We start from the raw sequence: 64,914 nt of genomic DNA on the forward strand, positions 1-64,914 counted from the left end.
CCCCCAGATGATAGTAAAGATTCATCCACCGAGACAGAGATGTGAGTTCTGGGGAGGATTCAGATTCTGTAGAGGCAATGACTGCTGCCTTTCAAAGGGTTTTATTAAATAGAAAACAAACTTCAAGCAACTGACAAACAACTAATCTCAAAAATATACAAGCAACTTCTGCAGCTCAATTCCAGAAAAATAAACGACCCAATCAAAAAATGGGCCAAAGAACTAAATAGACATTTCTCCAAAGAAGACATACGGATGGCTAACAAACACATGAAAAGATGCTCAACATCACTCATTATTAGAGAAATGCAAATCAAAACCACAATGAGGTACCACTTCACACCAGTCAGAATGGCTGCGATCCAAAAATCTGCAAGCAATAAATGCTGGAGAGGGTGTGGAGAAAAGGGAACCCTCCTACACTGTTGGTGGGAATGCAAACTAGTACAGCCACTATGGAGAACAGTGTGGAGATTCCTTAAAAAATTGCAAATAGAACTACCTTATGACCCAGCAATCCCACTTCTGGGCACACACACTGAGGAAACCAGAATTGAAAGAGACACATGTACCCCAATGTTCATCGCAGCACTGTTTATAATAGCCAGGACATGGAAACAACCTAGATGTCCATCAGCACATGAATGGATAAGAAAGCTGTGGTACATATACACAATGGAGTATTACTCAGCCGTTAAAAAGAATTCATTTGAATCAGTTCTGATGAGATGGATGAAACTGGAGCCAATTATACAGAGTGAAGTAAGCCAGAAAGAAAAACACCAATACAGTATACTAACACATATATATGGAATTTAGGAAGATGGCAATGACGACCCTGTATGCAAGACAGGAAAAAAGACACAGAGGTGTATAACGGACTTTTGGACTCAGAGGGAGAGGGAGAGGGTGGGATGATTTGGGAGAATGGGAATTCTAACATGTATACTGTCATGCAAGAATTGAATCGCCAGTCCATGTCTGACGTAGGGTGCAGCATGCTTGGGGCTGGTGCATGGGGATGACCCAGAGAGATATTGTGGGGAGGGAGGTGGGAGGGGGGTTCATGTTTGGGAACGCATGTAAGAATTAAAGATTTTAAAATTTAAAAAAAAAAAAAAAAGAAAACAAACTTCTAAGGCTGTTAACCCTTCTGCACCACCTTACGCATCCCTATTTCCAGTAGCTGCCGACAAGGCTGAGGTAGGGAGAGAGAGTCATTTGAAAGTACGGGACAAAGTATATTTTAGAAAATGCTTATTAATGACTTTCGTCCTTTAATGTCACTGATTATTAAAGGTAAACAGTTTGAAGGATTAGTGGATACAGGAGCAGATGTTTCGGTTATTTCTCTCCAGCAGTGGCCTAATGACTAGGAAAAAAAAATTCCTCTTGTTTTAACAGACTTAAGATCAATAGCAGATGTGTAGAAAAGCACTCAACCTTTGTCTTGCCAATTGTCTAATAAAAAAGAAGTATTTATTTCTTTTTACATTGTTAATATACCTATTAATATCTGGGGAAGGGATCTTTTATTTTCTTTAGTAACAATGCTCACCATCTCGTTGGAAAACTTGTAGCCACTGCTCAGATTCCTCGAGCTCTCCCATTGAAATGGTTAACTGATGTCCCTAAATGGGTTGAGCAGTGGCCGCTTCCAAAAGTGAAGCTCGAGGCTTTAGAACAATTAGTAAAAGAATAGCTTCAATCTGGCCATATCGAACCTTCCACGTCTCCTTGAAATTCCCGTTTTTGTAATTTAAAAAAAAATCTGGTAAATGAAAAATGTTGACTGATTTAAGGGAAGTTAACAAATGTATAAAACCTATGGGAGCTTTACAATTAGGTCTCCCTTCTCCTGCTTTGATTCCACAAAATTGGTCTTTGATGGTTTAAGATTTGAAAGATTGTTTTTTTAATATTTCTTTGCAAATAAAAGACAGAAATAAATTTGCTTTTACTATTCCAGTGTATAATCATGGGCAGCCCGTAAAACGTTATCAATGGACAGTGTTGCCTCAAGAAATGATTAATAGCCCTACACTTTGTCAGGAGTTTGTTGATCGTGCTCTTATTACTGTGAGACAACAATTTTCTAATTGTCTTCTCTATCATTATATGGATGATCTTCTATTGGCAGCTCCTAGTAAAGAGGAAAGAGATAAATTTTTTATTCATGTAAAGAAAGTTTTAAGTGATTTTAATCTTCAAATTGCTCCTGAAAAAATTCAAACTGAATTTCCTATTTCATATTTAGGTGCTATTTTGGAATGACAAAAAATAAAACCTCAAAAGGTCCAAATTAGACAAGATAATTTGAAAACTCTTAATGATTTTCAGCTTTTGGGTGATACTAACTGGTTACATCCCATGTTAGGGATCCCTACACATCAATTGCGTCATTTATTTTCTACTTTGGATGGTGATGCTGCTCTTAACAGTCCTCGATCTCTTACTTCTCAAGCAAAAGAGGAATTACACGTTGTAGAGCAACGGTTAAATGAAGGGTTTCTTACTTATCTACAACAGGATCAACCTATATATTTCATAGTGTTCCATACTCCCTATTCTCCTACTGGAGTTATTACTCAATCTGCAGGGTTGATTGAGTGGGTGTTTTTACCCAGTAACTATACAAAAAAGCTTACTACTTATATGGATAAAATTGCTTTCCTTGTTTTGAAAGGTCGAGGCCATATTACTCAGTTAATTGGAAGTGACCCTCAAACAATTATTACTCAACTTACTTCCACCCAAATTTCTAATTGCTTACAGTTTAATAAAAATTGGCAGATAGCTCTTGCATCTTATTCAGGGACTTTTTCTAATCAATATCCTCAATCTAAAATGATAGATTTTCTTCGACATACATCACTGGTTTGTAAATCTCCTATATCTAATACTCCAGTTGAAGGAAAAACTATTTTTACAGATGCCAATAAAATTACTGCTGGCTATTAGACTGATACTATTTCTAAACTTGTTCCACATTCCTTTTCTTCTGTGCAGCCTGCTGAACTTTGGGCCATTTGTTTGGCATTACAGGATTTTTTTATATTCCTATTAATATTGTTTCTGATTCTAAATATGCAGTCTTTTTATGTATTTATCTTCCTGAAGCCACTCTACTGGTAACTTTAAAAACTAATATTGATAAATTATTTTTTCAGGTTCAACTGTTATTAACTGGGTGAACTAACCCTGTCTGTTTTACTCATATTCGAGCTCATTCTTCTCTCCCCGGACCATTATCTCAAGGAAATGCAAATATAGATGCCTTACTTTATCCTTTACAGTCTGCAACACAAAAACATTGCTTACATCATACTAATTCTAAAGGGTTACAAAAAACTTATTCGTTAACACGGAAACAAGCTCAACACATTGTTCGTTCTTGTTCCCTATGTGCACCATTTATTTTGCCCTTTGCCCCTCCTGGAGTAAATCCCAGATGATTACAATCTAACCAAATCTGGCAAATAGATGTTGTTTTTATTTCTTCATTCGGTAAACAAAAATATGTTCATCATACTATAGATACTTATTCTCATTTTCAATGGGCTACAGCTTTAAGTTCAGAAAAGGCATATTCTGTTATTACTCATTTACTATTTTGTTTTGCTACTATGGGCATACCTATAAAATTAAAAACTGATAATGCTACCGCATATCAATCCTCTAAATTATCTCAATTTTTAAAACAATATCATATTAAGCACACTTTTGGTATTCCTTATAATAGTCAAGGACAAGCTATAATTAAAAGAGCTAATTGGACTCTTCAAAAATACATTGAAAAAATAAGAAAGGGGGAGAAGGGTGTGATATCACCAAGGGATGTATCAAATAAAACACTATTAACTCTTAACTTTTTGAATGTCTGGGGAAAAAGTAAGATGACTCCAGCAGAACAGTATTTTGGCAATTCAGAAAAGACAAAAAGCTTTGAGCATTCCCAGGTATGGTATAAGGATGAGATAAAGGGATGGATTCCAGCAATACTTCACTTCTTGGGGCGAAGGTATGCTTTTATTGAGATTGGTGAAGCTGCAGGATGAGCGACCCGTTTGTGCACCAGTTTCAGGAACTGTCAATGCAGAGGACTTTCAACTTTGCGACAAGAGAGGCAGGTCCACCGACATGGGGACAGTTGAAGAAACTGACTCAAGAAGCTGAGAAAACGTTGCAGAAAGCAGGACAACCATTGAATCCTACTAACCTTTTGTTGGCCATGATGGCAGTGGTAACTTGTCAGTCTACCGGTGCTGGCAAAAAGAAAAACAATTAAAAAAAAAAGCTTTGCATATTCAAGCGCTTATTCAGCATCTGCAAGAAAAGAAAGGGGGAGATGTAGGGAACAAGGTATAAGGAAGGTTGAGAAGTGCTTGCAAACGAGACTCAACCAGGGCTGAACATTCTTGCAAATGAGATGTTCAGCTAAGAATCTTCTGTTTGTTCCCGTGGGAAAAGAACATTTCTTGCACACAAGGATGTTTCTCTGATTCCTCAAAAGGAACAGACCCAGGGACAAACAGATTCTAAGTTGATAAAAAAGTTCCCCAAAACAAAGTTTTAGCTGCAGTAAATAAGTTAAGGTAAAGGTTATCTCGCCCTGCGCCTGTGCACTGTATAGTCTCTCAATCATAGTGCTTGGCAACTTGCCCTGTAGATTGTTGTGCAATGGATATAAAATAAAACAGCTGTAAAAAGCAAATGTTAAAATACAAAAATTCAAACCACTCTGCAGTGTTGGTGTTTCATTCCGTTGCCAGCAGACTGAACTGAACTGATTAAATTTTGACTTTCTGTATTGTAAAAATTATTGTCCTTTGTCTTTTACTTCATACTTCTAAGAACCTTATGACTGTAATTTTGGACTTACTACACCTTCAGCCATTTGGAATCAAACTGAATTTTAGATCAAGCTTCATCATTTCATTAAGATTATATGATGGACTTCACTATATTTTACAACTAAAACCTGGAACAATGCACCTATGAGTATAATGTATTTGAAAATAGTCACTATCAGTGACACTACACTCTTGCATAGGAAGGGAGATAGCACCACATTGAATAGTTTTGTTAATTTCAGTAATCAGTCACTTTGTGATACATACCAAAAATACTTGAATATGCTTTGTAATGTAAAAAAAAAATTCTAAATATTTTAAAAGTTAACCAATCTATATAAACTTAATATAGTTTGCATTCTTCTTGAGGAATAACATTATGATAAATAGGTTTTCTGTGTCCTGATATCTATAACAAAGTATCTGGAGACTTGGCACTGATAGTTTGCATTTAATCTTTCTGTGCTCTTGCTTCATTATCAATAAAATAGGAGTAGGGACTGGGGTCTGCAGGGAGACTACTTATATGTTATATGGACTATATAATATGAGTAATAAGAACATGGATAAATATAAGCTGAACGACAACTGTCTCCTCCACACCATTCTGTCATAGTTCATTGTGATGTTCACTTTGAGGAAAAAGCTTGGACATTTTTAAGAGAAAACATAGACTGAGAAGCAGTAAAGGAGCCATGCAAAAAAAATAAAACACATATACACACAAAAAGCACCACTGTTTTAGTATAATCTGATAATAGGGGTACACTGTGCAAGTTCCTTGCTGTAAAATATCTTCCCTGATAATAATTGATTTAAAAATTATTCTCATCGTTTTAGACTGCCTTAACATCCAGCAAGAAGAAACTCATTTGATTAATAGACATCTTCCTTGAAAATGCCAATAATTTATTAGCCACCAGAAAAATGAATTAATAAGATATCTTTCCTCTCACTTTTTTAGCTGAAAATAGCTACTCTGTGAGAATGGAATTTCTGATTCAGGGAAGGGAACGGGTGAGAGGTCCTTTTAGAGCACAGAATCCTCCTGGAGTAAGCTTTAATCATGGAGTTCTCTGTGAGGTACTCAAGTAAGATTGCATGTGGAAGCTGGAAAGCCAGGAGAAAGAGAATGCAGAAAATGCCAAGGACATATTTTGCCTAGTTTAAAGCCTAAGTTGTCTAGCTGATCTTAAAGCCAAGGTAAGTGGTTCTTTTCCTTCATATACAAAGGGTCTCTTACGTTAAGAAAACACAATTCAGTCAGAATAAATATGTTTCTGCAGGAAGTACTATTTTAACATGATGTTGCAAAGAGGAGATATCAGAAACACCAAGCATCTGTTCTTAAAGTTTCCAGTTGCCTATACATATAAAATCCCTTTGGGCTAACCAGAGGTGCTATCAAAATGCTTTACTATGCTTAATTATCAATGGCAACAAATGACAACAAATGTTTAGCTATTCATGGATTTAAGAAAATAGGCTAAAGTTTGATTTTCATAAAAGAACTAAAATCATTTTTTTTCCCCACAAAATCACCAATACCAGCAACACTTATTAACTTTCATACAATGGTTTCCTGAGTTTATTCATAATACTATGTGCTTTAGGACAATAGATTGTTCAATCTACCTGGGCAAATCTGGTGTTTTTTCTCTGAGAAAAAAATATTATTACAATAGCTTCTCTTTTTGACAATAAAACCCCCAACTTTATTATTAAATACTATCAAGAACCATCAACTAGAAAGAAAAGCAATATAAAATAACTGTTCATGAATCCATTAGAAATCAAAGTGTTAAGTCTCAAAGAAAGGATTTGCTTTTATTGGTTAAGAATTAATAGAAACCCCATCAAAAAATGTTCCATTCACATCTGCTTTTGTTGTTCTAGAGTTCTAGCCAAAAAGGACATGATTACGCATCCCTACCTGGGTTCCTTTTGCAGAATGAAGGTGTAATGTATAGCTTTCCCTTATAATAAGGTTGCTCCCTACTACTGTTGTTAAGCCACCATGTTTGAATTTTCCAGAAGAAAACTCACAATTATTGGGATAATCCACTAACATCTATATCTTTTATACCTTTTCAACTTTCACTGAGTGATGAGAAATTGTGCTGTTTGTTGCTTATTTCTGACCATGTTCCTTTCATGAAAGGAGTGTGTGACACAACCTTTTTGAGCAAACTCATTGAAAAATTAAGATCATCTATTTAAAAACTATTGCTCATGTAAAGACAAAGTTATTTCATGATCATTTTTCATTTTCCAACTTTACTTACTCTAATTCTACTACTACAAAAGCATATATAGAAATGGTATCTCTGTTCTGAAAAGTTACATACCAAAATCACATCTCTAAGTGTGTCATATCAATTTTGATAAGAAGGCATTACAACACAAACAAGAGGAAAATAAGTCAATAAAATGACACAATTACTTATAGTAATAAAGCAAAATGAGGAAAGAAAAAGCTGAACTGGGACAAAAAATCCACAAGATATGATCCCAGTGTCTTTCTAAATAATATCTTCCATGTAATATTAAGACGTTCTTTAATGTCTTTCAACTATTGCAAAAGACATCTCAAAATATGGACACATACTTTTATATATCACACAAATGAAACAGACCTTTGTGTGTGGAATATACATCACTTACATTATAAAGGAATTATGTATAGTTTCTTTTATTAAATACTGAAGTTACAAGTCTTCTATCCTAAACTGTACACTTCAGAGCTCAGTAATCACCCCTCTCTGAACTAAGCAAAATAAAATACACAGTAAACAGTAAAACAAGCACACATAAGTAGATCACTTATATTCAGTAAAGAAAAGTGTAATATCCTCAAGTTTACATTCATGAGTTCTATCTGTCAGTAGTTGTAGCAGCAGCAGTAGTAGTAATGCTATTTAAAGTAGTAGTAATGGTATTTTCTTCAACAGCACAAAAAGATTCTTTCAAATTCAATCATTTAGAGAAAACAATATATACTACGCAGTGGTTCTGAATCATAAAATTTAACAATAGGACCAATTTGGCCAGACCTTTTAATTATAAATATTAATTTAAAATGTGTTCAAATTTTATGCATATCATCAATATTACTTCCTATTTAAAAAGACAGTTTATCTTATTGAAGTATAACTATTATGTAGTATTATCTAAAGTTTACTGAAATGCATTATAACTATATCATGTGTGCTAAGCTCACAAGTTCATTACAGTAATATTTCAACTATATAACCATAGGATTAAAGATAAATATGCTACACTGTAATTCAAAGCACAGGGTAATCAAAAAAACAAGAGTGTAGTTCATTATAAAAGGACAGATGATAATTAAATCCAATTGGTTAACCTCAAAGTTAGTTTACATAACATCAAGTTAGTGCCAACACCATATACTTTATTTTCAAAGGCTTAACTATGACGTATTTAGTAGATTATAATACCAATATAAGACCTTTGGCTAAAATTTCTTCACTTGTACTATAATTCCATTCAACGTAAATTTTACAGAAGCCTTTATTTCTAGATGAGGCCATTTATGGACAATATACAGGTTTGTCGGCACACATTATCTATGATTTAATTCTTCTGTAAAAACTTTGGCATCAACCATATTAGGAATTCACATATGAGCACAAATGATTTTTGCTCTGGCCCCAAACTACGTTTACATTTTAGTAACTACAGAGAGTCAAATGAATGGAGTTTACACATAATGACAAGTTTCTACAATACATTTTTTTTCACTTTCCTTAAAAAAAAAAAAAAAAAGACGTCTAACCTTTCAGGATCTAATGTTAAAAAATATTGACATTGCTTGGCATTATATTATTATACTTGCATCTTGACTGTTGGTAATGATTCCCCAAGCCATTATTTTACATAACTAGAAATCTGAAAGAAACTGTAGAAGTTAGTATGTAGAGAAGTTGGTAGGACTTTGTAGACACCAATTATATACTTAAATAAATACTTGGACAACATTGAAAAGCAACATAGTATGAAAATTGTGGACCTATATATGTTCTTTTTTTAAATCTTACTCCCCCTTAAAAAAAGGAAGCTTAATCAGAATATTCAAGTAATGTAGTAAAAAACAATGCCTTTGATATACGATTAGACAAAAAGCCACACATTTAATCTTTTCTTCATCCAGATTGGCTGAGGAACCCTAAAACTTTCAAAGGCCAGTTGATGTTCGCTTTTTCATGCTTCGTCGCTGAGCTAAGCTTGAAGCAGCAACAGGCTCTAGGACTGGTTGAAAAGTCTTGTGAGTCAGGGCAGAATATGTGGCGACCACTGCTCCCTAAAATAATGAGAAATATTACAAACTGAATAACAATCTCTGAAGGTAAGAAAACTTCCACACTGTATCATGAAAAATTTAACTAGAATAGAACTTTTCCCCCCAGGAAAGTAATTGAGAATCCATAATATTTGTGTTGATGCTCCTTTGATTAACATCTGACTACTTACATATTTTTTGTTTCAATAAATATATTTCTTACAAGTTTTTAAAACTAAAATGTATTTTTTCAGTCTTTCAAAACTCATAAAATTTGTTTTTAAATATCTTTAAAAAATTTTTTTAAATATAAATTTATTTAAATTGTATATATTTAAGGCATACAACATGTTATCTTGATATACACAGTAAAATGACTACTACAGTCAAGCTAATTTTATGTGTGATAAGAGTATCTGAAAAACTACTCTTAGCAAATTTCCAGCATTCATTATAGTATTATTTATTACCTGTACTTAACATCAGACTTCACATTAGACCTCTAGGCTTACTCATCCTACATAACTGTAATTTTGTATACCTTGACCAATATCTCCCCATTTCGACCTTCTCCCTGTCTACTGGTAACCACTGTTCTACTCTCTGCTTTCATATATTAGGTTCTTTTTAGAGTCCACATATAAGACAGATGATGCAGTTTTTTTTCTTTCTGTGTCTACATTATTTCACTTTGGGTTCATCTCTGTTGTGGCAAATACAAAGATCTCCTTTTAAAAAGTTGAACAATATTCCATTATATATAATATATTCCATATATACACACCCCCACAATTTATTCTCATGTAAATTTTCACTCCCATGATCATTCTAACAATATTCAAAACAGCCAAGATATGAAAACACATCTTAGTATCCATCAACAGATAAATGGATAAACCACTAAACTTCAAAATCTAGGTTCAATGTCTATAAGTATGGAAACTTTCACCAATGGCTATTAATTCAGGAACCAATAGGCATCTTTTTTCTTTCCCATATGAAACCTGAATTTAGTCTGCACCAAGCCCCAGTATCTCTTAAAGCAAACCAAATATAATCAAGAAAATTTTATGTATCATCTGTAAGGCTGTACATAAAGAAGGCTGTTATTTAACAAAAACACCCAAAACAAAAGAATCTATAAATATACTTAAAAAAATAAAGACACTATAAAGTAATTATATGTGTCATCATTGAATGGCATGCAATGGCATGGCATTTAGAAGGTGCTTAAAAGTATGTTGGTTTTACCTTAACAACATGTGATGTACCATTTCTATTTGGCTGATCATCTGGCAACTGATCTCTGTGGGTTATCCATGAGTGTTTTAATACTTGCTCTGTCGTGTACCGCTGCTGTGGGTCCATATGTAGCATATGGGAAAGCAAATCCTAAATTAAAATGAAAAAAAATATATATATATATACACATACATATATATATACAAGAACTACATACTATATATCATTAAAGGTTTAAGTAAAATACATAATTTCCCATTTCCTCAAAACATGAAAGTATTGATAGTCTTGGAATCTGTTTAATTTGACCTGTCATTAGGGGAAAAATCCCATATACTGCATAGTTAACTGTTAAAAGAGAACGTTGAAACATACTTTTAAAAACATAGCATATACTTATTTATCATTCTAAAATCAAGAAATATCAATTTAGTGGAAGTGGAATGTCGTCAGTAAGGGAGAAGGAAAAGGTAAAGCAGCAGGAGCTACACTGGACTTCACTAGACAGGCAAGCGGATGAAGGAACTATTGATCTTTGCTGGCAATCTGGGCCCCAAAGTATAAGGTTATCTGTATACAGACACAAATTCATAGAAGGGAGAGTCTCATGTTGATAATATACTCAGTAACTGATGGTTTCCTGTATAAAATACTAAAGAAAGCAAAATATAAACTCAAGGTTAGCAGCTGACTGTTAGCATAGCAGTGGTCAGAATATCTTAAGTTTTTCATCAACGTAAACGTGAATATGCTTATTTTCTCTATGCTGTAATATAAACTTCTGTAGTAAAATCTCATAGTAAAATAGAATTTTAAATCTATTAAAAGATATAACATTAAAATTAAACAATCTCTATCAAGCATCTTTTATAGAAAGGAGAATTAAACTCTCCTTAACAAGCACCCTCTAAAATAGAAACAAAAGCATTTGTTAAATTACTATCAATAGCAGAAGCAATGAGAAACTAAAGACTATATAGTAATACCAGAATATGAAGAACAGTGTAACTGATTGAAACTATGTAGAGTAGTAGAACAACCAATCAAAAAACAATTGGAAAAAGAATATATGAACAGAAATAAATTAAAAAATAATATTAAAAAGAATACAATGGTGAATTATATAAATAAAACAGACAAATGAAAATCATAAAAATGATTAAAGTTCTAAGGACTTCTGATTCTGGCCAAGATGTAAAACTAGGAACTGAATTCACCCCCCCACCTCCACCTGAAACTCAGCTCCTCCAAAAAACTCCCATAAAATGTAAGAAACAACAGTTTTCAAGAGATCAGATATTAGGCAATGAAGAAAAGTAATCCCTAAAAGATGGGAAACAAATCAAGTAAGCCCTATGATTGCTCTAGCTTAGAACCATGAAAAGAGTTTTCAGGACGTCAGGTAGGTAAGGAAAACTCAGGTAAAGCCTGGCAGATTCCCTGTGTTAAAGAGACAGAAGTGAGAATCAGGGGCAGAGAGAACCCTTGTGGGGGTCTCTTTCAGGTATTTTCACCGCAAACCATATGTGGTTAAAAACAACATCAACAAAACAAAACAGAAGTAATGGGAAGAAGCACATGCAAGGATTAGAGGGAAATGGGAGTCCATGCAGGGTGAGGTATAGTACCTATTCCCACCAGTCAGACAGGAAAACCTCAAATTCATGAAGTATTTGTTAGAGAAACTGAAAGAAACCTGCTTGAGTAGTAGTGACTATTCCTAGATTAAACACTGCTCTAGCCCTGCCTAAAATATCTTAAAAGGAAAACCCAGAAGTAACACATTGTTTCCCCTAATTTAACTGCGGTACAGAAAACAGTTAAAGATTAGTAATTCAAAAGCATTTAACACTCACCAAGGTAAAATTCACTATGTTGTGCTTCTTATCCAAAATTATAAGGCATATAAGAGAAGGAAAATAGAATGTGTAATGAAAAGAAAAAAATTAGTCAAAATTGACCCTCAGCTGATGTATATGTTCAAAAGTTAAGTAGAGAGACATAGAAGATATAAAAACAAATAAATGAAAACTAAAATGTGAGACAAAAAAAATGGACCAAATAAGATTAATGGCAAATTTAATATGGCAGGTCAAAAGATTGGTAAAGACATAGCAATAGACACTATAAAAAAGTATAAAACAAAACAGCAAAAGAGCAGAGCATCAGTGAGCTATGGGACAACAACTGAAAAAGTACACAAACACAACTGGAGTCTCAGAAAGTAAGAGAGAAGAAAAGAATACATGAAGAAATAATGCCACTAAAATTACCAAATTTTAGGAAAACTATGAACCCACAGATCTAAGAAGCTAAATGAACCCCAAGTACAAGAAATAAGGAAAATTACATTAAGGAACATCAAACCAAATTGCTCAAAACAGAGAAAACTTTAAAAACTGAGTAAAGAAGGCTTGTTACATATAATGAAACAAAGATAAAAATAAAAGCCCAGTAGGCTGCCCTATGCATCAAGCTGCCCTGATATATGACCCTGCCCATCAGTGGTGGGGTGCCAGTCCTAGGTTTCCCCAGGTCCTGCAGACAGCCACTCTAGCCCCTGGTCCCACCCACTGGCAAGCCAGCAGCAGCTCTAGGACTATTGGGACTGAACAGCCAGTCATGCCAGGACTGAGCTCTGCTCAACAGCAAGCTATCAACAACCACATGAGATGGCCTGGCAGCCAACTGGGCTGGAAGCCAGCCTGGCTACCAGTATGCCCAGAGTGGGTGGTTTTATAATAAGAGAAGGACCCACACAGCACACATATGGGTCATGTGTAGGGTATATAGCTCTTGTGAATAGAGTGGAGTATGCTGATTGGCACCATAGGCTATCTGCTACGTAATTCCACTTTGTGAAGATGAACAAACATAATTGACCTACTTAAAAAATACAAATAGATACAGAGAACTGGGCAAAATGAGGAGACAAAGGAATATGCTCCAAACCAAAGAACAAGATAAAACTCAGAACTAAACAGAGTAGAGGAGAGAAATCTATCCAACAAAGACTTCAAGGTAATGATCATAAAAATGCTCAGTGAACATGGGAGAGAATAATAGATGAACAGGGCAAGAAGTCTAACAAAGAGTTACAAAATATAAAGAACCAAATGGAACAGAAGAATACAATAACTGGAAAACATAAAACTAGAAGGAACTAAGAGTACATCACATGATACAGAGAAACAGATAAGTGAACTGAAAGATAGAATAATAGAAACCACCAAAGCTGAACAGAAAAAAGGAATTTAAGAAATGAGGATAACTTTTTGGAACAATATAAAGAGTAATAATATATGCATCATATGGATCCCAGAATGAGAAGAGAGAAAGGCACAGAGAATTTATTTGAAAAAATAATAGCTGAGAATGCCCCCTCTATGGAAATGGAAATGGACACCCAGGACCAGGAAGCAAGAGTCCAAAACAAGCTAAACAAAGAGAGACTTTCACCAAGCCTCACAATAACCAAAATAGCAAAATTATAGATGGAGAATCTTAAAAGTGGCAAGAGAAAAGCAACTAGTTATATACAAGCGAATTCACATAAGACTTTCAGCTGACTTTTCAGCAGACCCTGCAAACCAGGAGTGCCTTAAAGTGATGAAAGGACAAAACATACAACCAAGACTACTATACCCAGCAAGGCTATCTTCAGATCTGAACTGGAGAGAATGTTTTACATAGAAGCAAGCACTAAAAGAGTTTAGCACCACTAGACCAACAGCTCTCCAAGAAATGCTAAAGGGATTTCTCTAAGTAGAAAAGATAAGACCCAAACTAGAAATAAAATAATCACAGAAGGTAAAATCTCACCAGCAAAGGAAAACATAAAGATCAGTCACTTATAAAACTACAAGGAAGGTTAAAAGATAAAACTGGTAAAATACACACACAAACTGATTAAGAAATACAAAACACATGCAAAATATGATGTTTAAAAACACTAAATGTAAGAGGAGTAAAAATGCAGGGTTTTTAGATGAGTTCAAACTTAAGAGATCATCAACTGAAAATAATCATATATATTATAAAATATAAATATCATGGTAAGAAAGCAAAAACGTGTAATAAATGACATAAACACTCACACAACGAGAGACAGAGATAGAAAGTAAGGAATCCAAATATAACACTAATTATAGTCATCAAATCTCAAGGGAAGAATGCAAAAGATGAAGATGAAAGGACAAAAACAACCAGAAAAAAATTGACAAGATAGCAGTGAGTACATACCTACTGATAATTATTTAAAATGCAAGTGTTGCAATCAAAAGACATAGCAAGGGGCTGAACGACTAAAAAACAAGATCCATCTATATGCTGACTCTAAGAGACTCACTTCAGATATAAACACTGACAAAAACTTAATGTGAAGGGATTTTAAAAAAGCATTTTATCCGACTGGGAACAAAAGAAAGCTGGAAATTCTGGAAAGATGGCAGAGGAGCAGGTGGATGTGGAGTACATCTCTCTCCACAGAAGCATCAGGAACACACCTTCAGATGCATATTTCACAGAACACCAGCTGAGAGCAGGCAGGAGTCCCTCACCCCTAGAAAGGAATACACAGATCCACACAAATCTTGGCAGGATGAAGGAGGGAAGGGAAAAAGAGGAGAGTGAGCAGGACGACCTGTATCCAGGGGTTGAAGGAATTGAAGTAGGGGTCACATCCCCACATCAGGGCAATTGTTTGGGACAGAGGAGAAGCATTTGAGGCTGTGGGAGAGTGCAACAGCTGATCTGTGACAGTCTAAATGGAGTGAGAACCACACAGACAATCCTTGCTGCAACACTACATTCCCTGGAAAGGGACCCAAGTCCCCTGGAATGCATGGTAGCAGGGGACTGGGGCGTAGGGATTGGAAACCAATCTCCGGGCAAAGGTTGCTGTTGATTGTGGTAAGAAGGCCAGAGGGGTAGTAAGGGAGGAGATCATAGTGGGGAATGCCTTTGGAGGAAAGCTGGGCAGCTATGGAGGCAAAGTGATACTGCTGAGTAATGTGCAGACAGTGGAGCCAACAATTTAGCTTCTCTCCCTCCACATGCCAGTGCTGGCAGCTGACCAACAAAGACCCCAGAGAGGGTGGCCCTTTAAGTACTTGACAAGCTGAGCAATAAAGATCCCAACCTAGGAGATCCTTGAGAGCCTGCTGCACCAAGCAACAGAGAAGGACCAACCAGGGAGGCCCTTGGAATGTCAGCTGCCAGAGGCTAGAAAAAGACTCTAATATTGCCACAGCTGCAGAACCTCAGGCTGCCAGTGTTTATGCATACTTGGTGCTAACAGGGTCCCTGTGATCCAAGCGCTGTACCACCTCCACATCTGGTCCTCACTAGGCAAGTAAGTCCCAGCTCAGCCTCAGGAACAAGCTACTGTGGATGACTCACATGCAGAGTTGGGGATAAAACCACATTGAACTCTGGGGGCAGTGTGGCTAAGGAAGAGGATCAAAAACCTTCCCACCAGCTGCACAAACTACAGATGAAATTCACACAATCAACTAGGACAATGTGAGTTCCCACAAAAGAAAACCACTAGCTCTAGCAGCTGTGGACACTGGAGGCAGTAACACAGAGTGGTAGGTCCAGATTAGAGTCTGAGCTGCCCCCACAGCAGGCCCAGAGACCAGCCCATTATCAGAGGATACCCTAGGGATGAGGAGGTGAACTTTGACTCAGTGAGGGAAAGGACAGTCAGCTGTGAAAAATACTTATTCTTCTTATATTTTGATTTGTTCTATAGTTGGTTCTGGATTTTTTTTTCTTTTTTCTTCTCTTTTGCTGTGGCTGTTGATTCATTTTTACTATTAATTCTATTCAAGCTTTTGAAAACTTTTTTTAATCACACATTTTATTTCCTTTATATACTTCTACTGCTATGTGGATTTTGCACTTCTGTGGACATTTTTATTCTTTTAAAATTTTTTGTTCTTATAGTTTTTGTTTGCTTTTCTTATTGTTCTTGATGTAGTTATCCATTGATATATATATATATAAATAAATCTTTTTATACACTTCTATTTAACACAGACTTTCCACTGTTTTCTCTGTTTTCTTTTCTTTCTTTTCATTCTTTATTTCACCACATTTGTTAGTTTTTTTTTTTTTATTCCCCCATTGGCACTCTGCTTTTGTTTTGTTTTCTGGTTTGCATTTTTGCTTTATTTTTAATTGATCAATAACATTTTTGGTTTCCTTTGCTCGACAGGTCACTCTCTTGTACTTTCTTTTCTTTGGACTGTTTTGGTTGGGTTTGTGTGTGTGTACATGTGTGTGTGTTCCTTTGTTTTTGTTATTATTTGTCTGATTTTGTATTTACCATTTGTCTGGGGTTTGTCTTCTATTTCTTGTTTTTGTGTGTTTGCTTTAATCCCCTTTAATGCCATAACAAACAGATTATGAAATTTTGGTTCCCTGGCCAGAGATCAAGCCTGAGCCTTTGGAGAGGGAGCACTGTCCACTACACTAGATGGCCAGAGAACTCCTGACCCCAGGGAGTATTAATAAGTGAGAACTCCTATGAAGGTCTCCACCTGATAAGACTCAGCATCACCCAAATGCTGGAAGCACACAGAGCAGGATGCCTCATGCAAACAAGGAAGACAAAAACACAAACTCAATCATCAGCAGACAGGCTTCCCACAAAACCCCCAAAACATAGCCCCTCACACAGCCTTGCTCATGAGAGGGGAAAAAAAAAGCATCTCTGCCCACCAGAATGCAGGCACAAGTTCCTCCCAACACAAAACCTACCCAAACTACTGGACCAACCTCACCCACTGAAGGCAGAGACCCAAAAGAAGAAGGAATATGACCCTAAAACTTGGGAAAAGGAGAACTCAGAAGAAGTTAAAAATAAAAATGAAAAGACAGAGAAAACTGAAGGAACAAGGTAAAAACTCACAAGACCAAATAAACGAAGAGGAAACAGGCAAACTACCTGAAAAATAATCCAGAGTGATGATAGTAAAGATGTTCCAAAACCCTGAAAACAGAATGGAGAAAATGCAAAAAACAATTAACACACTTAAACAAGGACCTAGAAGAAATAAAGAATAAACTAACACAGAGGGATAATAAATTACTGAAATAAAAACTACTCTAGGAGGATCAATAGCAGAATAACTGAGACAGAAGAATGGATAAGTGAGCTGGAAGACAGAATTGTGGAAGTAACTCTGCTGAACAGAAGAATAAAGGTAAAGTAATGAAAGAATCAAAAGAATTGAGGATAGTTTAAGAGACCTCTGTGACAATATTAAATGGACCAACATTCAAATTATAGAGTTCTCAGAAGAAGAAGAGAAAAAGAAAGGATCAGAAAAAATTTCTGGAGATTATAGTCAAAAAGTTCCTTAACATAAGAAAGGAAGAAATGGCCAATCAAATCCAAGAAACACAGAGTCCCATACAGGATAAACACAAGGAAAAACATGTTGAGACACATACTAATCAAGCTAACAAAGACTAAACACAAAGAAATAATATTAAAGGCAGGAAGGGAAAAGCAACAAGCAACATGCAAGGGAAACCCCATAAGATTAACAGCTGATCTTTCAGCAGAAACTCTGGAGGCCAGAAGGAAATGGCAGGATATACTAAAAGTGAAAGTCACTCAGTCCTGTCCGAGTTTTTGTGACCCCATGGACTATACAGTCCATGGTATTCTCCAGGCCAGAATACGGGAATGGGTAGCCTTTCCCTTCTCCAGGGGATCTTCCCAACCCATGGATCTAAACCAGGTCTCCTGCATTTTAGGTGGATTCTTTACCAGCTGAGCCACGAGGGAAGCCCCTCGTGGGGCTTAAAGTACTGAAAAGGAAGAATCAACAGCAAGATTATCCAGCAAAGATCTAATTAAAAATTCATGGAAACACCAACAGTTTTACAGACAAGTAAGGGTTACGAGAAATTAGCACCACAAATCAGCTTTATAACAAATGTGAAAGGGACTTCTATAGGCAGGAAACACAAGAGAAGGAAAAGATATGCAAAAACAACCAAAATCAATTAAGAAACAGCCAAGAGAAACATACATATCAGTAATTATTTTAAACGTAAATGGATTAAATACTCAACCCAAAAGACACTGACTGGCTGAATGGATATAAAAAAGACCCATATATATGCTGTCTACAAGAGACCCATTTCAGACCTAGAGACACATACAGACTGAAAGTGAGAGGATGGAAACAGACAGTCCATGCAAATGTAAATGAAAAGAAAACTGAAGTGGCAATTCTCATATCAGACAGAGTAGACTTTAAAATAAAGAATATTATAAGAGATAAGGAAGGACACTTCACAATAATCAAGATATCAATTCAAGAAGATGTAACAACTGCAAATATTTATGTACCCAACACAGGAGCATACACTCCTCAATACATAAGGAAAACACTAATAGACAAAAAAGGGGAGATTGACAGTACCACAATAATAGCCTAGTATTATAGTGGGACTTTAACGACCCACTTAAACCATTTGACAGATCTTCAGAACAGAAAAGTAACAAAGGAACACAAGCTTTAAATGACACATTAGACCAGATGGACTTACTGATTTCTTTAGGACATTTCATTCAAATGAAAAGAATATACTCTCTTTTCAAGTACACCTGGAACATTCTCCAGGATAGACATTTTGCATCACAAGTCAAGCATCAGCAAATTTAAGAAAACTGAAATTATATCAAGCATCTTTTCAGACCACAATGCTATGACACAAAATATTACAGGAAAAAAAGAACACTGAAAAAAAAAAAGGACATGAGGTTAAGCAATACGTTTCTAAACAGTGAACAGGCTACTGAAAAAATTTTAAAGGGAAATCACAAATTTCCTAGAAACAAATTACAATGAAAACATGATGATTCAAAATCTATCAGTTCATTTCAGTTTAGCCGCTCCATTGTGTCTGACTTTTTGTGACCCCATGGAGTGCAGCACACCAGGCCCTCCTGTCCATCACCAACTCCTAGAGTTTACTCAAACTCACGTCCATTGAGTAGGTGATGCCATCGAACCATCTCATTCTCTGTCGTCTCCTTCTCTTGCCTTCAGTCTTTCCCAGCATCAGGGTCTTTTCAAATGGGTCAGTTCTTCACATCAGGTGGCCAAAGTATTGGAGTTTCAGCTTTAGCATCAGTCCTTCCAATGTATATTCATGACTGATTTCCTTTAGGATGGACTGGTTGGATCTCCTTGCAGTCCAATGAATTCTCAAGAGTCTCTCCAACACCACAGTTCAAAAGCTTCAATTCTTCAGTGCTCAGCTTTCTTTATAATCCAACTCTCACATCCATACATGACTACTGGAAAAACCATAGCTTTGACCAAACGGACCTTTGTTGGCAAAGTAATGTCTCTGCTATGCTCTCTACGTTGGTCATGAATTTTCTTCCAAGGAGCGAGTGTCTTTTACTTTCATGGCTGTAGTCACCATCTGCAGTGATTTTGGCCCCTCCAAAATAAAGTCTGTCACTGTTTCCATGGTTTCCCTATTTATTTGCCATGAAGTGATGGGATGAAATGCCATGATCTTAGTTTTCTGAATGTTGGCTTTAAAAAAGATAACATTTTCACTCTCTTCTTTCACTTTCATCAAGAGACTCTTCAGTTCTTCACTTTCTGCCATAAGGGTGGTGTTATATGCATATCTGAGGTTACTAATATTTCTCCTGGCAATCTTGATTCCAGCGTGTGCTTCATCCTTCCTGGTATTTAACATCTTGTACTCTGCATGTAAGGTAAAAAAGCAGGGTGACAATACACAGCCTTGACATACTCTTTTCCCAATATGGAACCAGTCTATTATTCCATGTCCAGTTCTAACTGTTGCTTCCTGACCTGCATACAGATTTCTCAAGATGCAAGTCAGGTGCTCTGGTATTCCCATTTCTTTCAGAATTTTCCAGTTTGTGGTGATCCACACAGTCGAAGGCTTTGGCACAGTCAATAAAGCAAAAGTAAATGTTTTGCTGGAACGCTATTGCTTTTTCGATGATCCAGCAGACGTTGGCAATTTGATCTCTGGTTCCTCTGCCTTTTCTAAATCCAGCTTGAACATCTGGAAGTTCATGGTTCACATACTGTTGAAGCCTGGCTTGGAGAATTTTGAGCATTACTTTGCTAGCATGTGAGATGAGTGCAACTGTGCAGTAGTTTGAGTATTCTTTGGCATTTCCTTTCTTTGGGACTGGAATGAAAACTGACATTTTCCAGTTTTGTGGACACTGCTGAGTTTCCCAGATTTGCTGGCATATTGAGTTTAGCACTTTAACAGCATCATCTTTTAGGATTTGAAATAGCTCAATGGGAATTGCATCACCTCTACTAGCTTTGTTTGTAGTAATGCTTCCTAAGGCCCACTTGACTTCGTTTTCCAGGATCTGGCTCTAGGTGAGTGATCATACCATTGTGATTATCTGGGTCATGATCATCTTTTTTGTATAGTTCTTCTGTGTATTCTTGCCACCTCTTCTTAATATCTTCTGCTTCTGTTAGGTCGATACCATTTCTGTCCTTTATTGAGCCCATCTTTGCATGAAATGTTTCCTTGGTATTTCTAATTTTCTTGAAGAGATCTCTAGTCTTCACCATTCGATTGTTTTCCTCTATTTCTTTACACTGATCACTGAGGCAGCCTTTCTTATCTCTCCTTGCTATCCTTTGGAACTCTGCATTCAAGTGGGTATATCTTTCCTTTTTCTCCTTTGCTTCTCTTATTCTCACAGCTGTTTGTAAGGTATCCTCAGACAACTATTTTGCCTGTTTGCATTTCTTTTTCTTGGGGATGGTCTTGATCTCTGCCTCCTTTCGCAATGTCATGAACCTCCATCCATAGTTCTTCAGGTACTCTGTCTATCAAATCTAATACCTTGAATCTATTTTTCACTTCCACTGTATAACTGTAATGGATTTGATTTCGGTCATATTGGAATGGTTTAGTGGTTTTCCCTACTTTCTTCAATTTAAGTCTGAATTGGGCAGTAAGGACCCAGGAATCAAGATCAAAAGCAACTGCTTCTTAGAATAAAATGACAAACCATTAGCTAGACTCATCAAGGAAAAGGGGAGAACAATCAAGTCAACAAAATTAGAGACAAAAAAGACGTTACATGAGACAATGCAGTCATATAAATGATAAGAAATTATTACAAGCAAATATATGCCAATAACCTTTTATTTCTTATTCTTCTCTGATTGTCTTCTCTGATTGCCTGATTTCTTCCAGGTTGTTGGACAACCTGGAAGAAATGAAAAGATTCTTAGAAATGTTCAACTTTCCAAGACTGAACTGGGAAGAAACAGAAACTATGAATAAGCCAATTACAAGCACTGAATTTGAAACTGTGACAAACAAATCTTCCCCAAAACAAAAGCCCAAGGCCAGATTACTTCATAGGTGATTTCTATCAAGCATTAAAGAAAAGCTATCACCTACTGTTCTGAAACTCTTCCAAAAAATTCCAGAGGAAGGCACACTTCCAAACTCATTCTACAAGACCACCTGATACCAAAATCAGACAGAGACATCACATAAAAATAATATTACAGGCCAATATCACTGATTAACATAGATGCAAAAGAGCTCAACAAAATTCTAGCAAAGAGAATTCAACAACACATTATAAAGATATTACACTATGATTAACTCAGGTTTATCCCAGGGATTCAAGGATTCTTCAAATACAAATCAATCAATGCAATACATCATATGAACAAACTGAAAGATAAAAGCCATAATATTATCCCAATAGATGCAGAAAAAGTTTTCAAGAAATTTCAGCACTCATTTATGATTAAAAACTCTTCAAAAATGGGCACAGAAGGAACCTACCTCAACATAATAAAGGCTATATATGATAAACCCACAGGAAACATTATTCCCAATGGTGAAAAACTTAAACCATTTCCTCTAATATCAGGGAAAAGAAAAGCATGCCACTCTCTCCAGTATTAATAACAAAGTTTTAGAAGTCCTCACTAAGGCAATCAGAGAAGAATAAGAAATAAAAGGAATCCAGATTGTAAAAGAAGATGTAGAACTCTCCCTGTTTGCAGATGATATAATACTATACATAGAAAACCCTAAAGATACTACCAGAAAATTACTAGAACTAATCAGTGAATTTAGTAAAGCCACACGATACAAAAGCAATACATAGAAATCACTTGTATTCCTATACACAAACAATGAACAGTCAGAAACAGAAATTAAGAAATTAATTCCATTTACCACTGCAACAAAAACAATAAAATACTTAGTAATAAACCTACCTATGAGGCAAAAGGGCTCTACACAGATTATTACAAGACACTGATGAAAGAAATCAAAGATGACATAAACAGATGGAGAGATAGTCCATGTTCCTGGGTTGGATGAATAAATGTTGTGGAAATGACAATACTATCCCATGCGATCTACAGATTCAATGCAATCCCTATCAAACTACCAACAGCACTTTTCACAGAACTAGATGAAAATATTTCACAATTTGTATGGAAGCACAAAGAACCCGAATAGCCAAAGGAATCTTAAGAAAGAATGGAGCTGGAGGAATCAAGTTTCCTTATTTCAGACTATACTACAAAGTTACAGTCATCAAGACAGTATGGTACTGGCACAAAAACAGAAATATAGACCAGAGGAACAAGATAGAATACCAGGAGATAGACCCATGCACCTACAGACAACTTATCTTTGACAAGGGAGGCAAGAATATACAATGGATAAGGTAAGATCTCTTCAATACATGTTGCTGGGTAAACTGGACAGCCATGTGATATGAATGATATCAAAGTATCAAAAGAGTGATATCTGAATCCTTCCTAAGAAGATACACAAAGACAAACTGAAAATGGATTAAAGACCTAAATAAATGTAAGACCAGCCTATTAGAAACTCTTAAAGGAGGACATTCTTTAAGGTAAAATAGTCTGTGACAGAACTCATAGCAAGATCTTCTATGATTTTTAGAGTAATGAAAATGACAACAAAAATAAACAAGTGGAACTGAATTAACCTTAAAAGCTTCAGCGCAGCAAAAGAAACTAAACAAAGTGAAAAAAACCCTCAAAATGGGAGAAAATAATTGCAAATGAAACAACTGACAGAGAATTAGTTTTCAAAATATACAAGCAGCTCATGCAATTCAATACCAGAAAAACAAGAAACCCAATTAAAAAGTGGGCAGAAGATCTATACAGACATTTTCCAAAGAAGACATACAGATGGCTAATAAAGACACGAAATGATCCTTAACAACTCTCATTATTAAAGAAATGCAAATGAAAACTACAATGAGGTATCACCTCAGACCAGTCAAAATGGCCATCATCAAACAATCTACAAGCAATAAATGCTGGGAAGAGTATGGAGAAAAGAGAACCTTCTTGCATTGTTGGTGGGAGTGCAAACTGATACAGCTGATAGAAAGGACAGTATGGAGATTCCTTAAAAAACTAGGAATAAAACCACCACCTGACCCAACAATCCTACTACTGGGCATATACCCTGAGAAAACCATAATTGAAAATGACACATGTACCCCACTGTTCATTGCAGCACTATTTACAATAGCTAGGACATGGAAGCAACCCAGATGTCCATCAACAGATGAATGGATAAAGAAGCTGTATCATATATATACAAAGAAATACTACTCAGCCATAAAAAGGAATGCATTTGAGTCAGTTTTAATGAGGCAGACAAACCTAGAGCCTCTTATACAAAGTTAAGTAAGTCAGAAAGAGGAAAATTTTGTATACTAATGCATATATATGGAATTTAGAAAGATAGTACTGATTAACATATTTGCAAAGCAGCAATGGAGATGCAGACATATAGAAGAGACTTGTTGACACAGAGCAGGGAAGGAGAAGGTGGGACAAATGGAGAGAATAGCAGGGAAACATATACATTATGATATGTAAAATAAATAGCCAGTGGGAATTTGCTGTATGATTCAGGGAGCTCAAATTGGCACGCTGTGATAACCTAGAGGGGTGGGATGGAAGTTCAAGAGAGAGAGGACATATGTATATCTATGGCTGATTCATGTCAATTTATGGCAGAAACCAACACAATATTGTAAAGCAATTATTTAAATTGAAAATAATTAAAATGTCAAAATTAAAAAAAAGACCTAAGTTCTAATAAGTGCAAAAACTGTACTATTGATGAATCTTTTGAAAATGAAATTAGAAATGTAAAATAACTAGTGCTATTAGCCTCTGAGGGCCTTGAAAATGTAAAAAAAGTCTTTAAGAACAGGCTAGAGTCCATGGGGTCACAAAGAGTTGGACACAACTTAAATGACATAGCATACACACACAAGAAAACAACTATAAAAAAACCCCATGTGGAGTCTAAACAACATGCACTAAACAACCAAGAGATCATTGAGGTAATAAAAACATAACTAGAGACAAAGGAAAACAAAAACACAATCAACAATTCATAATCTACAGGCTATAAGGAAGCAAGCAATAAAAATGGCAAACAACCTACCTTTACATTTAGAAGGATTAGAAAAGGAAGAAATGAACAAATACTTAGAAAGGTACAACCTTCTGAGACTGAACCAGGAAGAAAAGGAAGAAATAGAAAATATGAAGAGATCAATTACATGTGTAGAATCTGTTATTTAAAAACTCCCAACAAAATAGCAGTGATATTTTCAAAGAACTAGAACAAATGATGGCAGCAGGGGTGTGCTCAGTGGTAGAGCACATGCTTAGTATACACAAGGCCCTAGGTTCAATTCCCACCATTTCCATTTAGGAGTTCTCCCTCAATGGGGGCCACTGGAAGAGACATTTAAAAACTCCCAACAAAATATTCATGGTATTTTTCAAAGAACTAGAAAAAATGATACTACTAAAATTAATATGGAATCATAAAAGATCCAGAATTGCCAAAGCAACCCTGAGGAAAAAGAACAAAGCAGGAGGCATAATCAACCTTCTCAGACTTCAGACAATACTTCACAGCTACAATAATCAAAACTTTATGGTACTGGCACAAAAACAGACATACAGACCAGTAGGACAGGACAGAAAGCACAGAAAAATCCATATACCCTATGGAAAATTAATCTTTGACAGAAGAGTTAAGAATATACAATGGGGCAAAGACAGTCTCCACAGCAAGTGATGTTGGGAAAGCTGGACAGTTGCACATCAATCAGTGAAGTTAGAACATACCCTCATACCATACACATATATAAACTCAAAATGGCTTAAAGAATAAATATAAGACAAGACTTCATAAAACTCCTGGATGAGAACATAAGCAAAACATTCTATGACATAAATTGTACCAGTGTTTTCATAGGTCAGTCTCCCAAGGCAACAGAAATAAAAGCAAAATTACATGCATATGACCTAATCAAACTTACAACCTTTGACACAGCAAAGGAAATCCTAAAAAATAAAAATAAATAAAAGACAACCTACAGACTGGAAGAAAATATTTGCAAATGATGTGGCCCAAAAGGCTTTAATTTCTAAAATATACAAACAGCTCCTACAATTTAGTAACAAAACAAATAACTCAAATGGAAAATGAGAAGAACGCCTAAATAGAGTGGTCCACAACATTTTTGGCACCAGGGATTGATTTCATGGAAGACAATTTTTCTACAGACCAAGGGTGGGAAGGATGGCTTGGGGATGATTCAAGTGCATTACTTTTTTTTGTGCTTTATTTCTAATCTAATGCTGCAGATGATCTGACAGGAGGTACCAGTCCGAGGTCTGGAGGTTGGGCACTCTTGCCTAAATAGAAATTTCTCCGAAGAAGACATGAAGATGGCCAAAAGGCACATAAAATGATGCTCATCATCACTAATTATTAGATAAATGCACATCAAAACTATAATGAGGTGTCACTTCAAACCAGTCAGAATTAAAATGTCTAAAAATAATAAATCCTAGAGAAGGTGTGGGAAAAAAGAGAACTCTTACGCTGCTAATGAGAATATAAATTGGTGTAGCCATGATGGAAAACAGTATAAAGGTACTCAAAAAACTAAAAATAGGGGTGCCATATGATTCAGCAATCCTGAGCATATACCCAAACAAAGTATAACTCAAAAAGATACATTCACCTCTATGTTCATAATAGCACTATTGAAAATATCCAAGACAGGGAAGCAACCTAAGTGTCCATCAATAGATGAGTGGGTAAAGAAATAGTGGTATATATACACAACAAAATATTACTCAACCATAAGAGGAATGAAATATGCCAACTGCAGCAACATGGATGGTTCTAGAGATTATCATGCTGAGTGAACTAAAGAGAAAGACAAATATCACTTGATATCACTTATATGTGGAATTTAAAATAACAAATCCACGAAAAAAATATGACTCACAAATATAGAGACTTCTGGTTTCCAAAGTAGGTGGGGCAGAGGAGGGAAGGATTGGGAGTTTGGGATTAACAAATGCAAACTACTGTAAACAGAATGGAAAAAACAAGGTTCTACTATGCAGCACAGGGAACCTCCTAGGAACTTCCCTGGTGGTCCAGTGGTTGAGAATCTGCCTGCCAATGCATGGGAAATGGGTTCGATCTTTCCTCTGGGAAGATTCCACATGCCATAGAGCAACTTAATCAACATGCCACACCTACTGAGCCTACACACTCTAAAGTCTGTGCTCTGCAGCAAGAAAAGCCACTGCAAAGAGAAGCCCATGCACCACAACTAGAGAGTAGCCTCCACTCACTGCAACTAGAGAAAGCCTGCATGCAACAATGAAGATCTAGCAGAGCCATAAATAAATATTTTTTAAAATCCTAAAAAGGCTACCAGAAAACAACTAGACCTCATCAATGAATTTGGTAAAGCTGTATAATATAAAATTAATATAAAGAAATCTCTTGCATTCCTATATAACAACAACAGAATATCAGAAAGAGAAATCAAGGAAATAATCTCATTGGCCATCACATGAAAAATAATAAATTATCTAGGAGTAAACCTACCTAAGGAGGCAAAACCTGTACTCAAATAACTATAAGAAACTGTTGAAAGAAATGGAAGATGATGCAAATGGATGTTCTTAGAATGAATCAATAGTGTGAAAACAACTATACTATATCCAAGTCAATCTGTAGAGTCAATGCAATCCATATCAAATTACCAATGGCATTTTTCACAGAACTAGAACAAAAAATTTTTAAATTTGTATGAAAACACAAAAGACCCCAAACAGCTCAAACCATCTTAATGGATCTGAAGCAATAACATGTCCTGACTTCAGGCTATACTACAATGCTATAATCTTCAAAAAACCATGGTATGGGCACAAAAGTGGACATATATTGGGTTTGCCAAAAAGTTCCTTGGGATTTTTCCGTAAGATGATTCTAGTTGCACTTAGTTGTTTTTAACCTCACTTGAAACAATTTTATTAGATTGTATTGCACAAGCTTTCATATTAGCAAGCATTAAAAAAATGGTGAATTTTTCTATAGCCATTTTAATTTTAATATTGAAAAGAAGAGAAAGGAAAAAAAAACATTTTTAACATATTAGGCTTTACACTTTCAAGAATGGTAAAAATGCAACAGAAACTCAAACAAAAGATTGGTGCAGTGTATGGAGATGGTAATGTGACTGAACACATCAGAGTGGCATGAAGTTTTGTGCTGGAGGTTTCTTGCTAGACTATGCCCCACAGTCAGGCAGACCAGTTTAAGTTGATATCAAATTGAGACATTAATTGGCAACGAGCAACATTATACCACATGTGAGAGAGCCAACACACTCAAAATATCCAAAATAAGTGTTGAAAATCATTTGCACAAGCTTGGTTATATTAATTGCTTGACGTTTGGGTTCCACATAAGTTAAATTTAAAAAAAAAAAAAAACACCTTCCTGACCTTATTTCCACATGTGATTCTCTACTGAAACATAATGAAAATGTTGCATTTTAAAAATAAATTGTGACAGGTGATGAAAAGTGGAAACTTTACAATAAAGTGGGACAGGAGACTGCGGGGCAAGTGAAATGACCCACCACCAACCATACCAAAGGCCCACTTTCATCCAAAGAAGGTGATGAAGGGAATCCTCTATTATGAGCTCCTTCCAGAAAACCAAATAATTAATTCCAATAAGTACTATTTCCAATGAGGCCAACTGGAAAGCACCTGTAATCAATCAACAGAAAACATGCAATCTTCCATCAGGATAATGCAAGATGCATGCTTTTTTGAGGACCAGGCAAAACCCATTACAGTTTGGCTGGGAAGTTCTGATTCATACCGGAGAAGGCAATGGCACCCCACTCCAGTACTCTTGCCTGGAAAATCCCATGGATGGAGGAGCCTGGTGGGCTGCAGTCCATGAGGTCGTGAAAAGTCAGACACGACTGAGTGATTTCACTTTCACTTTTCACTTTCATGCTTTGGAGAAGGAAATGGCAACCCACTCCAGTGTTCCTGCCTAGAGAATCCCAGGGACAGGGGAGCCTAGTGGGCTGCCGTCTATGGGGTAGCACAGAGTCGGACACAACTGAAGCGACTTAGCAGCAGCAGCAGTGGAACAAAGCAATGAATATGTTGTTCAATAAAGTTCTTGGTGAAATTGAAAAATATATCTTTTATTTTTACTTTAAAAATGAAGGAACTTTTTGGCCAATCCAATAATAGATCAATGGAATAAGACAGAAAGCCCAGGAATAAACACGCACATCTATGGTTAATTAATCTATGACAAGGGAAGTAAGAGTATAGAATGGAGAAAAGACAGTCTCTTTAATAAGTGGTGCTGAGAAAATGGGACAACTATATTCTTTCCATTTAAAAGAATAAAACTAGGGCATTTTCAAACAATATGCATAAAAATAAACACAAAATGGATGAAAGATCTAAATGTAAGACTGGATACCATAAAACTCTTTGAGAAAAACAGGCAGAACACTCTTTGACATAAATTGCAGCGATTTTTTTGGGATCTATCTACTAGAGTAATGGAAATAAAAACAAAAATAAACAAATGGGACCTAATGAAACTTAAAAGCTTTTGTACAGCAAAGGAAGACATAAACAAAAAAAGAAGACAAACAATGGACTGAGAATAAAATATCTGCAAATGATGTGACCAACATAGGATTAATCGCCAAAATAAACAAACAGCTCAATATCAAAAAAGCAAACAATGCAATCAGTAAATGGGTGGAATATTTATAGAGACATTTATCCAAAGCAGACATTCAGATGTCCAAAAGGCACATGAAAAGATGATCAATATTGTTAAGTAACAGAGGAAATAAACATCAAAATTATAATGAGGTATCACCTGACACCAGTCAGAATGGTCAACAAAAAGTCTACGAATAATAAATGCTGGAGAGGGTGTGGAGAAAAGGAAACCATCCTACACTGTTGTTGGGAATGTAAACTGATGCAGCCATAATGGAGAAGAGTATGGAGGATTCTCATAAAAACTAAAAATTAGTATTGTCATATCATCCAGCAATCCCACTCCTGGGCATATATCAGGAGAAAACCATAATTTGAAAAGATACATTCACCCCAATGTTCACTACAGCATTATTTAATGTAATAGCCAAGATACGGGAATAACCTAAAGGTCCATTGACAGATGCATGGATATGGATGTTGTGATATACACACACACACGTGCACACACACACACACACATATATATATATATATATATATATATATATACACACATAATGAAATAGTACTCAGCCATGGAAAAGAATGAAATAATTCCATTTGCAGTAACACAGATGGAATGAGAGATTATCATACTAAGTGAAGTAAATCAGACAGAGAAATACAAATACCATATTATATAATATATGTGTGGAATCTAAAAAATACAAATGAATTTATTTACAAAACAGACTCACAAAAATAGAAAACAAACATGGTTACCAAAGGAGAAAGGTTGGGGGGAGGGACCAACTGTGAGTTTTGCAGTAACATATATATACTACTAAATATATATGATTTTTCCATCCACATCACATATGGATGTGAGAGTTGGACGATAAAGAAAGCTGAGCACTGAAGAATTGATGCTTTTGAACTGTGGTGTTGGAGAATACTCTTGAGAGTCCCTTGGACTGCAAGACCAAACCAGTCAATTCTAAGGGAAATCAGTCCTGAATGTTCATTGGAAGGATGGATGCTGAAGCTGAAGCTCCAATACTTTGTCCACTTGATGTGAACAACTGACTCATTGGAAAACACCCTGATGATGGTGAAGACTGAAGGCAGGAGGAGAAGGGGATGACAGAGGATGAGATGGTTGGATGGCACCACTGACTCTATGGATATGAGTTTGAGCAAGCTCTGGGAGTTGGTGATGGACAGGGAGGCCTGGGGTGCTGCAGTCCATGGGGTTGCAAAGAGTCAGACATGACTGAGTGACACAACTGTGACCAAATGTGATTTTTGGAGTAACATATATAAACTACTAAATATATATGATTTTTCCATCCACATCACATACGGATGTGAGAGTTGGACTGTGAAGATGGCTGAGCGCCAAAGAATTGATGCTTTTGAACTGTGGTGTTAGAGAAGACTCTTGAGAGTCCCTTGGACTGCAAGGAGATCCAACTAGTCCATTCTGAAGGAGATCAGCCCTGGGATTTCTTTGGAAGGAATGATGCTAAAGCTGAAATTCCAGTACTTTGGCCACGTCTTGCGAAGTGTTGACTCATTGGAAAAGACTCTGATGCTGGGAGGGATTGGGGGCAGGAGGAGAAGGGGACGACAGAGGATGAGATGGCTGGATGGCATCACTGACTCGATGGACGTGAGTCTGAGTGAACTCCGGGAGTTGGTGATGGACAGGGAGGCCTGGCGTGCTGCGATTCATGGGGTCACAAAGATTTGGACACGACTGAGCGACTGAACTGAACTGAACGCATATATATGGAATTTAGAAAGATGGTAATGATAACCCTGTATGAGAGACAGTAAAAGAGTCACAGATGTATAGAACAGTCTTTTGGACTCTGTGGGAGAGGGAGAGGGTGGCATGATTTGGGAGAATGGCATTGAAACGTGTATAATATCATATGTGAAACTAATTGCCAGTCCAGGCTCGATGCATGATACAGGATGCTCGGGGCTGGTGCACTGTGATGCCCCAGAGGGATGGTATGGGGAGGGAGGTGGAAGTGGGGTTCAGCATGGGGAACACATGTACACTCGTGGTAGATTCATGTTGATGTATGGCAAAACCAATGCAATATTGTAAAGTAATTAGCCTCCAATTAAAATAAATAAGTTTATATTAAAAAAATGAAGATATCCTTTATCCTTTAACTGAAAGAATTATTATTATTATAATTTCCATACTACCCAAAGTAATACCTATAGTTAATACAATTCCTATATTTCTATCTCTCCTCAGAGAACTGGAACAAATGACCCTAAAATTTGTATGACACTGGAAAAGATCTCCAACTGCCAAAGCAATCTTGAGAAAAAATAACAAAGCTGTCGATATCAGGCTCCGTGGTGCAAAGTTACACTACAAAACTACAATAATCAAAACATTATGGTATTGGCACAACAGACACATCGATCAATGGAAAAGAACATAGCCCAGAAATAAACTGATGCACATATAGTCAATTAATCTCCAATAAAGAAGGCAAGACAATACAGTGGGTGAAAGATAATTTCGTCAATAAAAGATGATGAGAAAACTAAATAATTACATGAACAAGAATCAAACTGGACTACTTCCTCACACCATATACAAAAATAAACTAAAAATGGATTATATAATTAAGACCTGAAACCATAAAATTTCTAGAAGAAAACATAAGCAGTAAACTCTTTGACATCAGACTTAGCAATATTTTTTGAACATGTCTTCCTCAGGAAAGGGAAACAAAACTAAAAATAAACAACTTGTAGGATATCAAACTAGAAAAAAAGCTTTTGCACAGCAAAGGAAACTATCAAGCAAACAAAAAGGAAGCCTACTGAATGGAAGAAGATATTTGTCAATAATATGACTGCTAAGGAGTTAATATCCAAAATAAACAAGTAAATCATGTACTCAACATCAAAATAACCCCAAACAACCTAATTAAGAAATGAACAGAGGACCTAAACAGACATTTTACCAAAGACCTACAGATGGCCAGCAGATGAATGAAAAGATGCTTAACATCACTAATGACCAAGGGAATGAAAATCAAACCAACTGAGATATCACTCCACATCTATCAGAATGTCCATTAACAAAAAAGACAACAAACAATGTGCTGGCAAGAATGTAGAGAAGAGGGAATCCTCATGCAATGTTAGTGTGATTGTAAATTGGTAAAGCCACAAAGGAAAACAGTATTAAGGTTCCTCAAAAAATTAAAAATAGAACTGCCACATGATCCAGCAATTTCATCTGTGTATTTACCTGAGGAGAACAAAAACACTAATTTAAAACCTATATGCATTCCAATGTTCCGTGCAGCAATTTTTATAATAACCAACATATGGAAACAACCTACATGTCCATCAATGACAAATGCATATAGATGTGTATCCCTAGAGGAGGGCATGACAATCCACTCCATACTCTTGTCAGGAAAATTCCATGGACAATGGAGCCTGACAGGCTATAGTCCATGAGGTTGCAAAGAGTCAGACATGACTGAAGTGATTGAGTACACAGATATGTGTGTGTGTATATACATATATTCGATGAAACATTAATATACCATTATAAAAATTTGCCATTTGCAAAACTATGAGTGGATCTACAAGGTACTATACTAAGTGGGATAAGCCAGAGAAAAACAAATACAACATGATCTCACTTATATGTGGACTCTAAAACACAAAATAAATGAACACATATAACAAAACATAAATGGTACTACAGATACAAAGAACAAACAGGTATTTGTGAGAAACAACATGAGTACAGTGAATAAATAGGTAAGGGAGATTAACAGGCACAAACTTCCAGTTGAGAAATAAGTGAATCATGGGTATGAAATGTACAGTGTGGGGAATATAGTCAGTCTTTGGTTACATATTGTACCTAGACTTATCATGCTGATCAGTTTCAAATGGATAGAAATATCGAATTACCATGTTGTGTAACAGGAACCAACACAGTTCTTCTGCAGGTCAATTATATTTCAAAAATAAATTCACAGAAAAAGAGATCAGATTTGTGGTTACCAAAACCGGGATGTGGGAGAAATAGAATCAGATACAGCAGCCAAAAGTAAAACTTCTAGTTTAAGTACTAGAGATGCAATATTCAACATAAGTATAATTAAGACTCTGGAAGAAACATAAGCTGGAATCAAGATTGCCGGGAGAAATCTCAATAACCTCAGATATACAGATGACACCACCCTTATGGCAGAAAGTGAAGAGGAACTAAAAAGCTTCTTGATGAAAGTGAAAGAGGAGAGTGAAAAAGCTGGCTTAAAGCTCAACATTCAGAAAATGAAGATCAAGGCATCTGGTCCCATCACTTCATGGCAAATAGATAACATTCAGAAAATGAAGATCATGGCATCTGGTCCCATCACATCATGGCAAATAGATGGGGAAACAGTGTCAGATTTTATTTTTTGGGCTCCAAAATCACTGCAGATGGTGACTGCAGCCATGAAATTAAAAGACACTTACTCTTTGGAAGAAAAGTTATGACCAACCTAGATAGCATGTTCAAAAGAAGAGACATTACTTTGCCGACTAAGGTCCGTCTAGTCAAGGCTATGCTTTTCCCAGTGGTCATGTATGGATGTGAGAGTTGGACTGTGAAGAAGGCTGAGCGCCAAAGAATTGATGCTTTTGAACTGTGGTGTTGGAGAAGACTCTTGAGAGTCCCTTGGACTGCAAGGAGATCCAACCAGTCCATTCTGAAGGAGATCAGCCCTAGGATTTCTTTGGAAGGAATGATGCTAAAGCTGAAACTCCAACTTTGGCCACCTCATGCGAAGAGTTGACTCATTGGAAAAGACTCTGATGCTGGGAGGGATTGGGGGCAGGAGGAGAAGGGGACGACAGAGGATGAGATGGCTGGATGGCATCACTGACTCGATGGACGTGAGTCTGAGTGAACTCCGGGAGTTGGTGATGGACAGGGAGGCCTGGCATGCTGCGATTCATGGGGTCGCAAAGAGTTGGACACGACTGAGCGACTGAACTGAACTGATGTCTTCTTCACAGAAATGTCTACTTATTGACTTACCTTTCACCTATTTTTTGATTTTTTAATATTGATTGGTTTATTTTTTGATGTTTAGCTGCATGAGCTCTTTGTATATTTTGGAGATAAATCACTTATCAGTTCCTTTGTTTGCAAACATTTTCTCCCCTCCTGAGGGTGGTCTTTTTTTGCTTATGGTTTCCTTTGCTGTGTAAAAGTTTTTAAGTTTAATTAGATCCCATTTATTTATTTTTATTTTCATTATTCTGGGAGGTGGATCAAAAAAAGTTTTTGTCGGAATTTATGTCAAAGAGTGTTCTGCCTAGGTTTTCCTCTAGGAGTTTTAAGTGTCTGGTCTTATATTTCAATATAGTGTTTTAACTGCAAAGCTGCTATGCAATATAGATTAAGTAGAAGAAATGGAGTAGCCATCATGGTCAACAAAAGAGTCCAAAATACAGTACTTGAATGCAATCTTAAAAATGACAGAATGATCTCTGTTCATTTCCAAGGCAAACCATTCAATATCACACTAATCCAAGTCTATACCCTAACCAGTAACACTGAAGAAGCTGAAGTTAAACAGTTCTATGAAGACCTAGAAGAACTTTTAGAACTAACACCCCAGAAAGATGTCCTTTACATTATAGGGGACTAGAATGCAAAAGTAGGAAGTCAAGAAAAACCTGGAGTAACAGGCAAATTTGGCCTTGGAGTACAGAATGAAGCAGGGCAAAGGCTAATAGAGTTTTGCTAAGAGAACACACTGGTCATAGCAAACACCCTCTTCCAACAACACAAGAGAAATCTCTACACATGGACATCACCAGATGGTCAACACTGAAATCAGACTGATTACATTCTTTGCAGTGAAAGATGGAGAGGCTCTACACAGTCAGCAAAAACAAGACCAGGAGCTGACTGTGGCTCAGATCATGAAGTCCTTATTGTCAAATTCAGAACTAAATTGAAGAAAGTAGGGAAAACCACTAAACCATTCAGGTATGACCTAACTCAAATCCCTTATGATTATACAGTGGAAGTGAGAAATAGATTTAAGGGCCTAGATCTGATAGATAGAGTGCCTGATGAACTATGGATGAAGGTTTGTGACATTGTACAGGACACAGGGATCAAAACCATCCCCATGGAAAAGAAATGCAAAAAACCAAAATGGCTGTCTGGGGAGGTCTTATAAGTAGCCGTGAAAAGAAGAGAAGCAAAAATCAAAGGAGAAAAGGAAAGACATAAGCATCTGAATGCAGAGTTCTAAAGAATAGCAAGGAGAGATAACAAAGTCTTCCTCCATGATCAATGCAAAGAAATAGAGGAAAAAATAGAATGGGAAAGACTAGAGATTTCTTCAAGAAAATTAGAGATATCAAGGGAACATTTCCTCCAAAGATGGGCTGATAAAGGACAGAAATGGTATGGACCTAACAGAAGCAGAAGATATAAAGAAGATGTGGCAAGAATACACAGAACTGTACAAAAAAGATCTTCATGACCCAGATAATCATGATGGTGTGATCACACACCTAGAGCCAGACATCCTGGAATGTGAAGTCAAGTGGGCCTTAGAAAGCATCACTATGAACAAAGCTAGTGGAGGTGATGGAATTCAAGTTGAGCTATTTCAAATCCTGAAAGATGATGCTGTGAAAGTGCTGCACTCAATATGCCAGCAAATTTGGAAAACTCAGCAGTGGCCACAGGACTGGAAAAGGTCAGTTTTCATCCCAATCCCAAAGAAAGACAATGCCAAAGAATGCTCAAACTACCGCACAATTGCACTCATCTCACATGCTAGTAAAGTAATGCTCAAAATTCTCCAGGCCAGGCTTCAGCAATACGTGAACCATGAACTTCCACACGTTCAAGCTGGTTTTAGAAAAGGCAGAGGAACCAGAGATCAAATTGCCAACATCCGCTGGATCATGGAAAAAGGAAGAGAGTTCCAGAAAAACATCTATTTCTGCTTTATTGACTATGCCAAAGCCTTTTACTGTATGGATCAAAATAAACTGTGGAAAATTCTGAAAGAGATGGGAATACCAGATCACCTGACCTGCCCCTTGAGAAATCTGTATGCAGGTCAGGAAGTAACCGTTAGAACTGGACATGGAACAACAGACTGGTTCCAAATAGGAAAAGGAGTATGTCAAGGCTGTATATTGTCACCTTGATTATTTAACTTATATGCAGAGTACATCATGAGAAACGCTGGGCTGCAAGAAGCACAAGCTGGAATCAAGATTGCTGGGAGAAATACCAATAACCTCAGATATGCAGATGGCACCACTCTTACGGCAGAAAGTGAAGAGGAACTAAAAAGTCTCTTGATGAAAGTGAAAGAGGAGAGTGAAAAAGTTGGCTTAAAGCTCAACATTCAGAAAACTAAGATCATGGTATCTGGTCCAATCATTTCATGGCAAATAGGTGGGGAAACAGTGTCAGGCTTTATTTTTGGGGGCCTCAAAATCACGGCAGATGGTGATTGCAGCCATGGAATTAAAAGATTCTTACTCCTTGGAAGGAAATTTATGACCAACCTAGATAGCATATTCAAAAGCAGAGACATTACTTTGCCAGCAAAGGCTATGGTTTTTCCAGTGATCATGCATCCATGTGAAAGTTGGACTGTGAAGAAAGCTGAGTGCCGATGTATTGATGTTTTTGAACTGTGGTGTTGGAGAAGACTCTTGAGAGTCCCTTGGACTGCAAGGAGATCCAACCAGTCCATTCTGAAGGAGATCAGCCCTGGGATTTCTTTGGAGGGAATGATGCTTAAGTTGAAACTCCAGTACTTTGGCCACCTCATGCGAAGAGTTGACTTATTGGAAAAGACCCTGACGCTGGGAGGGATTGGGGGCAAGAGGAGAACGGGATGACAGAGGATGAGATGGCTGGATGGCATCACCAATTCGATATACATGAGTTTGAGTGAACTCCAGGAGTTTTTGATGGACAGGGAGGCTTGGCATGCTAAGATTCATGGGGTCGCAACGTGTCAGATACGACTGAACGACTGAACTAAACTGAACTGAACTGAGGTGCAACTGATAGAAAATTTGTATATACTCTCAGAATAAGTTAACATTACAAAAATCACCTATATAATGAGTAGTCAGTGTCTGTGCTAAAGAATATATGATGTGTAAAAATATACTAAACGCAGAAATAAAACTTAGTTGGGTTTATGTATTTTTCCTTTTGGTTAACACTGAAACTGGTTTATATTCTCTGATCACAAATGAATTGATAAGAGAGAAACGTATCCCCGAAGCACGGTAAAAAAACGTCAGCCTTTGTCTTCTTCTTCAATTTGCACATGTATGTGAGTTGACTTAAAAGTAAATACTGTGATTTCAAAACAAATACTGGAGGTTGGTCCTAAGATGGCAGAGGAATAGGACAGGGAGACCCCTTTCTCCCCAACAAATTCATCAAAAGAACATTTTAACCCTGAGAAAATTCCACAAAACAACTTCTGAATGCTGGCAGAGGACATCAGGCACCCAGAAAAGCAGCACATTGTCTTTGAAAGGAGGTAGGATAAAACATAAAAGACAAAAAGAGAGACAAAAGCGGTAGGGACGGAGCTCCATGCCAGGAAGGGAGTCTTAAAAGAGAGAGAAGTTTCCAAACACCAGGAAACATTCTCACTGCCAAGTCTGTAGCAAGCCTTGGAACCACAGAGGGCAACAAACTGGGAGGAAAAATAAATGAATAATTAAAACCCACAGATTACATGCCCAATGGTAACTCGCCCAGCAGAGAAGCAGCGCAAATGCCTGCATTTGCCACTAGCAAGCCGGGGCTGCGTAGGGAGGCAGGGGCTACATTACTTAGACTAAGGACCCAGCCTGAATGCCCTGAGGGCAACAATCTAAGGGAACTAACGGGATAACAAACGAGACTGTGGGATAACTACCACGTGAACAGCCCTAACCTGAGACACCACCATGCCTGCTCACAGAACAAAGGATTTAACAGAGGCAACTGGCTGCAGACTGGTCCATCCCCCTCCGGTGACAGGCAGACAAGGGCAGCCAGAGCCAGAAGGGAATAATCGCAGCCCCAGAGAGGCATTATCTACCAAAATGCAAGCAGGTTTCTTTGCTAACCAAGACTTGTAGGATTCTGGACAGTCAACATCCGCCTGAGAAGGTGCACGGGTTGGTTGTACACCCAGAAAACTGAGTGGCAGGGACAGGGAAGGCAATAAGTCGCAGCGACTGTGCTCGCCAAACACCTGGTCACCTGAGCTGCTTGGACCTGAGAAGGGCACAAAACGCAGGCCCAACCAAGTCTGCGCCTCTGAGGACTACCTGAGTACCTGAATCTGAGCGGCTTAGACCTGTGAAGTGCATACAACCCAGGGTCGGTCTCAGACAGTTCCTGGCAGAGCAACGTAGAGCCTAAGCAGTGTAGACTGGGAAAGCACACACGCTGTGAGCGGGGGAAAACCAGTGTGGCTGAGACACTGCGAGCACATGCCAGTGTTATTTGTTTGCAGCGTCCCTCCTTCCCCATAGCACGACTGAATCAGTGAGCCTATAAAAGTGTCCACCACCGCCCCCTTGTGCCAGGGCAGAAATTAGACGCTGAAGAGACCGGCAAATAGAAGAAGCTAAACCAGAGGGAACCTCCATGGAAGTGACAGGTGCAACAGATTAAAACCCTGTAGTTAGCACCAACTACATAGGAAGGGGCTTATAGATCTTGAGAAATATAAACTGAATCAAGGAATTATCCAAAAATGAACTGACCTCACACTGCCCACAAAACCAGAGAAAGTCCTAGATATATTTTTACTACCATTCTTAAATTTTTATTTTTTTTTAAATTTTAAGTCCTCTATTACTCCTTTAATTTTCATTTTTATAACCAACGATTAGTTTTCAAAAAAACAACAAAAAGAGACCCTATTTTTTAAAGCAAACTTCATATATATATTTTATAATTTTTGTGATTTTTTTTTCTTTTTCTTTAATATTGTATTTTTAAAAATCCAACCTCTACTCTAGATTTTTAATCTTTGCTTTTTGGTACTTATTATCAATTTTGTACCTTTAAGAACCCAATCTTCAGTACCCATTTTTACTTGGCAGTGAGATTACTGGCTTGACCTCTCTCTCCCTCTTTGGACTTTCCTTTTTCTCCACCAGGTCGCCTCTATCTTCTCCCTATCCCTTCTCTTCTCTGCCCAACTCTGTGAATCTCTTTGTGTGTTCCAGAGGGTGGAGAACACTTAGGGAACTGATTACTGGCTGGATCTGTCTCTCTACTTTTGATACCCCCCTTTATCCTCCTGGCCACCTCTATCTCCTACCTCCCTCTTCTCTTCTCTGTATAACTCCGTGAACATCTCTGAGCATTCCAGACTGTGGAGCACACATAAGGAAGTGATTACTGGCTAGCTTGCTCTCTCCTCTTTTGATTCCACCTCATGTCACCCTGATCACCTTTATCTCCCTCCTCCCTCTTCTCTTCTCCACGTAACTCTGTCAACCTCGCTGGGTGTCCCTCACTGTGGAGAAACTTTTCATCTTTAACCTAGATGTTTTATCAACAGTGCTGTATAGATGAAGAAGTCTTGAGGCTACTGTAAAAATAAGACTGAAAACCAGAAGCAGGAGGCTTGAGTCAAAATACTGAGAACACCAGAGAACTCCTGACTCCAGGGAACATTAATCGACAGGAGCTCATCAAACGCCTCCATACCTACACTGAAACCAAGCACCACCCAAGGGCCAACAACTTCCAGAGCAAGACATACTATGCAAATTCTCCAGCAACACAGGAACACAGCCCTGAGCTTCAAGATACAGGTTGCCCAAAGTCACTTCAAACCCACTGATATCTCATAACTCATTACTGGACACTTCACTGCACTCCAGTGAGAAGAAATCCAGCTCCACCCACCAGAACAATGACACAAGCTTCCCTAACCAGGAAACCATGACAAGCCACTGATACAACGCCACCCACAGTGAGGAAACTCTACAATAAAGAGAACTCCACAAACTGCCAGAATACAGAAAGGCTACCCCAAACATAGCAACATAAACAAGATGAAGAGACAGAGGAATACCCAGCAGGTAAAGGAACAGGAGAAATCCCCAAGAAACCAAACAAAACAGGAAGATATAGGGAATCTACCTGACAAAGAATTCCGAATAATGATAGTGAAAATGATCCAAAATCTTGAAAACAAAATGCAATAACAGATAAATAGCCTGGAGACAAGGATTAAGAAGATGCAAGAAAGGTGTTTAACAAGGACTTAGAAGAAATTAAAAAGAGTCAATATATAATGAATAATGCAGTAAATGAGATCAAAAACACTCTGGAAGGAACAAACAGTAGAATAAGGGAGGCAGAAGATAGGATTAGTGAGGTAAACATAGAATGTAGAAATAAATGAATCAGAGAGGAAAAAAGAAAAATGAATTAAAAGAAATGAGGACAATCTCATAAACCTCTGGGACAATGTTAAATGCCCCAACATTCAAATCATAGGAGTCCCAGAAGAAGAAGACAAAAGGAAAGCCCATGAGAAAATACTTGAGGAGATAATAGTTGAAAACTTCCCTAAAATGGGGAAGGAAATAATCACCCAAGTCCAAGAAACACAGAGAGTCCCAAACAGGATAAACCCAAGGTGAAACACCCAAGACACATATTAATCAAATTAACAAAGATCAAACACAAAGAACAAATATTAAAAGCAGCAAGGGAAAAACAACAAATAACACACAAGGGGATTCCCATAAGGATAACAGCTGATCTTTCCATAGAAACTCTTCAGGCAAGGAGGGAATGGCAGGACATACTTAAAGTGATGAAAGAAAATAACCTACAGGCCAGATTACTGTACTGAGCAAGGATCTCATTCAAATATGAAGGAGAAATCAAAAGCTTTACCAACAAGCAAAAGCTGAGAGAATTCAGCACCACCAAACCAGCTCTTCAACAAATGCTAAAGAATACTCTCTAGACAGGAAACACAGAAAGCATGTATAAACTCGAACCTAAAACAAAAAAGTAAATGGCATCAGGATCATACTTATCAATAATTACCTTAAACATAAATGGGTTGAATGCCCCAACCAAAAGGCAAAGACTGGCTGAATGGATACAAAAACAAGACCCCTATATATGTTGTCTACAAGAGACCAACCTCAAAACAAAGGACACATACAAACTGAAAGTGAAGGGCTGGAAAAAGATATTCCACACAAATAGAGACCAAAAGAAAGTAGGAGTAGCAATATTCATATCAAATAAAATAGACTTTTAAAAAAGGCTGTGAAAAGAGACAAAAAAGGACACTGCATAATGATCAAAGGTTTTATCCAAGAAGATATAACAACTATAAATATATATGCACCCAACAAAGGAGCACCTCAATATGTAAGACAAATGCTAACAAGTATGAAAAGGGAAATTAACAATAACACAATAATAGTGGGAGACTTTTAATACCCCACTCACACGTATGGATAGATCAACTAAACAGAAAATTAACAAGGAAGCACAAGCTTTAAATGATACAGTAGACCAGTTAGACCTAATTGATATCTATAGGACATTTTACCCTAAAACAATGAATTTCACCTTTTTCTCAAGTGTACATGGAACCTTCTCCAGGATAGATCACATCCTAGGCCATAAATCTAGCCTTGGTAAATTCAAAAAAACTGAAATCATTCCAAGCATCTTTTCTGACCACAATGCAGTAAGATTAGATCTCAATTACTGGAGAAAAGCTATCAAAAAATCCAACATATGGAGGCTGAACAACATGCTTCTGAATAACCAAAAATCACAGAAGAAATAAAAAATAAAACAAGATATGCATAGAAACGAATGAAAATGAAAACACAACAACCCAAACTGTGGGACACTGTAAAAGCAGTGCTAAGGGGAAGGTTCATAGCAATACAGGCATACCTCAAGAAATAAGAAAAAACTTAAGTAAATAACTTAACTCTACACCTAAAGCAACTAGAAAAGGAAGAAATGAAGAACTTCAGGGTTAGTAGAAATAAAGAAATATTAAAAATTAGGGTATATGATATTATACATGTTTCAATGCCATTCTCCCAAATCATCCCACCCTCACCCTCTCCCACAGAGTCCAAAAGACTTTGATACATCTGTGTCTCTTTTGCTGTGTCGCATATAGGGTTATTGTTACCATCTTTCTAAATTCCATATATATGTGTACAGATTCATGGTAGCAGATTCATGCTGATGTATGGCAAAAACAATACAATACTCTAATGTAATTAGTCTCCAATTAAAATAAATAAATTAAAAAAATTCCATATATATGTGTACAGCCATGGCGGATTCATGTTGATGTATGGCAAAACCAATACAATACAGTAATGTAACTAGCCTCCAATTAAAATAAATAAATTTAAAAATTAGGGTGGAAATAAATGCAAAATAAACAAAAGAGACCATAACAAAAATCAACAAAGCCAAAGTGGTTCTTTGAGAGGATAAATAAAATTGACAAACCATTAGCCAGACTCATCAAGAAACAAAGGGAGAAAAATCAAATCAGTAAAATTAGAAATGATAATGGAGAGATTACAACAGACAACACAGAAAGACAAAGGATCATAAGAGACTACTATCAGCAATTATATGCCAACTAAAATGGACAACATGGAAGAAATGGACCAATTCTTAGAAAAGTACAACCTTCCAAAACTGAACCAGGAAGAAATAGAAAATCTTAACAGACCCATAATAAGCACAGAAATTGAAACTGTAATCAGAAATCTTCCAGCAAACAAGAGCCCAGGTCCAGACGCCTTCACAGCTGAATTCTACCTAAAATTTAGAGAAGAGCTAACACCTATCCTACTCAAACTCTTCCAGAAAATTGCAGAGGAAGGTAAACTTCCAAACTCATTCTATGAGGCCACCATCACCCTAATACCAACACCTGACAAAGATGCCACGCACAAAAAAGAAAACTACAGGCCTATATCACTGATGAACATAGATGCAAAAATCCTTAATAAAATTCTAGCAATCAGAATCCAACAACACATTAAAAAGATCATACATCATGACCAAATAGGCTTTATCCCAGGGATGCAAGGATTCCTCAATATCTGCAAATCAAACAATGTAATATACCACATTAACAAATTAAAATATAAAAGCCATATGATTATCTCAATAGATGCAGAGAAAGCCTTTGACAAAATTCAATATCCATTTATGATAAAAACCCTCCAGAAAGCAGGAATAGAAGGAACATACCTCAATATAATAAAAGCTATATATGACAAACCCACAGCAAACATTATCCTCAATGGTGAAAAATTGAAAGCATTTTCCCGAAGGTCAGGAACAAGAAAAGGGTGCCCACTCTGACCACTACCATTCAACATAGTTTTGGAAATTTTGGCCACAGAAATCAGAGCAGAAAAAGAAATAAAATGAATCCAGATTGGAAGCAAAAGAAGAAAAACTCTCACTGTTTGCAGATGACATGATCCTCTACATAGAAAACTCTAAAGACTCTACCAGAAAATCACTAGAGCTAATCAATGAATATAGTAAAGTTGCAGGATATAAAATCAACACACAGAAATTCCTTGCATTCCTATACACTAATAATGAGAAAATGGAAAGAGAAATTAAGGAAACAATTCCATTCACCATTGCAACAAAAAGAATAAACTACTTAGGAATATATCTACCTAAAGAAACAAAAGACCTATATATAGAAAACTATAAAACACTGGTGAAAAAATCAAAGAGGACACTAACAGATGGAGAAATATACCATGATCATGGATCGGAAGAATCAATATAGTGAAAATGAGTATACTACCCAAAGCAATCTATAGATTCAATGCAATCCCTATTAAACTACCAATGGTATTTTTCTCAGAGCTAGAAGAAATAATTTCACAATTTCTATGGAAATACAATAAACCTCAAATAGTGAAAGCAATCTTGAGAAAGAAGAATGGAACTGGAGGAATCAACCTGCCTGACTTCAGGCTCTACTACAAAGTCACAGTCATCAAGGCAGTATTGTACTGGCACAAAAACAGAAATGTCGATCAATGAAACAAAATAGAGAGCCCAGAGATAAATCCACACACCTATGGACACCTTATCTTTGACAAAGGAGGCAAAAATATACAATGGAGAAAAGACAATCTCTTTAACAAGTGGTGCTGGGAAAACTGGTCAACCACTAGTAAAAGAATGAAACTAGAACACTTTCTAACACCATGCACAAAAATAAACTCAAAATCGATTAAAGATCTAAACCTAAGACCAGAAACTATAAAACTCCTAGAGGAGAACAGAGGCAAAACACTCTCTGACATAACTCACAGCAGGATCCTCTATGATCCATTCCCAGAATATTGGAAATAAAAGCAAAAATAAACAAATGGGACCTAATTAAAATTAAAAGCTTCTGCACAACAAAGGCAACTATCAGCAAGGTGAAAAGACAGGCTTCAGAATGGGAGGAAATAATAGCAAATGAAGCAACTAACAATGAATTAATCTCAAAAATATACAAACAACTCCTGCAGCTCAATTCCAGAAAAATAAATGACCCAGTCAAAAAAATGGGCTGAAGAACTAAGCAGACATTTCTCCAAAGAAGACATACTGATGGCTAACAAACACATGAAAAGATGCTTAACATCACTCATTATCAGAGAAATGAAAATCAAAACCACAATGAGATACCATTGCACGCCAGTCAGAATGGCTGCTATCCAAAAGTCTACAAGCAATAAATGCTGGAGAGGCTGTGGAGAAAAGGGAACCCTCTTACACTGTTGGTAGGAATGCAAACTAGTACAGTGACTATGGAGAACAGTGTGGAGATTCCTTAAAAAACTGGAAATAGAACTGCCATAAGACCCAGCAATTCCACTGCTGGGCATACACACTGAGGAAACCAGAATTGAAAGAGACACGTGTACCCCAATGTTCATCATAGCACTGTTTATAATAGTGAGGACATGGAAGCAACCTAGATGTCCATCAGCAGATGAATGGATAAGAAAGCTGTGGTACATATACATAATGGAATATTACTCATCCATTAAAAAGAATACATTTGAATCAGTTCTAATGAGGTGGATGAAACTGGAGCCTGTTATACAGAGTGAAGCAAGCCAGAAAGAAAAACACCAATACAGTATACTAACGCATATATATGGAATTTAGAAAGATGGTAATGATAACCCTGTATTTGAGACAGCAAAAGAGACACAGATATATAGAACTGTCTTTTGGACTCTGTGGGAGAGGGCGAGGGTGGGATGATTTGGGAGAATGGCATTGAAATCTGTATAATATATGTGAAACCAATCGCCAGTCCAGGTTCAATGCATGATACAGGATGCTCGGGGCTGGTGCACTAGAATGATCCACAGGGATGGTATGGGGAGGGAGGTGGAAGGGGGGTTCAGGATGGGGAACATGTGTACACCCATGGCGGACTCATGTTGATGTATGGCAAAACCAATACAATATTGTAAAGTAATTAGCCTCCAATTAAAATAAATAAATTTATATTCAAAAAAACAAATACTGACATAAAACACCATCTGATACTCTGCAAATGCAGACTAGGCCTTAAACTTAAAATATTTTGACAATTAACAGTTCAAAACAAAACGTATTTATAATTTATACCTTTGCTCCATCGGAAATACTGTCCCAGTTTCCACCACTCAAAGAGAACTTTCCATTGCCTATACGCAGCAATATCTCTTCAGGAGTATCATTGGGCCCATTAGCAAAGGGAGTGTAGCTATCAAAAAAAAGATTTAAATATACATGAGGCCTAACATACATATTAAATCTAACTGAAAATGATGAGTATAGAACTACAAGTATATTTACTGTAGCAAATTAAGAATATCATCTAAAATTTCCCTTTACTGTTCATATAAAATTTTACATTTCAAACAATGAACTTAATGAGTTATATAATGAAATGATTCTTGCCTACATCAATTTTTTTTTACCTTTGATCTGTGAATAAATATAAAATAAAGGTAGTTGTATGTAACAATACATACTGAAAATCAACACAAATTTTGAATTCACATGCATAAGTTAGGAACCCAAATATACCTACTATGAAGAAAGTAATTTTATACATTTATTGAATAGGCTCAAATTTATCAATATTATCAGTGAAAACAAAGTAAGTATTTTAAACTAATGTCTATCAAAAACTGGTTAAATATATCAATATAACAGAAAAATCCTTTATAGCCATTAAAATTAGGAAAACAAATACACTGTTTGAAGTTAAAGTGGTTTAGAAAATTATTATAGAATGACAAAAAGTGGTCACTTTTGTACCATTTTAAAAATGGTACCATTTTTAAAATGGTATTCAGATTTGGGGATAGAAAGATTTATGGCTAAAAAGTATGAGAAAAATGCCTTAATATGTTAATTCCCTCTAGTTGAGATAACACTAAACACACATACCTATCACATACACACAAAATGCTTTGTTTAGTGATAAGTAAATATTTGGAAGTAGCTATCTAGAAATGATATCCAATGGTTTGAAACCAATACTGCTGACTGCTGTTCCCATGCAAACATTAGCTACTTCTAACTTTTAGCACTTCCTGTGGTCTATGACCAGAGAAGGCAATGGCACCCCACTACTGTACTTTTGCCTGGAAAATCCCATGGATGGAGGAGGTAGGCTGCAGTCCATGGGGTCGCTAGAGTCAGACACGACTGAGTGACTTCACTTTCACTTTTCACTTTCATGCATTGGAGAAGGAAAGGGCAACCTACTCCAGCATTCTTGCCTGGAGAATCCCAGGGATGGATGGAGGAGCCTGGTGGGCTGCTGTCTATGGGGTCGCACAAAGTTGGACACGACTGAAGTGACTTAGCAGCAGCAGCAGTGGTCTATGACTAAATATATTGCACATATTTAGAAGTACATGGAATATACTGACATATGTGATTATGATCAATCCAATAAATAACTTGGAGTCACTATTTTCATAACTTATCCTTATAAATCTCCTGCTATGGCAAGCATATTTAATTATCAGTTCAGTTCAGTTCAGTCACTCAGTTCTGTCTGACTCTTTGTGACCCCATGTACCACAGCACGCCAGGCCTCCCTGTTCATCACCAACTCCCAGATTTCACCCAAACTCATGTGCATCGAGTTGGTGATGCCATCCAGCCATCTAATCCTCTGTCATTCCATTCTCCTCCTGCCCTCAATCTTTATATTTAATTATACTAAATGCCTTTTTAAAGCTGGAGAAGGAAATGGCAACCCACTTCAGTATTCTTGCCTGGAAAACTCCATGCACCGAGGAGCCCAGTGGGCTAAAGTCCAAGGGATCTTAAAGAGTCAACCACAACCGAGCACATCAGCACAGCCTTTTTAAAAAAGTTATACCTAAGGACATTTTGATTACATTAAAATTCTTCAAATTCTATTTTATGCATTATACTTTGCTAAACCTAGCCTTTATCTACAGTTATAAATGTTTACTTCTAAATAAAAGTGCTACTTATTATTAAGAATAAAATAGCACTTGTATTATTTATAAACTAACAATATTCAACATAATCCAATGGCTACATTTTTTAGTATTTCTTTATTCTTTTAACACATTTGCATGTGTTTCTGTATTTTAATATTCTATTATTATTTTGTGTAGGTTTGTAATAAAGCTCAATCACACTGAATCTCTACTGCCAAGAAAACCAAAATTCAAGTACTTAAAAAAAATAACATCAGCAAGTGCAGTGGGTAAGCACCTGCTGAACTGTTAAATGATTTTATGCTAAGGTAAACATTTTGAATGTATAATACACTTAAACATAAAATATCAAAATAAGAATATATGCTCTATTTTTAGAAGTTTTTGTCCCAGTTGAAGAATGTTTTAACTATGTGTCTAAATAGTGCCTCATTAAACACCTTATTTTTTTTTAAATTTTATAAGTATACAATATATAATATTTTAGAGTAGTGATAGCATTTTCCTTAAGGTAATTTTCATCTGTCCTCTTTCTAGATGAAAATATACAAGTGAAATTAAAATAATGATGTGAATTAATTTGAATATATAAATTCCTTACCCAGCCAACATTGTATAAAAAAGGACTCCCAGACTCCAAATATCACAAGCAGCATCATAGCCTTGTTGCATAAGAACCTGAGAAAGGAAATACTCATTATCTGGTACTACTCAGTATAACTCAGTTTCGTCATCTAAAAAAACGTTGTGTTTCTAATAATCTCACAGTGCTCACAATTAAAAAACTTAGCTCATTTTAATCTTTTCAAAATTAATTAACTTAAAGGCAGTTTTCTGCAATTAACAAACATCCAATAAGTGACTATTAATAAGGTGATTAAGCAATATGAATGATACAAAAAAATCTTTTTTTAAAGTATGATTCCTGATCTCAATGAACTTTCACTCCATCTCTTAGGAAAATCAGACATATCAAAATTTAAAACAACATGTACAGAGAGCTTCATATATTCTACACAGAATATTGAATTTTAACCCTGACACCGACTCTATGAGATAGATATTATTTCCATTTTGCAGATGAAAAAACTGGGGCAAATGTTAAGCAATTTGCCTGATATCACAAACCTAATGAGTGGTGGAGCAATTACTCTAGAGCCTGTGCCTTTAACATCTATGATAATTGTTTCTCTACTGCACAGGAGATGGTAAGATCATATATAATCTTATGAAAGCAAGATGAATTTATATTTTACAAAAAAGATTCATGTCTTTAAAAATTAGTATATTTCTGGATCAGAAACACACATCTGATAAATTCTGAACGGTTTCGTTAATTTTTGATATCATAATTTAGGTAGCTCTTTTTTCTCTTGAGGCTAGCGTTAAATAAATATGTTAAATAAATAACATATTCATTATATATTCATGTGAATTTTCCCTGTGAATTTAATAGCTAGTATGAGGTGAAATGAGCTCTTTTTATTAAATTTAGAAAAACAAACCCACTGATAAAGCCTTTGTAAATAGAAACAAAATAGAAACATTATTAATGCATTAATACTGGGGACTGCATAATCACCAGAATGGATATTTCATTTATAAAAGTCTAAACATATTAATACTTGGCTATGACAATGGCCAAACATGAATAATAAATATCTACCTTAAAATCCAAGGTAGATATTTATTATAATTTATATATTTATACATATATTTATAAATTTATAAAATTTATATATATTATTAAATTTTACATAAAAATTAAATTTATATATTTTATTAAATTTATATATTTATAAATTTATATAAATTTATAAAATTTTAATATAAACTCATAAATACATAAATTTATTGTAATATATATTTATATTTATAATGGTTTTTCCATGGTCAAAGTACATAAGAACACACATATGTACAAACTTGAGAAGCTGAAGAGGTTATCAAAATACCTATATAACTGGCTAATATAAATAACACAAGTAGAGACTACAAAGGCCCTAAAAATAATAAGGTAGAGCTAAAACAGTTCACATCATAAGTCTAACCTGGCATCCTCTAGTGAAACATAAACCTCTTTTGCTTTATTCCCCTTCTATCTTTCCCTTTCTCATGACTTCTCACAGTTCTGGGCATCACCATGTTTTCTCTGGTTCCCTTAAGACAGTATTTTCAAAGGTTCCCAGATGATCCAGTGCACAACCAAGATTGAGGGACTGCTTAGGAACTTGTTGTACAAGCAAGGTTTAAACAGTGAGTCAGCACTAGGTATTGCATACTCCCATAACCTTCCAAGTTAATGAGACAAAAGGCACTGGAGGTGTCATACTGCTTAATGTAATTAAGGCCAACCATGAAAAACCTATTTCAGTTTTACCACACACAAATCTAGTTTGTCTGAGTAAAGAAGAGGTAGCCTACTTTTGTTCTAGAGCAGGTCTCAAAGTCCTATAATAATAATATACAGCCATAAAAGAAACAAGACATTGTGGCGGGATGAATGAAAGTGCCAAGTTGCTTCAGTCCTGTCCGACTCTGCAGCCTTATGGACCATAGCCCGCCAGGCTCCTCTGTCCACTAGATTATTCAGGCAAGAATACTGGAGTGGGTTGCCATGCCCTTCTTCAGGGGACCTTCCTAACCCAGGGATCGAATCCAGATCTCTTATGCCTTCGGCATTGGCAGGCGGGTTCTTTACCACTAGAGCCACCTGGGAAGCCCAAGAATGAAAGAGTACTGTGTAAAAAGTAACATGTTTCACACCTTCTTATTTGCATAAAGTTAAATACAAAGAAGACGGAAGTCACAATTAAAGTAGTTAATGACGTTACCTTCTCTCTCATTTGGCTTCCCAAATCAGCAAAATGTAACAGAGATTCTCATTCCCTGTGCTCTGAAGTTCAAATTAATTCATATTTGGAGCAAAATACATGAAGGCCCAAAGCCAGAGCAAGGCAGAGTAATTTCACATTGACTTTTTTTTTGGCTGTGTTGGGTCTTGGTTGAAGCATGTGGGATCTTCATTGCAGCAGGCAGGCTTTTGGTTGCAGCATGAGGGATCTCTAATTCCCTGACCATGCCCCCTGCATTAGGGAGCATGGAGCCTTAACCACTGAACCACCAGTGAAGTCCCTCACATTTACTTATGTAAAAGAGTTACAAGCACAGCATCCATCCAATGTATTGTAAATTCCTTAAGTTCAGGATTATTCTTAGACCTCAGTAGGCATTAAATATTGGTTGAATAATAAGATAGATTTGCTTTTTAAAAAAGAACAAAATATTTTTGAGATATACTAATTTTTGTGAAGTAGCCATAATAGAAAACCACATCTATTAAGTAAGTAAGTCTTAGAAGGTGACTAAATTGATGCATATCAAAAAAGAAATGAATTGTTCCTTACTAAGCTGAAATTGCACTACTAATTTGTTTCTCTCTTAGTAAGTAAGGGCTTTTTATGCGCTGTGATGAAATAATGAATTTATATTCTCATAAATGCTATTATTGAACTTCCCACATGGATCAGTAGTAAAGAATCCACCTGTCAATGCAGAAGGCGCAGGAGACAAAAGTTCAATCCCTGAGTCGGGAAGATCCCCTGGAGGATAAAACAGTAACTCACTCCAGTATTCTTGTATGGGAAATCCCATGGAGCCTGTCTGGCTACAGTCCATGGGTCCGCAAGGAGATGGACATGACTGAAAAACTGCATATGCACGCACAAATGCTATTATTTATTCAAATATCTACATGGACATTTGAATCTTTCTGATTCTGGTTTAAAAGATAACACATTTCATACAATTCACTAATAATTTTTGAAAGAGTCTGAAATTTAAGAAACAAATCTTACCCCAAACCTCTGTTTTTTATTCATAACCATTAATAAATATGCATTCATTGCTGGCAGAGACCTCAGACTTGATAATAAAACTTTTCAAAGCATTTTGAAGATACAAATAATATGCTAGCCAAAGGCACTTCAGACATTAGAGGCATTAGTTACAGAGAAGTGGTCTCTACTTGCCCAGACCTTCACTATTACAACGCTGAAAGTGTCTAACTACAATGGAAGCCTATTAGGATAAAAAACATCAGTGAGCTATATCCTACTCTGCAGACTTGCACTCACTTGAAAATGTTTATCTAATCATTAATCTAAACATAGACATGTATATTTTTCATTTTACTGTCTGTTTTTAAGATCTTTATTTGGGACACATTCATTCTTAACCTTTTCCAGGGAAAAGTACCCATTATACCAAGGAATCTAGGTCTACAAGATTCAGTGAATATTAAAAAAATCAGCTATTAAAGTGGTTATTCTATACTCTACTGTTGTGTCTACTGCATAAATATTCTATAACATTTATGACAATATACTCTATATTTTATAGAAGAGCCTTATCCTCAATAGTCTATATTTCTATTCTATAAAAATATTAAAATGTCCTAGAAAAGCTAAATTTTAATGTCTAAGTTATATCCCTTACACCTGAGGGCCTTACAATAACCCCTTCTTGGTTCATGCATCCATATCAATTTTCTATGAATATACTTAAAACAGATTAAAGCACATCCTCTGGACACATACATAATTTCTTATAGGGCAAATCTTATCATTAAAACCCTATAAAGCAGATGTTATATTTCTTCCTCAACATTAACATCTTAAAGGAAGATTAAATAAATTTTAACATGGGGATTTCTCATTATAAGAAAGTTACTTTCCCACTTTCTACATTTTTATTTTCAACACTAGAAATATTATTTTTCTAATAGCTACATTAAATACAGACTTATTGATATTTAAATATAAGAAATATGCTTATATTTTTATAGAAATATAAAAAGTATAAAAATATTTTATATCTGATATGCAATATTTTCCAGAAGAGCTAGTATTTAGTGTAAAATAAATAAAAATATGCACATGAGATACGAATTCATCCTCAAATTATTTTATTCTTCCTCTGACTTGATAAATTCTATTTTTCAAATCTGAGTCTATCTGTGTACTTGAATTTATGTTAAACATATGATAATTCATGAATGAGCATTGTTTGTAACGTTTAAGAACAATTCTTGTCTTTTACGAGCAAAACTTATAAAGAATCTATATTACCAATGCCATCCCTGATTCACTTTTTAATCAATCATACTTTTATTGCAGTGGGAACTGTTACCATCAAAGCTTCCATCCCCATTATCAGAACTGACAAGACTGCTGGAGCTTGCCAAATGTTGAACATGCACCCCTTGACTTCCTCAGCATCATCTTTCTGGACTCTATTCTTTAAGATCTACATATGAATGTTATCTACCAAGAAAAAAAACCCCTTTTTATAAAAATCCCTATAAAGCTGTTTTCTTCATGAATTAGAAGACCTTACAGACAATCAGGGATGGCACTGCCCATGTTATGTATAATTCTAAACAATATAAACCATCTCATGTTCAGCACAAACCAAAATATCTGAAAACCTATCCTGACTTTGTGAATGCTGGGTCTTGAAAAAATCATTTAAGTACTTTGAGTCTCAGTGTCCTCATTTAGAATATGTAATATGTTGAAGGTAGAGTTACCTCTACTCTCTGACTAGTTCTAAAATGGTATGATTCTGAAACCATTATAAAACCCAACAGAATAGAACAATATGATTATTATATTCAGGTTGGTTGCAGATGCTAGTGATTAGTCTAAATATTTATATTGGGCATTATCAGAATTCAATGATTTAAAGAGCTTTATAGTTGGGAAAGGGCTTCTCTGGTGGCTCAGACAGTAAAGAAGCTGCCTGCAAGCAGGAGACTTGGGTTAGATCCCTGGGTTGTGAAGATCCCCTGGAGGAGAAAATGGCATCCCACTCCAGTATTCTGCCTGCAGAATTCCATGGACAGAGGAGCCTAGCGGGCTACAGTACATGGGGTCACAGAGTTGGACATGACTGAGTGACTAACACAAAGGACAAGATCACTTGGCTTTTACTACCTACCATAAAGCTGACATATAAGATACCAAATGCAGTCAACTAAAGGAAAAGAATAAAAGGCAAATACTGAAGTTTTAAAGAATACCTCAGGTGCTACAAAGTTTGCAGTATAGCATGGAGTTAACAGAAGTCCATTTTCTCCTCGAAGTTGTTTTGCAAACCCAAAATCACAGATCCTAATGGAGTCTGCATTGGCTGATTCATCCATGTATAAAATATTACTAGGTTTAAGATCACGATGAACAACCTTGAACATTAAAAAAAAAAGGATGACATTTCTATAGCTAACTATTATAAGTTAATATATTTCCAAGAAAAGAAACTGTCTCAATCATGAAATTTTGAAAATGACACTTTCTCCAACCTTGATAGCCTTGACAACCTGAAGTATATAGGTGAATTATCCCTATCAGATAGATGTGCCAGTTTTTATCAGGCCACCAGTTTTTTTAATCATTTTCAATCTCAAAGCTGAATTCTCAATTCCACTTGTAGATATAATGAACTAAGACCCTATTCAAACCTCCTCACTATGGTAACCAAATATGAAACCGGAGTTAAAAGAAAAAAAAAATAAACTGCCTTGAAGACATTGGAGAATGAGCAAAAGGAGATAAGATTCTGGTGGGGAATACATACTTGGCTGAAGGAGGGAGTTGCATGAGTAGGTTCCCATTATCTGTGGCTTTTAGCAGAAAGCTATGTACAGTTCCTGTGGCACACAGTGGTAGTGAAGGAATGCAGAAAAGCCCATGATCTTTCTGGCCTGAAGCACCAGAAAAGAAATGCTGGGAAACCATGAATGCTGAGTGGAAGAATACAGTAAGGTAAAGAGCCAAAATGGACCCTTGAATAAAAAATGTGTAAAGGAAGCTCAAATGACAAAAGATATAAACAGAAACCACAGCTGCTGAAAGAGCAGAGCTTTCAGTGCAAACCTTAAGAAAATCACCCACTGAAAACAAAAGAAAACTAAAATAATCATTGGAGAAAAAAATAACAGAATATAACAAATCTCCACAAGTTAAAATTCAAATGTGCAGTACACAATCCAAAATTTTCTGATATATGAAGAACACTCTTCCAAAAAAAGGACAGAGCTTCAAGAAAAAAGAACATCTATTCCAGCTCCAAGATAAACCATGTTAGGCTTAACAGCAAGTGTCTTAAAGTGCCTATTATTATATGTGATATGATAGATATGCTAGCTAATGCTATGATGGTAATCATATTTTAGTATATACATGTCTCAAATCAACATGTATATCTTAAACTTACACAACGTTATCTGTCAGTTATAGGTCAACAAAATGTATTGTTCAAAATTGAGAAGACTAAATACTAAAAATTTAAAAAATAAAGTCACTATTATAACTATCTTCAATAAAGTAAAACAAAACATGCTTTCAATGCATGAAAAGAAAAGTGAGCAGAAAAATAGAAACAATAAGAGCTAAATAAAATGCTAGACATACATAAATAAAATATTCCAAAATTCTTCATGTGGTGATTTTTCTACTGATACTATCCACTTCATTTCATTTAATCCTATATTTAATCAGCTGTTTACTACATTACAAGATCTTTCAAGACAAGGATCAAGACTTAAACTCATGGTTGAATCTGCAACACCTTTTGCATTGTCTGACATGTAGAAATGCTCAATGAAAGTCTGTCATTAATTTATTTAATTGATGCATTAATTTATTTCTAAAATAAAAGATGCTTATCATTTTCTTCTCGAAAATTATGGCCATCCTTTATTTTAGAGAATGTTGATAAAGACAATCAAATAATTAATTATAGAACTATCATACAATTTATATTTCAAAGTGCTGAAAATATACTCTATAAAACCATAGTGAAAAATGAATACTCGTCCATGTAGAATTTTCACTAAGCCAATTCTGAGTTGCTCATTTTTTTAGTTTATACTTAAGTGGGTATGTGTCCACTAATACAACTGATTCAAACTTAAAATTTTAAGTTCTTTGTGACTTTGTTTCCTTGTGTAGCTATATATATAATAGAAGTGACCTTTTTTGGTAATCCAATTAATTTGTTTTATGAAGAGATAGGAAACAAAATAACAGACCTGCTCTTTCAATAGAAATTTTAATGTATATTTCAAGTGTTTAGAATCAAAAATTCTTACTGTATTGGGGAAGGGATTGCTAACAATCAAAATAAACAGTTCTGCCAGAACTTTATGTGATAGGCATAGAATAATTTGCTAATTAGTCTGTGTTTCACTTTCAAGTCTGATGAGGTTTAAAAGTCAAGGTTAGATATTTATATAATTCAAACCACTTTAAAATTAACATGCTATTAAATTGATGCTAACAGGTAGAGAGAAGAAAATTTATAATAAGGTATTACCCAATTTCCTAAACTTATAACCTTCACTACATAATGAATTTTATTAGGCTATTCCATATAAAAATATGTGATAGGAAAAGTAATTCATTTTAGGTATCATCTTCTATATAAAATTTTATGAAGATATAAGTCCCAGAATTAAAAGGAAGAATATAACTACAACTTACTCCTTGACAATGAAGATAGTCAACTGTCTTAGTTATTATAAACAGTACATCACTAGCTTCCCGTTCTGAAAAACATTTCTGTTTGAGAATACGGTCAAGTAGCTCTCCTCCTTTCATCAAATCCGTAACAAGGTAAACATATCTACCATCATCATAAACCTAAAAAAAGAACATATTTTTAAAATGTTATTGTTTATAATTCTGAAAAGTTTTCAATTATATTTACTTTGATTTTCGAATGAACCTCTACTGTTAAAAATACAGTATTCCTTTAGTATTAATATAGTACAGACCCTACTGAAGATTAAACTGGCTAAACAGACTCAACACCATTCTATGAGACCATGTGAAACATCTAATTCTATTAACTTTTGAAGATATCTGTTATAATTCATCAAGGAGTATAAGTGGAAAAATAGAACTCTGTGACTCTCAAACAGCACCTATGACATTTCTGACTGTATTATAGCCACTTTCCTTCCTTAATAATGTAAGCTTCCTTTTGGCAGTAAATATGTTGTTTTTTAATATCCTCCTCACATTCTACTATCTGACCTGGCAACTTAAATATTTGTTGAATTCAAATGTTGTATCAAGAAGAACAAATAAACATGTATACCCTTTCACTCAAAGCACATGATATCTACATCTACACATATAAACACACACATGTAGACATATATCTATCTATATACACACATAGCATATATTTATATATATGTATAAAGTACTATTTAAGGATTATAAATCAAAATGTATATCACATTATCTGAAACAAACTGATCAAGGAGATGGTTTGTCAGCATTCAGTAACATCTATTAATATGAGTTCACTTTAAAAAAAAAAACTACAGAATAATATTTCACCCAAGCAACAATCCACAGTGCTACAGTCAACTGCTGAATTCACAGTGCTACAGTCAACTGCTGTACAATCAAGGAAATAAAGTCTCCTAGAATTTGGCAGATTCGTAATCTCTTCTATCTTGTATATTTGTATTACTAGAGAATAATAAATGCTGCTGGTGATGTTGTCAACTAGTTAACCAGTTAGAATATATTCAACTAATCAGGACACTCTCATTTGCCAACCATCATAGTTCCTTTCTGATATTCTACAAAGAGGGTAAGAGTGCAGAATCATAGGGATAAAAGAACTGAAGTGGAAAATTTAAGAGTCTTAATATTTTATGGCATGAAAGTAAAGATACCATGGATATGGAAAGTTCAAAGTCATAACTTCATTAGCTTAACAGATACATAGATTTTTAAATACCTACATCCTTTAAAGTGATAATGTTGGGGTGTTGTCCATAGCGCATTAAAATTTCAATTTCTTCTGAAGGGTCTCTCTTAAGTTTGTCAATGATCTAAGAAACAAGAAAAATCACAGAGGAAAATTATTTTCTTTGTCTAAAAATGAATTACATGATTTCAATTTGGTTGCATTTTCAAGCAAATAATAAAACTCAAGAGTGATGCTTACCTCACATTATTTAATATTTAAAAATTTCCTATAACTGAAACTTAATAAAAAACAACATAGTACTTTCCTCAACATTATATTCCATCTAACTGAAAATATACCAACTGATAATTTGATCAAAATATGACAGTAATTGTCACAATTGCTCAGTCTTAGCATACTATGTGACAACAAAATTATTCAAAAGCAAGACATTCAAAAAACATATTGCTTCTCCAAAATAACATCTTTTTTACTGAACAAAATAAAGTCTTTGTAAGAAATTCAAAATGAAATTATTAAGTCAAGAGTTTTACTTCATCATTTTATCTTTGCTTTCTCTATTTGCTCCACTGAAAAAATGTCAGTTGGAAATTTAACTTACATATATTAAACAAAAAAAAAATGTTAGCCTCAGAGACAATACCTTCACTGCAAATTCCATGTTGGTAGTGGTGTGTATGCATCGCTTACAAACAGAATAGGAGCCAACACCGATATCCTCTTTCAATTCATACACTTCACCAAACTGTGCAGCATTTCCGTTTACCTGTTTTTGTTAAAAAGTAAAATACAAAACAACAATATGGTTTCACATTTTTTGTCTTTTCTCCTAAGTATATGTTCATCTTAAATCTTTAAAAAATCAAGAGTAAGTCTAAAGAAATTTTATCAGTATTTATAAATGGCTTACACAGTTTCTAGGTGATCTGAGCATACAGATTCTGAAGGCCTTCTAGATCTCCAAAGCCAATATGATAAATCAACTAGCTAATGTATCACCCATTACATTTTCTTGACAAAAGACATCACATAAATACGTAATTAAAAGTTACTACTGTCTGCGTTTTTCCCAAAACATGGAAAGGTCTTTAATTCATCATACATAGATAAATGAAGAAGTTAAAAATCACTGTAAATCAATCAGCAATAATGGGAAGAAATAATTATCCCTAATCTGAATAATCTATGTGTAATTTACCTGAACAATTGGTAACACATTTGCACTTGTGATAGGAGTGATTTTATATTCTTCTGCAATAGAAGTTGCAACAAAGCTGAATCCTTTGAAGAGTTGATGAGCATTAGCACTGGCTGGCAAACCAGGAGAATCTAATGTCCAAATAATTAAATTTAATTAGAATTAACAATTTTATGATATGAAATACCAACATTTCTTTGAGTATAAAGGAAACTATTAAATGTTACCATCAGGCATACTATATTATGTATTTGATTTATTGTATATTATCTGTTTCCCAATCAATGGACATGAGTTTGAGAAAGATCCAGGAGATGGTGAAAGACAGGGAAGCCTGGCATGCTGCAATCCATGGGGTCGCAGCATCGTACATGACTGAGAGACTGAACAACAACAATAATACTAGTATGCAAGCTCCATGTAGATTATGATTTTTGTCTGTTCAGTTCAGTTCTGCATCATCACTGCTTAGTATTTACATAGTAGGTATTCAATATTTGTTGAATGAATATATGAAACAGATGTCAATAAAAGTAAACCACATTAAATTCTGAACCATAAGAGTTAGAGAGATATATCTCATATCTTACTTCCTACTCACATTCTCTAATGCATTATCACGTCAAAAACATTCACCCTTTGCTCTAGTCCCTGCTTCACTAATGAACATTAACCATATAAAACCTCTACTTGAAACGTGTCCAAGCAGTGCTAAATAGGATCTACACAGGGCAAACCACCCTTTGCAAACTCATAATTCTTTCAGTTTTTAATCTAAGAAGCTAGTTTATTTTTTTTAACCATCTAAATGAATAAAAGCCCTGATTTTCGCACATAAATATGCATTACCTTTAGGTGTTTTTGCAGTAAATTCAGGATCAAAACAAAAAGCATCATCTGGTTTTCCAGAAGCAGGTTTGAAAGGAGGCTGGATTTCTCTTTTATATAATTTCTAGAAGAAATGACAGAATGATACAAAAACTTAACACTTGAAAAACTACTAAAGCAGAATATGTTATTCACAGTCCTTAACAGAAGACTCAAAATTTCTTAAATGAAATTTCAACAGGGTTCAGATACCTATAAACCAAATTCTAAATTCTAACCTGTTAACCAAATTTTGTATATCATCTAAATTTGAGATATCATATACAAAATCAAATGAGACCAAGGAACACAGCAGCAATGCCATAGGTTGTATCCACAAGGAACAATGCAGTTCAGTTTTGGATTTCAAAAACTGACTTGGATTCTCACTGGTAAAATAATCATAAAGAATATCACAATGTTACCAAGAAGAAATAACTAATGACATTCTAGGATTTTAAAATTAATTACTCTATCCCTAAGAAGTATGCATTCTACCTGAAGTAACTTGCTTTCACATAAACAATATGCATGTAAAAAGAATTCAAAAATTTAAACTTGTCTAATAATCTAACTTCCTAAAACTTATGTTTTCGAAAGACATATAAAATAGCTTAAAATATATGCAAGTCTACTTTTTTATGGAAGCATAGTTTTTCAAAAGCTCACAGTCCCACAGTGAGGGAAAATAAATAGAAGACTATTGTAAACTAATTTTCCTTTAAAGGCCATATATGACAAACCTATAGCAAACAACATTCTCAATGATGAAAAACTTAAAGTGTTTCCTCTAAGATAAGGAATAAGACAAGGATGTCCACTCTCACCACTTTTATTCAATGTAGTTTTGAAGTCCTAGCTAAGGTAATCACAGAAAGAAAATTAAGGAATCCAAATTGGAAAAGGTACAATTCTCACTGTTTGCAAATGATATGAAACTACACAGAAAATCTTAAACAGGCCACCAGAAAACTACTTGAGCTAATTAATGAATTTAGTAAAGTGGCATGATACAAAATTAATGCACAGAAATCTCCTGCTATACACTAACAACAAAAAATCAGAAAGAGAAATTAAGGAAACAATACTATCTACCAATGAAACTAAAATAATAAAATACCTAGGAATAAAAATACCTAATGAGAAAAAAGACCTGTACTCAGAAAACTATAAGATGCTGATGAACAAATAAAAAATGGTGCAAATAGATGGAGATATATATCATGTTTTTGAATTACAGAAATCAATATTGTGAAAATAAATGTACTACCCAAAATAATCTATAGATTCAATACAATCCCTATCAAACTACCAAGGGCATTTTTCACAGAATTAGAACAAAATATTTTCTAATTTGTATGGAAACAAATAAATGCCAAGTATTGATAATATTCTTTGCAGCTAAATATGGAGAAGCACTATACAGTCAGAAAAAAACAAGACCAGGAGCTGACTGTGGCCCAGGTCATGAATTTCTTATGGCAAAATTCAGACTTAAATTGAAGAAAGTAGGGAAAACCACTATACCATTCAGGTATGACCTAAAGCAAATCCCTTATGATTATACAGTAGAAGTGACAAGTGATTCAAGGGATTAGATTAGATACACAGACTGCCTAAAGTAATGTGGATAGAGGTTCAAGACACTGTACAGGAAATAGTGATCAAGAAAATCCTCAAGAAAAAGAAATGCAAAAAGGAAAAATGGTGGTCTGAGAAGGCCTTACAAATAGCTGAGAAAAGAAGAGAAGCAAAAAGCAAAGGAAAAAAACAAAAGATATACCCATTTGAAAGCAGAGTTCCAAAGAACAGCAAGGAGAGATAAGAAAGCCTTCCTAAGTGATCAATGCAAAGAAGTAGAGGGAAAAAAATAAAAGGGAAAAGATTAGAGATCTCTTCAAGAAAATCAGTGATATGAAGGGAACATTTCACCCAAGGATGGGCACAATAAAGGACAGAAATGGCATGGACCTAACAGAAGGAGAAGATATTAAGAAGAGGTGGTAAGAATACATAGAAGAACTATAAAGAAGATCTTCATGACCCAGATAACCACAATGGTGTGATCACTTACCTAGAGCAAGACATCCTGGAAAAAAGTGGGCATTAGAAAGCATCATAATGAACAAAGCTAGTGGAGGTGATGGAATTCCAGTTGAGATATTTCAAATACTGAAAGATGATGCTGTGAAAGTGCTGCACTCAATATGCCAGCAAATTTGGAACACTCAGCAGTGGCCACAGGACTGGAAAAGGCCAGTTTTTGTTCCAATCCCAAAGAAAGTCAATGCCAAAGAATGTTGAAACTACCGCAATATTGCACTGATCTCAGTTCAGTTCAGTCACTCAGTCGTGTTTGACTCTTTGCAACCCCACGAATCGCAGCACGCCAGGCCTCCCTGTCCATCACCAACTCCCGGAGTTCACTCAGACTCACGTCCATCGAGTCAGTGATGCCATTCAGCCATCTCATCCTCTGTCATCCCGTTCTCCTCCTGCCCCCAGTCCCTCCCAGCATCAGAGTCTTTTGAAATCAGTCAACACTTCACATGAGGTGGCCAAAGTACTGGAATTTCAGGTTTAGCATCATTCCTTCCAAAGAAATCCCAGGGCTGATCTTCTTCTGAATGGATTGGTTGGATCTCCTTGCAGTCCAAGGGACTCTCAAGAGTCTTCTCCAACACCACAGTTCAAAAGCATCAGTTCTTCAGTGCTCAGCCTTCTTCACAGTCCAACTCTCACATTCATACATGACCACAGGAAAAAACATAGCCTTGACTAGACAGACCTAGTCGGCAAACTAATGTTTATGCTTTTGAATATGCTATCTAGGTGGGTCATAACTTTTCTTCCAAGGAGTAAGCGTCTTTTAATTTCATGACTGCAATCAACATCTGCAGTGATTTTGGAGCCCAAAAAATAAAGTCTGACACTGTTTCTCCATTTATTTCCCATGAAGTGATGGGACCGGATGCCATGATCTTCGTTTTCTGAATGTTGAGCTTTAAGCCAAAGTTTCACTCTCCACTTTCACTTTCAACAAGAGGCTTTTTAGTTCCTCTTCACTTTCTGCCATAAGGGTGGTGTCATCTGCATATCTGAGGTTATTGAGATTTCTCCCGGCAATCTTGATTCCAGCTTGTGTTTCTTCCAGTCCAGCATTTCTCATGATGTACTCTGTATATAAGATAAACAAGCAGGATGACAATATACAGCCTTGATGTACTCCTTTGCCTATTTGGAACCAGTCTGTTGTTCCATGTCCAGTTCTAACTGTTGCTTCCTGACCTGCATACAGATTTCTCAAGAGGCAGGTCAGGTGTTCTGGTATTCCCATCTCTTCCAGAATTTTCCACAGTTTATTGTGATCCACACAGTCAAAGGCTTTGGCATAGTCAATAAAGCAGAAATAGATGTTTATCTGGAACTCTCTTGCTTTTTCCATGATCCAGAGGATGTTGGGAATTTCATCTCTGGTTCCTCTGCCTTTGCTAAAACCAGCTTGAACATCTGGAGGTTCATGGTTCACATATTGCTGAAGCCTGGCTTGGGGAATTTTGAGCATTACTTCACTAGCATGTGAGATGAGTGCAATTGTGCAGTAGTTAGAGTATTCTTTGGCTTTGCCTTTCTTTGGGATTGGGATGAAAACTGACCTTTTCCAGTCCTGTGGCCACTGCTGAGTTTTCCAAATTTGCTGGCATATGGAGTGCAGCTCTTTCACAGCATCATCTTTCAGGATTTGAAATATCTCAACTGGAATGCCATCACCTCCACTAGCTTTGTTCATAGTCATGCTTCCTAAGGCCCACTTGACTTCACATTCCAGGATGTCTGGCTCTAGGTGAGTGATCACACAATCGTGATTATCTTGGTCGAGAAGATCTTTTTTTGTACAGTTCTTCTGTGTATTCTTGCCACCCCTTCTTAATATCTTCTGCTTCTGTTAGGTCCATACCATTTCTGACCTTTATTGAGCCATCTTTGCATGAAAATTTCCCTTGGTATCTCTAATTTTCTTGAAGAGATCTCTAGTCTTTTCCCATTCTGCTCTTTTCCTCTATTTCTTTGCATTGATCGCTGAAGAAGGCTTTCTTATCTCTTCTTGCTATTCTTTGGTACTCTGCATTCAGATGCTTATCTCTTTCCTTTTCTCCTTTGCTTTTCACTTCTCTTCTTTTCACAGCTATTTGTAAGGCTCCCAAGACAGCCATTTTGCTTTTCTGCATTTCTTTTCCATGGGGATGGTCTTGATCCCTGTCTCCTGTACAATGTCATGAACCTCATTCCATAGTACATCAGGCACTCTATCTATCAGATCTTGGCCCTTAAATCTATTTCTCACTTCCACTGTATAATCATAAGGGATTTGATTTAGGTCATACCTGAATGGTCTAGTGGTTTTCCTACTTTCTTCAATTTATGTCTGAATTTGGTAAATAAAGAGTTCATGATCTGAGCCACAGTCAGATTCTGGTCTTGTTTTTGTTGACTGTATAGAGCTTCTCCATCTTTGGCTGGCAAAGAATGTAATCAATCTGATTTCGGTGTTGACCATCTGGTGATGTCCATGTGTAGAATCTTATCTTGCATTGTTGGAAGCGGGTGTTTGCTATGACCAGTGCACTTTCTTGGCAAAACTCTATTAGTATTTGCCCTGCTTCATTCCCAATTCCAAGTCTAACTTTGGCCTGTTACTCCAGGTGTTTTTTGACTTCCTACTTTTGCATTCTAGTCCCCTATAATTAAAAGGACATCTTTTTGGGTATTAGTTTTAAAAGGTCTTGTAGGTCTTCACAGAACCATTCAACTTCAGCTTCTTCAGCATTACTGGTGGGACATAGACTTGGATTAGTGTGATATTGAATGGTTTGCCTTGGAAACAAACAGAGATCATTCTGTCGTTTT

At 35.9% G+C, this 64,914-nt stretch overlaps 1 protein-coding gene across 1 annotated transcript; it reads right to left on the reverse strand.

Annotated features, from left to right (window-relative positions):
- Window positions 1-6,654: 6,654 nt before the first annotated feature.
- Window positions 6,655-60,036, reverse strand: RPS6KA6 (ribosomal protein S6 kinase A6; the record flags this gene model as incomplete). Its single annotated transcript, XM_018044000.1, is given in 10 exon segments — window positions 6,655-9,177; window positions 10,408-10,548; window positions 46,306-46,423; window positions 48,751-48,827; window positions 54,232-54,393; window positions 56,693-56,851; window positions 57,973-58,062; window positions 58,585-58,707; window positions 59,140-59,270; window positions 59,989-60,036. Coding segments are annotated over 10 exon segments (1,175 nt in total), but the record flags the coding sequence as incomplete, so codon positions are not given.
- Window positions 60,037-64,914: the final 4,878 nt, after the last annotated feature.

This window comes from Capra hircus (assembly GCF_001704415.2).
Source record: "Capra hircus breed San Clemente chromosome X unlocalized genomic scaffold, ASM170441v1, whole genome shotgun sequence".
NCBI lineage: Eukaryota > Metazoa > Chordata > Mammalia > Artiodactyla > Bovidae > Capra > Capra hircus.